The 72,089-nt window shown below is 31.5% G+C and overlaps 4 protein-coding genes across 4 annotated transcripts; all 4 read left to right on the forward strand.

Moving 5' to 3' along the window:
* The first annotated feature begins 15,370 nt into the window (after positions 1 to 15,370).
* LOC114173527 (nucleoside-triphosphatase-like) lies at positions 15,371 to 18,964 on the forward strand. Its single transcript, XM_085671634.1, has 9 exons — positions 15,371 to 15,633; positions 15,713 to 15,841; positions 15,937 to 15,993; positions 16,075 to 16,170; positions 17,641 to 17,846; positions 17,951 to 18,042; positions 18,163 to 18,377; positions 18,463 to 18,652; positions 18,755 to 18,964. The coding sequence occupies exons 5-9, from the start codon at positions 17,728 to 17,730 to the stop codon at positions 18,895 to 18,897; spliced, it is 759 nt and encodes a 252-aa protein (XP_085527760.1). The 5' UTR covers positions 15,371 to 15,633; positions 15,713 to 15,841; positions 15,937 to 15,993; positions 16,075 to 16,170; positions 17,641 to 17,727; the 3' UTR covers positions 18,898 to 18,964.
* Positions 18,965 to 37,979: 19,015 nt separating this feature from the next.
* LOC146888838 (uncharacterized) lies at positions 37,980 to 38,692 on the forward strand. Its single transcript, XM_085666475.1, has 2 exons — positions 37,980 to 38,132; positions 38,372 to 38,692. The coding sequence occupies exons 1-2, from the start codon at positions 37,980 to 37,982 to the stop codon at positions 38,690 to 38,692; spliced, it is 474 nt and encodes a 157-aa protein (XP_085522601.1).
* Positions 38,693 to 51,190: 12,498 nt separating this feature from the next.
* Positions 51,191 to 55,495, forward strand: LOC146888839 (nucleoside-triphosphatase-like). Its single transcript, XM_085670923.1, has 9 exons — positions 51,191 to 51,508; positions 51,591 to 51,719; positions 52,443 to 52,499; positions 52,588 to 52,680; positions 54,126 to 54,331; positions 54,481 to 54,572; positions 54,667 to 54,881; positions 54,997 to 55,180; positions 55,265 to 55,495. Exons 1-9 carry the CDS (start codon positions 51,239 to 51,241, stop codon positions 55,405 to 55,407), a joined length of 1,389 nt encoding a protein of 462 aa, XP_085527049.1. The 5' UTR covers positions 51,191 to 51,238; the 3' UTR covers positions 55,408 to 55,495.
* Positions 55,496 to 56,444: 949 nt separating this feature from the next.
* Positions 56,445 to 59,877, forward strand: LOC114190025 (nucleoside-triphosphatase). Its single transcript, XM_028078776.2, has 9 exons — positions 56,445 to 56,746; positions 56,821 to 56,949; positions 57,395 to 57,451; positions 57,541 to 57,633; positions 58,284 to 58,489; positions 58,696 to 58,787; positions 58,871 to 59,085; positions 59,188 to 59,377; positions 59,650 to 59,877. The coding sequence occupies exons 1-9, from the start codon at positions 56,504 to 56,506 to the stop codon at positions 59,790 to 59,792; spliced, it is 1,368 nt and encodes a 455-aa protein (XP_027934577.2). The 5' UTR covers positions 56,445 to 56,503; the 3' UTR covers positions 59,793 to 59,877.
* The last annotated feature ends 12,212 nt before the right edge of the window (positions 59,878 to 72,089 follow it).

Genomic DNA, 72,089 nt, shown 5'->3' on the forward strand with positions numbered 1-72,089 from the left:
AATATTGGTCTTTATGTAGGGATGAATTTGTTTGGAAATTGTGTGAATGCTTGAAATTGAATATTATATGAATTTTGTAAATAGATGATTGTTTGTTTTGAATTGCACACACTTGATGAAAAGTAAATTTGGTGGTGTGATTATGAATGTTAAGGTATATAGTTTATAAAATTATGTTTTGAATATGGTTTTGATAAGTATAGTAAGTGTTCAAAATTTAAGTACGAGTTGAAAATCTCATATTGACTAAAAATGAGAAAGTTAAGACACATATTAAAAAAAATTAAAAAAAACATAAACATTAAGGCCTTTTAGAATGGCTCCAATAAAGTTGACATATTAACCAACAATGTTCATTTCCTATCTATTAACCTTAGGATGTCTATAAAAAAAATGGCACAATTGTATATCAAAGAGATAGTGGAATTGGTTGGAGTGCCTTCAAGCATTGTATCAGATAGTGATCCTATGTTCACCTCTATGTTTTGGAAAACCTGCAAGATGATTTAGGGAGTCGATTAAGGATGACCTCTCCTTACCACCTTAGAACAAATGGACAATCAGAAAAGATGAATTAGTCATGAAGGACTTGTTGAGGACTTGGGTCCTAGATTATCTATCCATGGGATGAGATGTTACTCCTGATATAGTTCACCTACAATAATAATCATCATGCAAGTATTGGTATAATTAAGGTCTTGTGAGATCTCAACTCTTAAAATTCATTCCAACTTTAAGAGACGAGAGAAAAGATGTCAGGATTATATTATATTTTTTTTTTCTTAATTAGTAAATCTTTGAGGTTGAAATTTTTTATTTTAGAGATAATTGTAATATTCCAAAATAAAAGGATTATAAAAATTTAAATTATTTATTTGTCTTTATTATTAAGTTTTAATTTATTAAAGAAGATATCCATAATCTCATTTATATATATATATATATATATATATATATATTATAATTTAATATTTATTTTATTGAGCAAAGTATTTTTAAGCTCATTTTTATTTTTTTGTTTTTATTATTGAGATTTATTTTATTTAGTGAGATTTTTTATCCTTATTTTTTAATATTAATATAATTCATTTATTGATGTGGGAATTTCGGCGTGAAGTCATCTATTCGAACTCTATCAAATTTGGACGATAAGTATCGAAGGAGGTTCTTTGTTTGTCAAATCTGTATAAAATAGAATTGGGACCTAGTGAATTGATATGAATAATCCTTGTAATTGTAATGATGATTTTGAAATAAAATTAATGATTTTGGGATAAGGATGAGAGTTTTGGAATAAGAAAAATATTATTGTTGATGTTCCAATTTACAGTAGACAAAATCTTTACGATAAGGGGAAGACTTTACAAAAATACCAACTCGTTTATACAAGGATATCAACGGGACGAGTAAGATACGAATAGTAACTTCTTCATATCTTATTTGTAGGATAAATATTTATTCCGTACCCATATTTATATTCGTCGGATATTCGTTATACGGGTACCCGTCTATTTTTTTTCATATCCGTAGATATTCACGGGTATCCACGGATATTTATAAAATTATTTAAAAGATAAATATTTAATCATAAATTCAAATAAAATACATCACTGTCAAAAATTTTAAATAAAGTTCAAACAAACTCAAATCCACACAAGTCCAAATAATTATAAAAATATAATATAAAATGACAGTTCAACACAATGAAAATTCTTTAATTAGTGTTTGGATCAACAGGCCCACTTGTTGCGATTAATTCCTGAAAAATAATAAAATAATAAACCCCAACTATTATGTGTCAAATATTTTTATTTTGATTTCATCATTTGACAACAAACATACCATAAACGTCACTGTCTATATAGAATTTGAAGTATATGCCCAATTTTAAAGGAGGGAAAGAGAAGAATGTCAAAGGGTACTTAGAAGAAGACAACATACTAATACTTGAAGCTGGAAGAATGAAGACAAAAAAAGATAAGATGTGCAGCTTAAAAGATATTAGATCAGAATTTTTTTTTACTAATATATATATATATATATATATATATATATATATATATATATATATATATATATATATATATATATATAAGGATATTTTTGTGAATTAAAGTTTAGCAGGTACGGGTATCCACGGGTACAGATACTATGATACCCGTACCCGCCCCGTTAACATGCGGGTATCAAAAATACTCGTACCTACAGATAGCGAGTATCCATTTTTAATATTCATTTCCTATCCATTGCGGATTTTATCCGTAAATACTCGCGGATAGGGATATTTTTGACATCTCTATTTTCGTCAAATATGTTTATTCTTGTTTAATGTTAAATAATGCGTTGAATGGTAAATATTTTATTAAAACCTGAATTATATAGTATAAAACGCATGACAATTACACTCTTCCGATAAATACAATTAATTTCCTCAATAAAAGAAAAATCTTTAGACATTTGCACCCGTGAATATCACAATATTTCAAAACTTCTGAATTATTGCACGTGTAAAAAGCACATAACAAGACAAATGATGTTAAAAAATATTTTAGTTAAAAATAAAAAAGGAATAAAACAAATATAATATCACTAAAAATAATTGAGTGGAGCGTGAATAAGAAAGGATAAAACAAATATTTTTGGAAATTCAAAATTTAAAATATATATTTTTAACTTTAAAGACTAATAAAGTACCTGAATATAATGCACTAAGATATATTTAAGCCTTTAATCCATAAAAAAAAAAAAACAATAGTACAATAATATGACTTTTTCTCCCAACCTTTCTAAGGGTACAGTAATGTGTGAGTCCCACATGTTTCAATTAATCTGTTCACACACCTGTCATCACTCAAGCTCCATTCGAGACATATATATAAGGCGAAAAAAGACACTTTTTTATATCTTTATCTCTTAGCAAAAGTTTGTTTTTATTTTATGTTTATATTTGATATTTAATATTTGATGATTATAAAATTTTTATTGTATTTTATATTTACATTTTTATTTTTTAAAATTTTATCAAATTTTTTATAATAAATTAATATTATAGTAAAAGAAATTGTGATATTATCAAATATTTAACATGAAGAAGATATATACTTTTACGGTTAAAATAGAAATAAATTTGAAAATGTCATTGGGAATAAATTTATTCATATTCCTATAATAAAACAAATTTAATCGAAATATATAATATATTTAAGTATGAAAATTAAAATAATTTAGTTAAAGCAATCTAAACGATAAATGAGTTATGAAATAGAAACATAAATATAAAAAAGTGAAAAATAATATAGAATGGCCTATACTTTCTTTAAAATGTTTTTCTCTTTTTCTTCTATAAAAATACTCAAAGAAAAAATAAGTCAAAAATAAAATGGAATACAGAATGAAAAATACTCTTTTAGAAGACTTTATGAACTTTTATTAGCTCACAAAGTACTATAATAAAAATAAAAATACATCATTTCTTTGTTAATTAAAAGGAGAAAAAATAGATACAAAAAATATATAATTCGAAATAGAGTAAAAATTAGCATTGTTCTCACCTTGTTCATCTTCTAGAATGTATCTTAGGGTCAACGCTTTTTGTGCAAACGTTTGCAATCATCTCCTCGTCCTTTCAAATCATTCACTTAATCCAAATACTATAAGAATCCTTTTTTCTGTCTTAAGTTTAATAAGTCTAGCTCTAGTGAGTAAAGGAGGGTCTAAGGTCCGCCCACCAACCTTTTTTCCAAAGGCAGGAAAACCCCTCAGTTATGTTCCCACTTAGCCATTCCTTCTTTTTTTTTTCTCTCTCACTACAATGTTCCTCTCTCTCTCTCTCTCTCTCTCTCTCTCTCTCTCTAACAGAGGCTCTACTAGGGTTTGATCAAGTTTCCCCTCCAAGCTAGCTGAGTTCATTTTTCCTCCAACTTTATGGGTTTGTTACTGGAGATATGGTGCTCATCTTTTGGGTAGTTGTTTTGTTTGGCTAGCGTTTGTCCGGGTAAGGGAAGGTAGGGTTTTTTTTTTTATGTTTTCTTAGTATATGTCTGTTTTCAGTTTAGTTTCGCGTTTATAATGCTTGTATGCAGTTGTGGTTGCTTGGAAAATATTGAGATGTTGTTTGGTTTCGAATGTCTGGTTGTTGCATGCGTGAACAGTGGTGAGAAATGGTATTTTCTCCCAAGCGAGCACGTCTCGCCTAGGCGAGAATAGCATAAGCTCGCCTTGGTTTATGCTCGAACTCTCGCTCAGGCGATGACCTTCCATTTTGAGCGAAGAGTTATCTCGCTTAGGCTAGGAGGTCTCGCTTAAGTGAGAACTCGCAAAAACCTACAGTGCTCCCTATTGCAATCTCGCCCAAGCAAGAATTTTTAGTTTAAGCGAGACCAGTTTAGCTTAAGGGAGATCAGTTTAGCTTAAGCGAGACCAGTTTAGCTTAAGGGAGACCAGTTTAGCTTAAGCAAGACCAATTTAGCTTAAGTGAGACCAATTTAGCTTAAGCGAGATCAATTTAGCTTAAGCGAGATCAATTTAGCTTAAGCAAGAACTTTTAGCTTAAACGAGAACAGTCTAGCTTAAGCGAGAATTCCTAGCTTAAGAGAGACCAGTCTAGCTTAAGCAAGAATTCCTAACTTAAGCGAGACCAGTCTAGCTTAAGCAAGAATTTCTAACTTAAGTTAGAATTGCTGTAGAATTTTAATTCCTTACTTTAACTTGTGGATTGATTCATTTACTCTTAAAGACATGAATATGTAATTGTGTATGTTTCATGTGATATTTGTAACATCCCGTCAGGATATTACGAATTTATAATAAAATAAAAGAAATACATTAAAATATACTACATTTAATAATACCTCATTTTCCCAAAACGTGGGAAAATTTAAAATTTATTAAATAACCAACGAATGTTCGAGTCCATAAATTACTAACAAATGGTTATAAAAATTCCCGTAAGGGTTTACATCTTATTTCAAAACCAAAGGAAATAAACATAAGTTTTCCCCCAATTTATCCCTTCTTCGCAGTTAAGCTTCACCCGAGCTACCTGCATCAACAACATTTGCTCCCGTGTACCGCGTACACGATCATCACCAATCACAAGCAGATAGGGTGAGCTTAACAATATAACATATAAAAGCAACACATCATATATAACACATATATATTTAGACATGCCCAAACATCATTAGAATACTATGTAACATAACCACAACATAACTTTCGTGTTCTACCTCTTCTAGTGATTACTTCAAGATGACTTGCTGCCATACCTATCGGCCACAACCGATAGAGCACGTCCGGGAAACCATGTTACGGATCATACACCATAACGCCAGGTGGAGTTCCCAAATACGAACATAGTTCGCAACGTCCCAAGACTACCAAACTCGTCAGTCAACTACTGAGGAGGGCAATATATCTGGACCCATCCGTACTGGCCACAACCAGCACACTTACACCGGCAACACTCACCAACCCGAGCCACAACTCAAGGGTTCCTCGTGTTCATCCGCCATCCCGAGCCACAACTCAAGAGATGTTATTCCGAGCCACAACTCAAGGAATACCACGTGCTTAACCCCTATCCCGAGCCACAACTCAAGGGATACGTTCCGAGCCACAACTCAAGGAATACCAGCAATCCCACCTTTAAAGAATCACTATAAGACTTGTAGATCACACCTATGAATGAACAATTCCAAGCTGCAGTAGTACAAATCGCCTTGGGGAACACGTGCCGCTAGGCGCTGCCAACTCCTATACCGCTTGGCGGGTGTCGCGTACTGCCAGGTGCCCAACGCCTTATATTCAACGTCACTGCAGGTATCGCCTGGCGGCCAGGCCCCCCACCGCCTGGCGCACCCCACCCAGTAACCCTCTGTTATCCATTCATCGCCTAGCGGAACCACTCACGCCGCCAGGCACCTGCGATCCAGTGCTCTTTGTTTTCAAGATTACTGCCTGGCGGATTCCCGCTCACGTCGGGCACCGTATCAGTGCAGCAGGGTCTTCTAGTTTATGGTCTCCAACTCAGATTTTTTTCAATATTATTATACTTCTAGCACCAAATGCAAACTTACCAAATTACCATAGTATATCACTTCCTAGAAGTTCAGCTGGTCACTAATGTATTCCAACCACCTAGATTTCCAAGTTCAACAGTCCCATTCTAAAGCTTTATTATGAGCAATACTTGAAACGCCAAGCTAACATAATTGCTATTACCAATCAAGGTGTTTTGTTCATTACTCTAAATAATAACCATCCTCTTACTAAGAGCTTTCTCCCCTTTTACACTTTTTCATGGCCTATTTACATGCTAGAACCAACGCACCATCTCATGCCCCTATCTTATTAAACCCTTGTATTTACTATGGCTGTCAAACCAACCTCATCAAAACCATACAACTTGATGAAATCAGATTTATGCCTCCCACCAGTGTCTTAAAAATTCTTATATTCTAACATTCGCATATACGCAACCCAACACACTTAACTACCACTTAAGTATAAGGCGTGTCATGACCTCTTGATCTCGCGACCCTAAATTTCATCATATTGAATCAATTCTTTCCAAGACAACTACCTAGACCTTCAACATTCATCTCATCAACGCAGTATTACGACCTCTGCGTCGGCGCCTGGCGGCAAGCCCCACGCCGTTAGGCGGTGCATACCATCTGCCAAACTCCATATTCTTTTCCATAACCCGTATCCCCACCATTTATCCATTCTTTGCTATTTTCTGTATCCCCCATTCAAGTTCAATCCCAGTCATAGTCATTCAAATCCTAGTCACTTCATTTAATTGTTCTAGCTACAATACATGATTCAGTGTCTAATTAAACAACAATATACCCCAACCTTCACCCATAAAAGGTTTCCATAGCACCTTATCAAATTAAACATTAAACCATGGAAAAACCTACAATGTAACAATCCAAATCATCAATCCTCAAGTAGAACTACACTTTTCCCCGATCAGAATCACTCCAGAACACACAACATCAAAACTGAGTCAATTCGACTCGCGTCGCCTGGCGGGTGTGCATGACCGCCAAGCAGTTCATCAGAGAACCTAGAAATTGGGGTACAAGTTTGTGACGCCTAGCGGTACGGGGATTCACCGCCCGACGGTTCCTCATGGAACCTAGAAAACACACTAGAATAGCATGTGCCGCCTGGCAGCTATGAGCAGCCCGCCAGGCAGTTTCTGGAGATTTTCCAGAAACGCGAAATTCATAAAATTTACCATATATACACATCCAATTGTACATGCTTTCATACAGGATAAATTAATACATGCAAAGAAGTGGGTTCAGCTCCCCTAACCTGGATCCTTTTGCTTTAAAACCTTGACACTTGAGAATTTCCAATGATCAACTATGGCCCTCCTCTTTGGCTTCCTCTCAATTCATCCCCCAAAAATCTCACTCAAGCCTCACCACAACTCAGAGTTCGTGTTTAGTTTTCTGGTATAACCTTAGTTTTGCAAAACTCTAACTATTAACCAAATCTTTCTTTTAAAAGGGTGTCTAAAAACTAGGTCAATTACCTAAAACGAAAATTTAGTCTTAAATGAGTTGTTAATGCCATTTACCATCTCCTTATGGCCATTTTGCAGCCACTGCCATACCACTAGGGTTTTCCCCCCGACCTTTCATATTCAAGCCACAGCCAAAATACCAAAAAAGGTTTTAATTTTGGTTCTCCAAGGTTTGAATCCATGACCACTCAATCACAATTCAAAAGCACAACCAATTCAACCAATCATATTTCATGCTTAACAAATCTAATTTAGACATCATATCATTTCATAACATGATTAACATATATTTAAAATAATAACAAACAATAACACAAAAATTAGCATACATAGAACTTGAACCCAAGTCCTCTCACATAATTAAAGTACTCTTAATCACTTGAGCTAGTACTTTTTCACATCATACCAATCATAATTTAATGTCATAAATGCTCTTCCCTCCCGTATTTATTAATTAATTATTTATTTAATTAATTAAATTCCACGGGTCTTACAATATTGACTTGCTTGGTATGAAATGAAATAAGAATGGGTTCGTTGGTTGATGGTGCATTGGCATGAGATTATAATGCTTGAGATGACATGTGGAATGTTGTGCATAAAAGAGTTTCATGGGAAAATCTTGGTGATGGTGTGGTTAGTGTATACTTTGATATAAGAGATGTCTAGATTAAGGAAGGTATCCTAAACTCTAATAATCGTTCACACTCATATAAAGTAGAATGGTTTATGTGGTGAGAGTGGTAGGAGGTCCTAGTCTTTGGCAGGATAATGGCCTTAGACAATTAAGGGATTAACCCTGGGGTGTGGTTGGGTGATAACCCCTTGTCTCTAGACTCTACAGAGTTTAGAAACCAGCACCGGCGCATACTTCCGTTAGAATTTTATATCAAGAGTATAATCCGGATATTTAAGTCAGAAGGTCTTACATTTGTTTGTTATTACATGGTTTGGGTGCTTACTGTTTCGTATGTTTATAACCTGATTTAACATTTACTTGCTCAATAATATGATTAAAAATCTTTTGCTCTAGCTTACCCTTTCTGTTTGGTGTCTGTTTCTCTATTTGGCTTTTTCCTTTTTGCAATGATCACCAAATTTTTTGTGTGAGCAGATGTGAAAATTTATGGAGATCGTTCAGATGATGGTGATGCTACTTTCCAGTTTAGTTATGATTCTCTTTTTAGCAACTTTTGAGGCGCTAAGTCCTAGGTAGTTTCTTGCTCTATAAGCGATCCTTTTGCCATTTGTTTCTCTTAATTCTTGTTCGAGGCATTCTGTTATACCTTTGGGTATTCCTTTCAATATACTTTCTGTTAGTACTTTATGTTATACGATAAACATACAACGTTTTATTTATTAGATTTATTATACTAAATTGGGACGTTACAAATACTACCTTCTGTAACTCTTTGCATAAGTAATAATCTTTTCATTCCTTTGAATATGAACTAAAATGATAACTATATTGAAGATTTAACAAAATATCAAATAAAATTCATTTTAACTAATGTTTTTACCATCAAGTCAATGAAAAAATATATAAATAAAATATAATTAGAAAATTAGAATAAAGTCCAAATGTATCTATCTTTCAATAGTGTACATATTATTATGTAATTTTCTATTATCTAATAGTTTATTAAATTATATGATTTTTATTATCATATTAATTCATATGTTTTATTATATTATACTCGAGCAATATATCAAGATAAGAGCATATTTATAAACTATTATTTCTTGGTGATTATAAAGCAATACTACTAAAAGTAATAATTACTGTTAATTTATAATATTATTTCCAAATATTTTAGATGTATATCTGAATATTCTAGATACAAAATAGGTAAAAAAAATCAATTGAAAACAATAGATAAAAGAAACTATTGTGAATTTTCTTATAATTGTTTTTCATGAAACATCTTTGTCATTTTCATGGTCCATTACTTCTCTTTCGTCTCAGCCAAAGAATGCCTACAATGTGTTTTAAAAAAGAAAAAGAAAATACAAAGAAATAGCCTATTTTATATAGCTGTACATTTTTTAGTTGAAGGAAAAACAAAATAATAAAAGGAAAATTTGACTTTTAGATTTTTTACATTTCAATTTTTTTCTTTTTTTTTCTCTTTTTCCAATGGAGTTAAATGCAAAAGAAAATAAGGAATGGGGAAAAGTGGGAATATTGTACTTTTGTAATACGATTCAGAAACATGTGACAGAAAAGTTAATATGCAATACAGCACATTTGAAGGAAGTATTATTATTTTATATTTAACAGATTTTTACATATACTTTTTATTTTTTATTTTTTATTTTAATTTCTATTTTTTTAAATTTTAAAAATATTTTTTTAATAACAAAGATAACTATAAGTGGGTTCATCTAATCTAAAAATATATTTTCTTATCTTAAGCAAAAATATCTTTGCAAATAGCTTATGTCTATTATTTATGGAAACATGTGACAGAAATCTTGTGCGCACCATTGTTGATGTAGGACCATGTCTTTGAAGCCCTTTAACTGCCATTATTAGACCGCGCCACCACTACAGAAGACCCCGTTGTGACCGCCTTGATCCGGCTGTGGCCCCACCAACTCTTAATACTTTTCCATCTCAACTAAAGCAATCAATGTCACCTTCCAAATCCCAGTACCATAATAATAATAATAATAATAATAATAATAATAATAATAATAATAATAATAATAATTAATAATAATATAATAATAACAACAATCGTAGTGTATGGTCTGATAGGTGACTGACCGATTAGATTATTTCGAAAAAGATTTTTATATGTGATTTTGTATCTGTTCGATTACCTTTATGAGATTATTTAGAAGAAAATTTTCAAATACGTGATTAAACGTTTGGTCGTTACTTAGAAATTATTTGGAAGAAGATTTTTATAAATGTAATTAATATTTATTCGAAAGTCGTTTAAGTGAGATTAATTTAAAGAAGATTCTCGCAATCAGAATTGGTTTATTCACATCAAGCAATATCATTATATATCAAAATGTTTGGTCCTGTTAATTGAACAATATCCGTAAGATCACTCTAATACCTAATTAACATAAATAGGTCAATAATAAGGATTAAAAATTATTGATCGGTTAGTAATTAGGTTGGTTCTAATCACGAGTTCATGAAAAAGATTATAAATATAAGTTAAAATATGATTGTTAAAACTTTTGCCTCACATTAATCACAATATTTATTGTTTTGACTGATAGATCCTTCCTTGATTTTAGGATCAGAGCACCTTTAACAAGTACTCACCAATCGGTTAATGAAAAAGAACGTCAAATGGATAATTGGAGTGAAGATTTAGAGAGCTTGCAAATTGTTTAAGAGGATGTTCGACCCCTACACCCAAAAAATTGTGGCAGTGACGGTGGCACCAAGCGATCATTTACTCATATCTATATGGTGACCTCAAGAAACATGACGAACAACGTACACGTCGATAACACTTCAAATAACCAAACAAATATAAGGAAAATGTTAAGGAGGATGCAACAACGCATGGATGGATGTAAAGGAATTACGAGGCAAAAATCAGGAGTTTGATGGAAAATATTGAGGCCATAAGACAATAGAAGGTTGGAAAAGAGCACATATCGTCGACTCTAACTCTATCCGGTCTCTTTAAATAGTTTCGAGTATAATTGCTCAGAGGAAGGGAGGACCAGCCTTGACCCTCTCGAGTCGAGCTGGGTGAGCGAACAAAGAAAGAGTTTACCTAACCGTTCAAGAAAGTACATGAGCCAGCATGGGTTTCAACCTGTCTGGTGCAACGGACCGACGGGATGTTTCCATTCACCCTGGAGATAATGGGAGACACCCTTGCCCGAGTGGTGGAAGATACCAATTTCAGAAAGACGAATCCCTAAGAACTTTCATGGAAAGGTTTAATAAAATGTCTGTAAAGATAAAAAATTTAAGTGATTAAATAGTTAGGGACCACTTCACCACGGGCCTAAAATCCAATCCTTTCACTGATAAGATTTGTAGGAAGCCACCCAAGAGCATGGATGAGCATGCAAATGGAAGACATAACGGACTTTTGTCAACAAGTCTGAGCAGAACCGGTGTTGGGGAGTAGAGTAATGTTTATCCGTCTGGTAAGCCATTGACAAACAAGGCCCAAAGCGGCCTAAAGGGCCAAAATTCAACAGCTACACCCTTCTCAGCGCCTCAAGGGCTAAGATCATGTTGGAGGCCTTTAGTGTCAATAGACTACTACTTCCGAGGAAGAAACCAACACCGCTAACGCCAATGGGAACAAACATTGCCTATTCCACCACAACATCAGCCACACTACGGAGGAGTGTCACACCTTAAGAGACAAACTCGAATTGGGGTTGGCCAAATGAACCAATATGTTAGGAAGGATCGAGCAGAATGCAACCCTCCTTAGAGAAGAAGCCTTATCCAGTTCCCCAAAAAATCTCACTAGACAAATCACAAAACCGACTAGAGGGGAGGATCCTCCAACAAAGGGAGCCGCAGTAGAAGCAAAAGACGAGACTGCCCTCTTAAGGGCTACATGAACACAATTTTGGGAGGATTCATAGGAGGTGGAACCACCTAATCTGCTCTAAAGAGGCATATCTAAGTGCTTAAGTCCGTACACCTTGTAGAAAAGAGAATTAGAAGCATGCCTTCGTTCACCTTCATCGATAAAGCCTACAAGGCCCTCGACTCAGACTAGGACGAACCCATGGTCATCTCGATCACACCTACAGATTACAGAATCAACAAGGTGTTATTGGTCAACAAGGGCAACTTTCAGCATCCTTTACTGGAAGACGTTTAGAAAGATGGACATCTAGGAGGATTTGATTGTTCCTTACAATAAACAGAACATGGGCTTCTTTGGTGAACGAGTGGACACCAGAGGCTACCTTGATCTAAGAACCCAAATCAGATCGAGGAAGAGCCTTAGAAAGGTGAAGGTTCAATATTTACTAGTGGAGGCCAACACTCGTACAACGTTCTGATTGGTCGATCGTGCCTCAACATGTTCGATGCCATTGTCTCCACCCCTCACTTGGCCATGAAATTCCAAGCAACAAGGAAGGAATATGATTGTACATGCCAATTAGCAAATCACCCGAGAGGATTACACATTCAGGTTAAAGATGAAAACCTACCACCACCACCACACAAAACTTGTTGGGGTAGCCATGGCAGACTTGGACCCCTTGAACCAATACCGAAGATAGGATGGAATCCTAAGGATAGACCAAATACCTTTTTTATTGGCTGAAAGGAAAGTCAAGTCACGAAGATGGGAAATGACTTGAACCCCACAAATGAGAAAGAGCTAACGAAAGTGCTCCTTAGGAACAAATATCTCTATACTTGGACGTCACCTAACATGTCGAGAATCCACCCGTGGGTCATGTCCTACAAGCTAGCGATCTTTAGGTAAGTTCGACTGGTAGCCCAAAAGAAGAGTTGGCTCAGAGAAGAATGGAGAAAGGTAGCAAAAGCTTTTGGAGGTTGATTTCATTCGAGAGGTAAAATACACCTCATGCCCCGCCCATGTGGTACTAGTCAAAAAATCGAGCGTTTAGTGGAGAATGTACACAAACTTCACCGACCTCAACAAAGTGTGCCCTAAAGACGCTTATCCCCTACCCAACATTGATCAACTAGTCGATTGAGCTTCCTATCATAATGTGCTGAGTTTTCTGGACACTATTTCGAATACAACCAAATACCCATGTATGAATCGAACAGGGACAAGACTGTCTTCATTACCAAACAAGCCAATTATTATCATGAAGTAATGTCGTTTAGGGTCAAAAACACTAATGCCACGTACCAATGTCGAATTGACAAGATCTTTCATCACCAGATCACACACACACACACACACACACACACACACACACACACACACACACATATATATATATATATATATATATATATATATATATATATATATATATATGTATGTATGTATAATATGCACAAACACACACTACAAACTTTTTATTTTTTATTTCTTATAATTGTTTGGCTTGTCATAAAATTCATTCGCATCAAGATATTTTCCTTCTTATTACAACCTTTGTGCAATTATGTTTAAATGATGTATGTTGACTAGATTGATATTTGAATAGTTTTCATTGTGTCATTTTATTCAATGGTCTATCAAATTGTTTCCATGTGATCCTTTTTTTAATATTTTTATTCGTTGTTTATTTTTATCATGCATAACATTGTTTTTTTACCTAAGAGTATACCACAAAGTCCAAGTGCCACGATTCGAGTTTGACTTGGCCTCCGCCACAGGACAATTGTGTAACTCGCAACAATCTCCCCCTTAATAATTGTCCACCATGAATCGAACTCGTCACCTTGGCTCTGATACCAATTGTTAGGATCGAGCGCTTACCACTAGGCCAAAAGCTATAGTCATTAGTCAAGTCACAACTCATTTTACTTAAGAGTGTAACACAAGCCTTTGATTATGACCGACCCACTTGGCCTCTATCATGGGACAATTGATGCCACCTACAACAATCTCTCCCTCAGTAATTATCCTACTAGGAATCCTACTTGGATTTTGACTTGACCTATTTGGCCTTCGTCACGGGACAATTGTGCAACCCGCAACAATAACTCATTCATAGTGTAATTTTATAACTTTAATCGCATAAATAAATTTTAGTTACTATAATAAAATAATTTAATGTAGTTGTCATTAATCTTTTTATCATCATCCAACATATATTGAAGTTCAAAAGATAAAAAATCTATGTTAAATTTCAATTACTATTAGTCTAATCATTTTTCTTTGTATGATTTTGATCAAGTGATGTATTCTAATTTTTATTGGTATACAAAAAATAGATTGCATTAGAATTTAAAATATTGAAGTAAACATACATTTAAAATATTTGTTTTCCTTTTACATTTTTTTTGAAATATTTTTAAATTTTATCAACTTGGTAAAATGAACGTTTATGAATTTAATAAATATTTTGACTCTGATGAAATTTTATTTAGTATTTTAATTTAAAATGTATACGATTATAATTTTCTTCTGAATACTTTATATTAAATAAACAAAAATACCCCTTTTAATATTAAATATTTAATAATATTATATTTTTTTAATCGTAATTTTTTTAATTATTTTATATAAATAATTAATTGATTTTGAAATAACAAAAAAGCAAGTAAAATTACAAATGCAGAAATGAGTATATACTTGTTATTCAACGAATACAAAATTTGATATTCATTATATTTGAGTGTGAAAATAAAAATAAACTTTTCTTTTAAATATAGATATAAAATAATGAAATTTGTCTGTACCCTCTTAGTGTAGAAGAGATAATAAATAGGTTTGTAAGAATATGATAATGAACGATGAGCGTCAACATTTCAAGCTTTAATTATTATTGTTATTAATATTAGCGACATAATTAATTCCTCGCCACCAAAATCAGTAAAATACTATCAGAAACTTTACTCTATGAGGCGACAAAATGATCAACCATACATACATTCATTGATTATGCAAAGGTTCAATGAATAATTAGACTTTTCATGTTCTCTCCATATTTAATGACGAAATTTAGAATGCATTCTCTGTTTATTGAACAAATATCCTTTATTAACGGATGACTTCATCATGTTTTGAGATCTTATATTTAAAATTATTGAAATATTATATATTAAATTTAATTAAATTACAATTTCATTTTTTTTATATCTGATAAATTTTTTTAGAGGGGCAGGCTAAAAAGTACATCTCATCTCCCTCTTTATATAGGAAGCACATGTTAATTTTGTGTTGGTAGGTAAGAGTGATCTGAGAATGGGGTTTCAAATTTTCTTTAGTTTCTTCCTTTTGTTACTGCCTACGTTCTCTTCCTCCCAGTATCTTGGGAACAACCTTCTATCTAATCGGAAAATATTCCTCAAAGAAGAAGAAAACCTTACCTCTTACGCTGCGATTTTTGATGCTGGTAGCACTGGAACTCGAGTTCACGTTTTCCATTTCGACCAGAACTTAGATCTCCTTCGCATTGGCAATAATCTTGAGTTTCTCGCATAGGTACCGTCATTTGGCCTGCTAATGTTTTCTTCATAACCTGTTCTCAATGCAAAACCTCACTCTCGTTCTTGTGCTGTAGGTCACACCTGGTTTGAGTTCATATGCCGATAATCCTGAAAAAGCTGCACGATCTTTGATTCCACTTTTAGAGGCAGCTGAAAATGTTGTCCCTCAGAACCTGCACCCCAAGACACCCCTTACGCTTGGCGTGGGTCTTTCTCTTCTCTATAACAATACAACGTTTGGCCCAAAATCTGAACAACATTTTTCACATAATGTCTTTTCATTTTGTTAATGACGCAGGCAACCGCAGGTTTGAGACTTTTGGAAGGGAATGCTGCTGAACAGATATTGCAAGCGGTAACTAACCAGAGCTTCGTTTTCTCATTTTGCTTATTATGGCTTTTCAACTTCTTGCGTTTTGAGTTTGTTATCTTTCAGGTTAGGGATTTGTTCAGGAACAGAAGTAGTCTGAACGTTCAATCAGATGATGCAGTAGCCATAATTGAAGGAACCTGAGAAGGTTCTTATTTATGGGTATGATATGAGATATCTTTTTTCTTCATATCCTTGTCCATTTGATTTTACCTTTCGTTTTTCTTTTTCTTTTTCTTTCAAGCCAAAATAATATTAAAATAAATGCAATACGTCTAAGAGATAGCTAAAGAAACTTTCTGTAAATAAAAAGAGAAGAAAGGCTAAAATATAAATTTAATAAAAATATTTTTTTATTATTAAATTTTGATAATTTTTTTTATAATTTTAGGTGACATTTTTAAATAATTTTTTACTTTTTAATTTTTTAATTTTTAATATTTTAAAATTATTTAAAAGATAATACATCATATTATAAAATAAAATTGTGAAAATTTAATAATTAAAATATAAATTTACAAATTTAAGAGGTTTCCTTTCTTTCCGACATAGATCTCAACAAATCGTAAGCACAACGACCACTCTATTTCAACCATGAAATAAATAAAGAATCAAGAGAGATCCTCTGGGTCAAGATTTTTTTACTTAAATATTTATCTTTACTCTGAGAACAAATACAGTCTTACATTTTATCTGATCATTAAACTGCATCGTAAAATTTGAAAGATAATTAATATATATATATATATATATATATATATATATATATATATATATATATATATATATTGATGCGACAGCATACATGATATTATTGCGTTCGTTCTTTCCATATATGTCATCAGATATTCTTTTAAATTTTAAAATTTAAAAAGACAGCGTGGTTCAGAACAGAGCATGAATAAGGAGAGTCATATAAATATTTGATATTTTAAAATTTGTATCTAATTGTTTAATTTATTGTGTATGAATTATTTGGATGATGGATTAGTTTGAAAGAATTATTGGGATTGTAAATTGATATTGAGTTAATTATTTTTAAAAAAACTATATTTTATTTTAGTTTGAAATATTAAATATATTGAATTTAAAAAAAAATTAGCGTAAACAGATGTGATATTACGTACGTGTATAAATTTTAAATATGAATAATATTATATTAATAATATTATTAAGTTAATATATAAAATAAATTTATATTTTATTAAAATAAAATAAAATGAATATAGAGAATAATTATTGATGAATAAAAAAATTAATAAATAATTATATTATAAAAAGTATGATTGATATTATAAAATGTAAGAAGAAAAAGAAATTGTTTTATATATCGTTATAGATTATATAAATAATTATTATACTGTGATTTAATATATATCAAAAATAAAAATTATTTATAAATATCAAAACATCATTGTAAAATTAAGTAAAATATTCACAAAATTTTAAATAAATTTTGTAATTAATTAAATTTATCACATTATTTTAAATTTATATATATATTGTTTTTTAATGAATGATTTATTAGTCTGATGTCTGGACGCAATTTTGGGGAAATCATTTTGATATGACTGTGGTGTATTTGTGTTGTGCATTATAATTTTTGTGACTTGCAACTTTTATGAGTTGTAGTTGGCTGTGAATTATCTACTGGGGAGGCTGGGAAAAAGATTTTCAAGGACAGTGGGAGTAGTTGATCTTGGAGGAGGATCAGTTTAAATGGCATATGCTGTCTCAAGGAAGACAGCCAAAAATGCCCCATTACTACCTCAAGGACAGGATCCATACATAAAGAAGCTATATGCGAAGGGCAAAAACTATGATCTCTATGTTCACAGGTTTCATTTCTTATTCTCCCTACACACATGAGACAAGTTTAGATTTCACATCATTTTCAGAATGGTACAATATTTAGTTTTAAACACCATCATTTGTGTTTCAGTTACTTGCACTATGGTAGAGAAGCATTTCGTGCTCAAGTTTTGAAGCTCACTAATGGCTCTGCTAACCCTTGCATTTTGGCTGGATACGATGGTAAACAAACTCATTGCTTTGTGCCATTCACTTCTTCATCATATGTTGAGAGATGAGGAAAAAGCACCATTCCGGTGAATTTGCGTGCAATAACACAAGTGAGTTTGTTATTGTTTATAGGAAGATATACATATTCAGGAGTGGAGTATGCAGTGTACCCTCCAAAGTCAGGGCCCAGTTATGATGCATGCAGAGAGATTGTCCTTGAGGCTCTGAAACTGAACGCGCCATGTTCTCATCGCAATTGCTCATTTGGTGGGGTCTGGGACGGTGGAAAAGGAAGTGGACAAAGACATATTTATGCTACTTCATCGTTCTATTACCTGAACAGAGACGTAAGAGCATTATTTTAGCGTGAGTTTCTGATTTGGATTTCTTTCTCAGGCTACAGTGACAGTAATTTGATTGTTTATTGTATAGGTTGGTATCGTTGATCCAAAATCTCCCAATGCCATTGTTCGCCCTGTGGATCTTGAAAACCTGGTTAAGAAAGCTTGTGGAAAAACATTTGAAGATGCCATATCCAGTTATCCACTTCTTTCTAAAGAAAGAGTTACATTTGTATGCATGGACATTACATACCAGTATGCGTTGCTGGTTGATGGATTTGGTAGGTTTCCACTATATATGATCATGTTCAAATTCATACAAATTGGTTATTGTTATTATTATGTGTTTGTTTTTCATTGCTTGTGCATGTATTTGTTTCCAGGCCTAGATCCTAATCAAAAGTTTACACTGGCTGATAAAATTGAATATGAAGATGCTCTTGTGGAAACAGCATGGCCTCTTGGCACAGCCATAGAAGCCATATCATCACTGCCTAAATTTGAACGATTGATGTATTTCATGTAAGCTTCTATGTGGAAGCTATAACTAATGATGCTCAATTACTAGAAATAAATGAGACTTTCCACTTTAACGATTAGATTATGCAGGTGAGGTTGTGGTGGAAGAAATGCCCTAATCACTCTTATTAAATCATACATCAATCTAATTAATTAATCTGTAATTTATTTTATAACTTCAGTCCATTATAAGAAAAATTAAATTTATCTATTGTCAAAATTGGTAAATAAATAAAATGTATTTATGGATTATTTACGATAAAAAAAATTCATTGACAATTATTATATACATATTAGAAATTCATAAATAATTTACATACGAAAAATTACATAAATAAATAGCGTCTATTAGTAATTTTACTTGTCTATCAAGTCTGAACTTTTTTATTTACTTCAAATTTGCAATAGGTGACTACAAATTCACCACATCTCTTCCAATTTTAAGAAAATCATATTAAAAAAGAACCTACATCTTTATCTCTTTATCTAGAAATATTATCCATGAAAGAACATTAGGGATTGAAAAATCTACAACATTTTCTTCTTCTTTTAAACTACTTCATTTCCTTCATCTTCACAAACAAAATCAATTATTAGCAAATTTATAATTTACAAGTGAGATATTAAGAAAATATCGGAAACTATTATAAATAAAATTACTAATATTTTCAAAATCATTTAACCAATCTTGAGTTAAAATCGGTGCTTCAATATTGTCACAAAGAAAATTAGAAAGATACTTGTTAAACGTGACTAATAATATTAAATATAGACTCACTAAAAATAGTTGTAATTGGAATGATCAACAACTCACATGCCAACAAATAAAGGGGATATATGAGTAATTTTCTTAAGTTTTGAAATCGAAGTATGTAATGGTAGGATCATAGGGATGAGTTCTGATGAATATGGGTATTTAACTCCAATGTCCTAATTCATTGGCAAAAGAATTATAGAGATGCACTATCTTACTCTTAATTCCTAATTTATTAAATGGATTGTGTGTGTGCGCAATTGTAAAACAATAAAAAATAGTTATATTTGTAATCACTAAAAATGATTTATGCCTAGAAAGAGGTATTGAATTGGTCCTTTAAAATTTTTGTTTAGTTTAAAAACTTATAAAAAAAAGTTTTCTTAAATCTGACTGATCACCATGAAACTTAACCATGCATAATTCTTGGATCAAACATTTTAATTGACTGAAACACAAAATCAACATATTAAAATTCTAATAGTAAATCTTAATAATTTTTCACACAACATATGACAGATTCGGTTGATTTGATATTAAAGAACTATCTTGAATTCAACCAATATATAGATTTGTTAATTGATTATACAATTGCACCAAATATGCTATGAAAGATACAACATATTAGTTTTCTTGATGACATCAACCTAGAACAGTAAACTACAAAAAAGATAAAATAAACACACAAAATTTTATATTAATGGAGCTGCATCTAATTAGTCAAAACAACCTTAATTTGATCATTTCACTATTTCAAGATATTAAAATATTCTTACAATTGAATATTTAACAAAAAAAATACACTCAACACAAGTTTCTTGATTCACACAAGAAACAATCACAACATAGTAAGAATTTTTCTGTAAACCTGAATTCACACCACACAAACATAGCGAAGTCACAAGAAAGACCAAACCTCAAGATTGGCTTTCCCTAGCCAATCAAAAACCTTATTTAACTCACCAAACAAGGAGCAATCACAACTTCAACACCTTAAAAGAAGAATTCACGAACACGATTGCATTGACTTTCTTTAAGAGAATGAGATTTTCAATTTCAAAGCATTTTCACGAAATTCTCTCCTCATTTCACTGGAAAAAAAAAAGTAAGCTATATAGTATGTAAACTTACATATGAGTTGATTGAAAGTAATTCTCAATCAGTTGATTTCATTTACTTAAGTCAAATCAACTGATCGATTGTTATTTAAGCTTATTTAATATGTTATTCACATAACTATATATTTTAAGTCGGATCATCATGGGTGCAGGCAGGGGCCTTGGGCCCCCCAAAAAATTTGAAATTTTTTTTACAATAGATATTTTAATTTTTTTTATTATAAATATTAGGTATTTTGATTTTATTTTGTTATAAATATTAAATTAAATATTTTATTTCTTTTATAAACATAATAATTAATACTAATAAATAATAAAATATAAAATCAAATATAATAAAAAATAAAGATTAAAAAGATTTATCAAGATACTTTTTATTATTTTTTTTCATTATAGATTGTGTTTTTCATAAATTGTTTTCATATTTCATTCCTCATCTGTTTTCTTTTGTTTTTGAAAAGAAAAAGATCTATTATTTTTTCTCTTATTTCTCCTTTATTCTCTTCCATCCTCGAGGAAGAAAAGAAGAAGGTAATTCTTTTGTCTCACTTGATAGTGAAATATTAATTCAATAATTTATTTAATGAGCCTCTTTTATATGTCTATGTCTTGAATTTTTTACAAATTGTTCTCATCTTCCATTCTTACCTATTTTCTTTTCTTTCGGAAGAGAAAAAGATCAATTATTTCTGCTTTCATCTTTCAACTGTTCTCTTACATTTGAAGAAATAAAGAAGAAGGTAATTCTCTTTTGTCTCACTTGATAGTGAAATATTAGTTTAATAATTTATTTAATGAGCCTCTTTTATATTAATTTTTTATTTTATCAACATAGAAGAAAAAAATGATTGTACTGTGTGTTTTTTATAATTGAATTTGAAGTGTGGTTTGATTATCATCGATTTATTCTTTTGTATTTATGTCTCTCAATTTTTTATTAGATTATGATAAATCATTTTTTAGTATTATTTTTTTTAAATAGATATATTGATGAAGAATAAAGGAATAGATTATTTAAATAGGTATATTAATAAATCATTTTTGGTATTTATGTCTCTCAATTTTCTTCGTATACTTCATTTTTTATTGTGTTAGTGACAATAATGAAATGTATAAATTTTGGATGTATTATTTGGACACCCCAATAATGTTGGTCAAGATCCGCCACTGTTTCCAAACTTCATCAAATCTTCATTCTTCAAGACTCTTTTTGCAAACAGTATTATCACAATCTTCATGAATAATGATATAACATTCAATATTGACATTCAAACATGGTAGTAATTGTTCTACTCTAAGTAAAAAAAAAAAAAAAAATCATAGCTTTTAATTAAACAAGATGTCATAAATTTCAAGGATCACAAAATAATTCCTAAGATTTAACACAAAACTAAAAAGCTTTTAATATTTAAAGAACTCATACAATAAGAAACAAAAATAGGGGTTGCAAAATGGGTTGTGGCTAGCAAGCTATCATCCTTTAAAATGGAGTAGGTCGGGTTGCAATTTTTAACCTATTAACAATTTTGGCCCAGCTTGCCTAACTTGCAAAATTGGTGGGTCAGCTCGTCCTTGGCCCGTTGGCCTGTTTTTCTTTTTAAATTAAAAATTAAATAAAAATAATTAAAAATATTAAATTTTCTATATTATATTTTATAAAGATGTAAATATGAAATACTATTATAATTTAAATCATTAATACTTATAAATTAAGTTTCAATTATTAGTTATAATAGAGTAATATAACATGTAAATGTAATAATTATTTTAATTTATCCAATTAAAAATATTAATTAATTAATTCAAAGCTTGGAAATGTTTAAATAATTAAATATGCTTTAAATATTTATTTTTAAGTATATATACAAATAAATTAAAAATTAAAAATTAAAAAAAATGTGGCAGGCCAGCCTGCCATCCTATCCTATGACGGGTTACATTTTTTAGCCTATTTTTTAGTAGTGGATTAGTTCGACCCAACCCACTTTAGGTGGGCTAAGGACGAACAAGACTAAAACGAGTCGCGCTAACTCATTTTGCCACCTCTAAACAAAAGTATAAGAGACTCACCTAAAATTTATTTAACCATTTATATTGTCCAAAAGATTTATTACGTTTGAAGAAGGATTCTCGAGTCCTCTTTTCTTAACACTTTACGATTGTATTACTATTATTAGTACTTAATGCCTTCCAACAGTGTATATCTACAATACTACCGATTTCGATAACATATAAGAGATTATATATCCTCTTATGAAGTCAACTTTTTCTCAATCTTTAAACACCTTTGTATACATACAAATTATACAATATTGTGCTATATCAAGCAAATAGATGTCCACGTAAATTTACAAAATTGAGATTCATTGCAATTTGAACATACATGAATCTAATATTGTTAGAAGCCAAAAATTATGTAAATGAATAAATGTATCCTTGAAATGGAAGAACAATAACAAATAAAGAACTACTTTTTCATATGTTGTCAAACTCTACCAGAAGTTCAGAACATGAGTGAAATAAGAAGGCAACCCCAAGACCCTCGGTTAGTCATTATATTTCTTAATTTGTAATTGATAGAAACTAAATTATAATAGATGGAACCAGTACAAATGGTGGGAATATGTTCTGGTGCTATAAAATCATAATTTGCAACAATTTGAAAGAAATATATGTGTAATTTAATTTTTCAAATCTTAACCTTGTCATTTACGCATGTTTACCCTTCTCAAAACTGAAAATAATTTTTTAAATACTTGAATCCTTACAACATTGGTTTGGAGATTAGACTTTACATTGAGTATATCTTATAAGGAAAGTCTTTTGAATATTTACCATCTTTAATTACATTTATGCTTCAGTACACATAATATATAATCCTACATTATTGAGGAGTTGAAACTAAGAATAATATATAATCCTACATTGTTTAGGAGTTAGACTAAGAATAATTTAAATAAATCTTATTCCTTCAATCATCTAAGACGTCTTCAAAAAAAAAAAAAATATTGACAAAACTTCAAATCCTGAATAATTACTTAAGTAGTGATTGATTTTAATATTGTTATCTGAAAGGATTTGATGTCAAAATAATTTACTGAAACAGTTTTGTATCATCAATAGATTAAAAAAAGAACTTGAGTATGTGATTGAAATTGTTGAAGAGGTGTAAATAATCAAACGTAAGTTTTCATTCATGGACACTAACAAAGATACTAACAAAGATGACATAGTAACATATGAGGAATTGAAACCTAGGTAGAGGAAGATTGGTTCACATTTGCTTGAAACAAAGATAAAGTTGTTGATGGAAGTGGTAAAATTTTCTAATTATATATGATTTATAAATCTATTTACTTCAAATAATATTAGTTCTTTTATCACTACTACGAATTTGATTTGAGTAAATTTCATTATTGTAAATCCAATTCAAACTGAATTAAACACCAATAAGAGAAAGATGACGGTGTTCACCACTTGTTGCATATCATGTGGGCAAAGTAAAGGAATGAAACAATGTCATAGCCAAAGGTAGTTAAAATAGAAATTATGCGTTAAGGTTCACAAAAGATATATATATATATATATATATATATATATATATATATATATATATATATATATATATATAAGTAGAAAACTTATTTTGATATTCTTAATTTTACATTAAATTGGATTCGGGCAAAGAGACAAACTTGCTGATAACCAACGCAAGTTACTTAAAGAGAAGAGTTCTGGACTGATAAAAAAAAAGTAAAGAGAATAGATGCTTGTGACTTAAGTATTTTAATTGAGTTTTATTTTAATTCAAATTCATTCACCAAGAACATAATAGATGCAGTAGAAAACACCTTTAGTTTTTAATGAATTGAAATCTCATTCACCAAGAAAGTGAATAGGTGGTTGCAAAATAAAGGTGAATTTTAATTACATTAATTTTGAATTTGATAATGTTGTGGATGACAACAAATATAATAATATAAATTTTTAATTACATTAACTTTTAACTATGATTATATTTTATTTGAACCAATTTAAAAAAAAAAAACAGAAATCCACATAATTTTACAATTTTATTCCATAGTGAATTTGTTGTGCCACAACAATTATGCTTGAGATTTGAATAGTAATATCCTATAATAACTACTACTTTACGTTACTTGTTTGTGTTTGTCTACGAAGAACGAAATATTGGACAAGGTTCTAGAGATTTAGGGGTGCAATTATATAGAATTGTGTGATTAGGTGGTGACAAAATGCCACTAGTCTTGCATGTTTTTACTTTCTTAAGCATTTCTTCACTTTGCCCAAGTAAACTAGTGTTTTGGATACACACATTCAGCCCTTTAAATTAATGTATAAATAACTCTTATATAGGGATAAGAGTTATTTGTAATGAGTATCACAAGATGAATCAATATCTTTTAAAGCAACTTTAAATTTATAGGTGGTGCCTTAAGCGAGACAATTGTATTCCAAATTATATACCAGCTGTTAATTCCTTAATTCTAACATGAGAATTATCTTCTAAAGATCCTTTACTAAGATTTTCTAAATATACTAAATACTTACACATATAACATGATTTTGGTTGTCGTTGAGAATTCAGATTTTAGAAATTTAGTTCTCATAAAACTGAATTCCGAGGTAGATTTTGTATTTTATTTACTTTTTGAATTTACTATACATATAAAAAAAAATACAATGAAAATTTCTAAAATTTTTTTTTCTTATTTTGGTGACAGCTATCTATTTTTTTGGTTTTCTGTCATTTGATTTTTTTTTTCTTTAAATATTCTCATTATTGTTTACTAACATATGTCCAAATAACATGTGTCATTGACGAACGAGGTTCGAACCCGCTGCTAATTTGTTTATGATTTATGATTTTTATTATATTAACTATAATTAATATTGTTACTTCTGATTTATTGTATGTATTATTAATTGCGATATTATTATTATTATCATAGTAAGTATTATTATTATTATTTATATTATTATAAGTAATAATTTTATTATTATTTATACTATTAGTAGAATTATTATTATATATATTATTTGTTTTAGATACAGGGACCGAGCGTCTATCTAAAACACTCATTTGACTCCTCCTTTTTCTCTTCTCCTCTTCAGTCCTTTCTTTCTCCTGTTTGGTTAGCCGGATGATTAGGATACTTGTCAATTAGGCTCTGATGCTTAAGTCAATTCAAGTCCGTTCGAGATTAGTAATTAATGTTGTAATAAATGCAAAGTAAAAGTCCTTACCAACTTATCTTGAGGTCCTATTTATAGTTTTTTATATGGGTCCATGATTAAGGTTTCTCTAATTGAGGTCCAATAGCTTTTTAAACTTGATTACTGACCTATTTTATTTTAACTACAGATAGAGATGGCAAATAAACCCGTGCCCGTGGGTATCACCCGAACCCGTCCCCGTTTTGACGGGGAATCCCCGCTTTGACTGGGTATGGGTAATACCCGAAATTTTCAACTGGGGATGGGGATGGGGATGGGGATATATATATACCCGCCCAAATACCCGTCCCCGCTTAAATTACTAAACTATTTATAATTTATTAAATAATCTAAAAAATATATATAAATAAATAATATATTTACACATAAAATATAATATAATATAATATAATATAATATAATATAGTATATATACATATAAATAAAATATACTTATATATATATATATATATATATATATATATATATATATATTTACACATATACATGTGATATAATATAATATAATATAATATAATATACATATAATATATATACATAATAATATAATATAATATATATAATATATACGTATAAAACAAATTAATCATTTAACTAGTGAGATCTTTTATAAACAAATTTATAACATTACAAATTTATAAAAATTTAAAAGAAATATATATATATATATATATATATATATATATATATATATATATATATATAAAAGCATAAAATATTTACGCATATACATATAATATATATACATAATAATATAATATATATTATTATATTTATATTATTATATAATATAATATAATATATACTTAAAATAAATATATATCTATATATATATATATATATAAACATAAGATATCCACACATATAATATATATACATAGTAATAATAATATAATATATAATATAATATATATAAATAATTATATATATATAAACATAAGATATCCACACATATAATATATATATATACATAGTAATATAATATATAATATAATATAATATAATATATATATATATATATATATATATATATATATATATATATATAACATATTTCTCATTCTCTTTGTTTTTTGTTATACACTTTGTTTACTCTCTCAATTGTCTGGTTTGTTTTTCAAGATTTAATTTTGAAGGTAATTTTTCTTCTTCTTATTACATAATTTTTACTCTCTGTACATGGTTATGTTCAAATAGGTGTTCCTCAATTTCATTCTATGAAATAATTTTTAGGTTACACATTTGATTATCTTTATTTATTTATTTATTTTCATGAAAATGTTTGACTCTTATTTTGTAGCTCTTCTTTTTGTTACTTTGGTTATACACTTTTTTACTCTCTTTTAATTGTTTGGCTTGTTCTTTAAGGTTTAAGCAGATCTTCAAGGTACTTTTCCTTTTATCATAATCTTAATTATACATTTTTTTTTCCGTTATATTATGTTCAAATGGATATTCTCAAATTTGGGTCACACATTTAATTATCTTTACTCCTTTATGATAATTTTATTTATTATTTATTTTTTGTTTCATGATAATGTTTAATTCTCAATTTTAAGTGCTCAATTGCATAAATCCTTAATTTAATTCAAGATCAAAAGATGAAGAATCTATGTTTAAATTTGAATTATTATTAATTTAATTTTGTTATTTGTGCTATTTCGTTTAAGTGGTATAATATAAATTTTTAATAGTATAAAAAATATTTGAAATATTTTTAAACTTGATTATTGGTTTTCCTTTTATATTTTGTTAAAAAAGAAATTAACCTTTTTACTTTGTTTGATTTTTTTTTGTTATGTATGTTAGTTTCTAGAGAAAATGAGCATAGGAGATCAAGATTTGCAGGTACCAAGTCCACCACAGTGTTCACAACAACCAACTCCCTTTCAAAGTTCCAATAATGACAGTCAATCTCCATTGAATCCATCTACGCAAACACCTTCAGAAGTTCATGATGAAATACATTCAACAACACAAGTAGAGCCTGAGAAAGGGAAATTGAAAAGTGTTGTGTGGGAACACTTTGAAAAGATAAAAGTTGATGGAAAATACAAAGCTAAATGTAACTATTGCAAGAAACTGCTTGGTGGAGAAACAAAGAATGGAACAAAGCACTTGCACCATCATACAAACATATGTATTCAAAAGAAGGCTTTAGCAAAAGGAAAAGGGGGACAAAAAACACTTTTTTCTAAGATTTCAAGTGGCAAAAAGGAATTGGCTTGTGGAGCTTATAATAAAGAAAATGCCAATAGGGAACTTGCAACAATGATTATATTGCATGAATATCCATTGTCAATAGTGGACCATATTGGTTTTATTAGATTTGTGATAACAATTCAACCATTATTTCAACTTCCTTCACGAAATACGATAAAGAAAGAGATACTCGGCATCTATGAACATGAAAAACAAGTTGTTATGAAGTTGATAGATACAAATAAAGGAAGAATAGCAATTACATCGGATATGTGGACTGCAAGCAATCAAAAGAAAGGGTATATGTCTATCACAGCTCACTATATTGATGACAATTGGACATTGCAAAATATAATTTTGAGGTACACCTTTTTTAATTTATAAATTTTCCAGTAATTTTTTTTATGCACCTCTAGAAAGATTATATGTCTTACAAAATATTGCTTAATTTATAGGTTCATTTATGTTCCCGCACCTCACACAGCTGATCGACTTTGCAATGTATTAGTTGATTGTTTGTTCGATTGGAATATTGATACAAAATTGTCTACTATCACTTTAGACAACTGCAGCACAAATGATAGCATGATTGAAAAAATTAAGGATAAGTTGAAGTTGGACACACTCATTAAGAAAGGGTCTTTGCTTCATATGCGTTGTTCAGCACATATCCTTAATTTGATTGTGAAAGAAGGGTTAGCCGTCCTAAAAGAAGGGGTGGAAAAAATTCGAGAAAGTGTAGCATATTGGACAGCAACTCCTAAAAGAATGGAAAAATTTGAGGAAACAGCTAGACAATTGCGAATTTCTTTCACTAAAAAGTTAAGTTTGGATTGCCCAACTAGATGGAATTCTACTTACAAGATGCTTGATATTGCCATATGTTATAAGGATGTGTTTTTTAGGTTAAAGCAACGTGAAGCTCAATACACTTCTTTGCCAACTGATATTCAGTGGGAATTTGCAAAGGATGTTTGTCGAAGGCTAAAATTATTTAATGACATCATAGAAATCATTTCTGGCTCCAAATACCCAACTGCCAACATCTTTTTCCCAAAGATTTGTGAGATCAAGATTGCAATAAATGATTGGGTTAAATCTCCTGAGATAACCATTCAAAATATGGCAATACAAATGTTAAAGAAATTTGAAAGTTACTGGAGTGTTATTCATGATATATTGGCAATTGCTTCAGTTTTAGATCCAAGGTACAAGATGGACATGTTAGAATATTATTTTTATAAATTGTATGGTAATGATTTTGATCTGAAACTTAGTAGGATTCGTCAAATGTGCTATGATTTGGTTTTGGAATATCAATCAAAAAAGAATGAAACTTCTTCTTATAGAGCTACATCATTGGAGTTGGGAAAGGATGTTGATAATGATGCGAATGAATTTTTAGAGTTTATGGCAAAAAAGAAAAAATCTAGAACTACAGTTATGAAAACAGAGTTGGATTATTACTTGGAAGAAGATAATTTGCCGGTTACACAAGAATTTGATATCCTATCATGGTGGAAAACAAATGGGTTAAAGTTTCCAACCCTTCAAGCAATTGCAAGGGATGTTTTAGCTATTCCAATAACAACTGTAGCTTCTGAATCTGCTTTTAGTACTGGTGGTCAGATATTAACTTCTCACCGTAGTCGACTTCATCATATTACTATAGAGGCTTTGATGTGTACAAGAAGTTGGATATGGAACTCAAACCATCTAGGTAAGTTACTCAAATTTATTAATATTTTTTGTTAGTATTTTTTGTGAATTCTCATCTAATATTCTACATTTGGTGTTTGTAGGTGTTAAAAAATTAAAAGGAAAAGATGTTCTCATGAGTGAAAATGAATCTGATGAAGAAGGTACATTATATTCTAGTAATTAAAATTTTCAATTTCAATTATTATATCATATCTAATTTTTCATTTTTTTTCTATGTGTAGGTGGATCGAATGCAAATGAAACCACTGATCATTTGTAAAATTAATAAATATTTTGGTTATTATAAAATTTTAGTAATGTGTAATTTTTTAGCTTTTATATAATTATTTGAATTTTATTTAGTTGTTATTTGATACTTTAATTTGAGATTTATACTATTATAATATTTTTCTTAATATTTGACATCATGAAAATCAAAAAGAGTATGTTATTTTAATATTGAATATTTTGATAGTATCATGATTCCGTTGGTGTGATTTTTAAATTTTTTTTATAAAAAATATTTAATTGATATATGGAACAATAAAAAAATGGGTATGGGTATGGGTATAAGAAAATACCCGTTACCCGGTGGGGATGGGGATGGGTCAAAAGTTGTATACCCGTTGGGTTTGGGGATGGGGATGAGGATGAATTTTTATTATGGGGATGGGGATGGGATCATGATACCCGTACCCGTCCCGTCCCGTTGCCATCCCTAACTACAGATCTTATCTTTTGACTCTACTTGATTGACGTTGTCGATCATGCGTGCTCTGATCGGCCATGTCTTTGAACCCTAATAGTCGGATAAGAATGCAAATCATGGTCAGTGTTGCCGACACTCACATTAAGAAGGATCTCAATGGGATTTTCAATTAGTTGTTGATAAAGTAAATGTGGTGTTAGGCCGACCGGCCATTACGGGCGACCTTTGACCGCTTATCCTTGGGTCGTCCGATCGACGCGCTTTTTTAATCACTCCAGATAAATTGTCACATCAATGAGTCACGACTTCAAATATCAACTGTTGGATTGTCCGCCTGTAGTGGGAGGCCTTTGGTTGCTTATCCTTCCGTTGTCCGATTAGGGATGTTGATCGGCCTTACAATACATTATTGTTATTATTATTATTATTATTATAAATATTATTATTAGTAGTAATAATAATATCTTATAAATTAAAACTAATAATAAAGAGAAGAATAAAAGAATATAGAATGAGATAATAAGTAGTAACTTTTCTGTGTGTTTAATTAGTGATAAGAAAAAGTCTTATTTATAGATACAACATGTAACCCATAAAGGATACAAATCAAATAGTTAATACAAAATATTTACATAAAGAGTAATGAATCATATTAGTATTAGTCATATTAATCATATGAGTAACTATATCAAATCAATAGACGACCATTAATTCATAACATCCCCCCTTTTTATGTTCATTGTAAGAGAATGTGTCTCGTTAAAATCTTATTAGGAAAACCCCTTTGGGATAAAAACCTAATGAAGGAAAAACAATACAATATTATGTATTCTTTAATACAATATTTTATTACATATTCTATTTTTTCCCCTCATGTAAACTTACATCATTAAGATGACGAAGTCCAAAGTTGTGAATCATTTGCTCAAAAGTTCTTCTTGGCAAAGACTTTAGAAATAGACCTGCCAGATTTTCACATGAATGAATCTTTTGGATATCTATATCATCCTTTCAATTAAACAATACAATATTATCTTCATATATGGTTGTTGATTCCATCTCTGACGAGGATAGCCACAAGTTTCTTGCACATATTGAATTATAGACCTTAACCAAACATATTCACAACTTACCTCTGTAATAATTAAAATTTTGTTTGACTAGACAATGTTGTTGCTATAGTTTGTTGCATAGACCATCATGAAATCATTGTGCTACCACATGTGAATAAATATCTTGTCCGTGATCAACCATTGTGACATTGTGAGGATCTGTAAAATAACATGCATATGCATAATCCATTAAGTTTGATTCTGAATCATTTTAATAAAATAAGTTCATATTTGTAGTACCCTTAAGGTAACAAAATATATGTTTTACTCCAATGCATTTTCTTCTTGTAGTTGAAGAATTATATCTTGCTTAATAAATTTACAACAAATGCAATATCAAATCGAGTATAATTAGCAAGATACATTAGTATTTTTATGACACTAAGTATGGTACTTCTAGATAAAGAAGATCTTTATCATTTGCTTGAGGTCTAAGAAGAGTCTTTATCAACATCTAACGACCTCCTAACAATTGGAGTGCACAATGGACGTGACCTGTCCATTTAGAACATTTAAGCACCTTAATATATAAGCCTCTTCATGTATAAAAACACATTTATTTAAATACACAATTTCTATCTCAAACAAAACTTTGCTTTATGAACGTGTAGTACATGGGAACTCATTGGTTTGAAGAAGTTTTTTTTTAGCTCTTAAGTGGTGTCCACATGAGTTTTTCAACCTTTTTTTTTGGCATCAGAATAGATCCAGGATAACCCAATTGATCATGCCAAACAAGGAATTCATTTTGATTTGTAAGCTTCTGGTTTACCATGACATGCATTTTAATTGTACTAATATATGCGTAGTACAAATCATCCAATTGATCATGCCAAACAAGGCATTCATTTTTATTCATAAACTTCTGGTTTACCATGACATGCATTTCAATTGTACTAATATATGTGTAGTACAAACCATAAGAGAAGGTTGATAATTTCTCCAATACACATTTTTTTTTCAACTCAATCGTAGAGATATAAAGATATTTCATATCTTTTTCATTGTTTTTCTCGATATGATATCTTAGACAAATATGCTTGAAACTTAAAGTTTCTATTCAACTTCTTGGTAGAAGTATAATAACTCTCGCGGAGCCTTCAAATATATTTCTAGTACTATAAATAATACTATCACTGATGTCTCACATTACCAAACAAGAGAAAAAAATATTACTCTTGATAATTGTATAAGTTGTTGCACTATCAATAAGACACATATCTTTATCGTTGGTGCTAGTGTCAACATTCATTCTTCACATAAACATAAATATCAGTATGAGAAAATATTTTTTTTAACACTCTCGTAACCAATGAGGTGATCAATACTTCCATTTGGTTTAGCAAAGAAAATAATAATATCAAAATGAGTAACATCCATGTGACCATAATCAGAATCATCATCTTCATAAGCAAAGTATGTTTCTATGTTCTTTTCATTAGTTTTAAGATGCGTTGGTGTACGAAAAGTACAACTCAAATGACTTTTACCATTGTAATGATAACATATACTTTCATCTTATTTGCCATTATTTTCACCTTTTTCACACTATTGTTCCAATTCTGATGATAAAATGTCTTTTTAAAATTTTCTTTCTGACCATGTCCACAATCATGATCCCTATCATGACCACAACCACAACCAAGGTTACGACTATGACCATGAATATATAAATTAGATATATTGTTGCATTCACTTCTGGTAATGGAGCAGAACAAGTTGGTCGGATCTTGTGATTTTTCATCAAAAGCTTCATTGTTTTGTTCAGCCATACAAAGACATGAAAAAAATTCATAATATTTATTGCTACATTCACTTCTGGAATGGAGAATAACCCGTTGGGTAGGTCTCATGATTTTTCATTAAAAGCTTCATTGTTTTGTTCAACCATACAAAGACATGAAATAAATTCATAATATTTGTGAAATCTCTTTTCATAATATTGTTGTCGCAGGAGCAAATTATTTGTTCATATGCTTTATTTTTTTTCTTTAATAGTATCACCGAGACCCATTGTATCTAAATGTATTTCAACATTTAAAATCCAATATAAATTATTCTTCCTTGTAATATCAAGGGTCACAAATTCAAAATTTGCAAGATTTGACGTGTTTAGAATTAGAACATAAAATACTAGTAATAATAAGCATCATAATAATAATAATAATAATAATAATAATAATAATAATAATAATAATAATAATAATAATAATAATAATAATAATTTGAGATGAAGATTGATAAAGTCAAATCATTCTTATGACAAAATAATAATACAAGATAAAATTGTAAATGAAAAAAAGATTAGAAAGAGCTTGAATTAAGACACGCAAAGCATTGTCCTTAGAGAGAAAAATACTTCCATTAGCCTAGCATTTAGTTAGTTGGAGCATCGTGTTGATAACATGTTATAATGTAAAGCTAATAACAAATAAAAGAATAGAAGAATAGAGAATGAGATAATGGGAAACAACTTTTCTGTGTCTTATTAGTGATAGGAAGAGTCTTATTTATAGATACAATATGTAACCCATAAAGATACAAAATCAAATAGTTAATACAAAATATTTAAATAAAGAGTAATGAATCATATCTCATATCAGTGTCAATCATATCAACCATATGAGTAACTATATCAAATTAATGGACCACAATTACTTCATAACATAATAAAATTATTATTGTAGCTATTATTTTTAGCATTATTCCTAATATATATTACTATTATATATCGTTGTTTATAAGTATTAGTAATATTATTTTTTTATGTATTATGGTTATTATTTATATTTTGATAAGTAATATTATTATATTATTTTTATGTAAGTAGAATTAATATTATTATAGCTATTATAATAAATTATTTATTATTATTATAAGTATTATTAGTTATTGTAAGAAAATTATTAGTATAATTATTTTTAATATTATTACCATTATAAATTATTTTTATATGAATTATTGTTGTTATTTATATTATTATAAGTAACATTATTATATTATTTATATATAAGTAGAATTATAATTATTATTATTATTATTTATTATTAGTTATACTAAGATAAGTATAATTATTATTATTATTATATATTATTATTTATTTATTATTATTATTATTAATGATACTAAGATCAATATAATTATCATCATTATTACTATTATATATTATTTGTAAGACTCTAGAAAATGATGTTTTAAAAGTGATAGTGGTTTAAAAATAGTGAGACTCGATTATTTTAATATTAAAAGGTTTTAATATAAATAGAATTGTTATAAATGAGTTTCATTATTTTTAAAACACACAATCTCTCTAGAAATCACTTTTATAGAGTTATCTGATTTCTCTCTAGCGATTTTGTCTCTTTAGTCGTCTAATTGAAGAACCGAGACCATAGGATTGATCTCTCAGCAAGCTCTTCAAATTGGACCGATCAGTTTCTTCGTTCGCGTAAGTTGAGTTTTCGCTCTCTTTTTAGTGTTTTTCTGTTTCTATTGCATGTGAGCTCTCTTTAACTTACATGCAACGTTTTAATCATCAGTATGAGTCTCTGTTAATCAGTGATCATAACAATATGTCCTTATCGTTCTTGTGATGTTTCTATGTGTAGATAGAGCATCTTGTGGAGTTAGAGGCGTTGACGTTTTTAAGACGTTGAAGTTTATAAAGTTGTCTAAGCAGGATAACAGGTAAGGGAAGCTAGAACTCAAAGACTTTAAAATGATTTGCTTGATTTTTGCTTGAGATTGAGTGTTGAAATGTACTGGATTAGCATTTGTAGTGCTGGGGAGTTTATTGCATGTCTGTTTGGTATCGTTTTCTGGCTTTGCATGCGTGAGTGCAAGTGGGGATCTGTTGTGCTCGCCTACGTTAGTGGTTTTTCGCCCAAACGAGAAGCTCTCGCCTAAGCGAGGAGATCTCACCTGTAAAACCCGAGAAATTTAAATAATTAAATAATAATAATTTAATAAATGCGACTAGTAGAAGCCTTTATGGCATTTACTGTTAATTGTTGTAATGTGGAAAAGTATTAGCTTAAATGGTTGAGAGTACTTAATTGTGTGAGAGGACTTGGGTTCAAGTCTTAAGTATGCCAATTGTGTGTTATTTGATTTATTATTGTTTTTAATAATGTGCGTGATAATGTAATCATAAAATTATATGAATTATCATGAAACATGTATTGGTTGAATTGGTAATGCGTTGACTTTGTGATTCCATTGTTGTGTGTTCAATCCTTATTGAGATTTGCTAATATAATTATGGCCTGAATGTGAAATGGTGGGGAAAACCCTAAAGGGTGAAAAGAGAGTCATAGGGAGTGTGAGAGCTGATTTTTTGGAGTGGCAAATACGTAGCTGGTGGATCACATGTGTTGGACTACGGGCGAGCAAGTCCGTAGAGTAAGACTACGAGCGGGGAGGTTCGTAGAAGCAGGACCGCGAGCGGGCAAGTTCGTGTGAGCATCATAAATCCTGAGTCCATGGCTAACCTTGTTTTGTGAATTGGAGGTTGAAAAGCCTTGGGGTATGAAGGATTGGTGATAATGTTAATTTTTACCATTATCCAAGTTATATTTCATTAGCAAAATCATCTCTTCCAAAGCTTTTAACCTACTTAATCCTCAATTTTACCCTACTTTTGTAAATAAATACATTTTGGGTTACATTGATCTAAATATACCACTAATCCCCATTTTTGTGTCCTTTTTGTAGATTGGAAGCTTTGATCCAAAAGTCCAGACAAATGAGTGACTCGAAATAGCAAGGAGAAGAGCAAAAATGTCAACAGAAAGCGTCCGACGACACAGAGCCAGAGTCAGGCGTAAGAAGCTGCAAGCGCCAGGCGCCACTACCGCTCACCGCCTGGCGGTACCTGGATGCCTTCGAGCGGTAGATGAAAATTTTGGCCCCTATTTGATGGCTAGTGCCTGGCGGTGAGAGGCTTCCGCTAGGCGCCAGTTTTCGTTGATGTGTCAAGTGGCCCTTTTTCTTCTGTTTTCGCAAGGGGGAAACTCATCTTGGACATTTTGGAGCTCGAACAACACGTCTTGGAGCGCTTGGAGGTCTGCTAGGGCTTGTAGGAACAACTCCATCTTCCTCTTTGTGTCTCCTCCCTCTTCCATTTCCATTTTCTAAGCTTGAGCTCTCCATGACAATGGAGAGCTAAACCCATTTTTGTTGGGGTTAGATGTAGCGACTGAACTTTCATGTAATTTTGAATGGTTTGAATATATATATATATGCTTCTTCCATTGATTGCTAGTATCTTTGTTTATGTATTTAAAGCTTGCTTTGTTTTAACCATTCATTGCATGATATTTGGGTCATTAGGTATTGGAAAATATCTCTTGAAACCTAGAATTGGAACAAGATACCTAATGGAACTTGTATCTAGGAATGGAACTTGACCCATTAGTTGTCTTAAACCCTAATTTGTAAAGCGAGTTTGTTTATTTAGGGATTCAAGAAATTGACTCTAAATAAGGAAACCTAGGCTCATTCAACTAAGGGATTAGAGTTTGAGTAGACTTGTGGGTTGACATTAGTAATTAATGGAGAAGAGTTTTATTGTTTAATACACATGAGAGTGAAGTAGGTGAAGTCTAACTCCAACAATATCCATCCATTGCATTTCTAATCTTTACCATTTTCTAGAGTCTTCAAATATCCAAGTTCAATTTTACTTGTTTATGAAATATTTAATTTCTTGCATACAAAAACCCAAAATATGGATTTATTCATTAGTTTAAATTAGTCACTAATTACGCAATTAATTAGTATACATGAGTCTCTTGGGAAATGATATCCCGATCTTACCGGTTACTACTTGCGCGACTTGGTATACTTGTCAAAGTCTTAATAAGTTTATGGCACCGTTGCCGGGGACCCGTGTCTAATACTAGACTTTTGTGTGATTTTTGACTTATTTAGACTTAAATTCTTTTGTTCATATTTACTATTTTTGTTTACTTATATACACACATTATTTTTAGGCTAATTTGTAGTTCGAGCTTGCTTTTGTTGTTGCTCTATAGTTTATGCAAGGTAGGATACGTACAAGGAGGACTGTCAGAACCACTCCTTGTCGATCCTGAGATAGAGAAAACTGCCCGCAGAAACAATAGTGCCACAAGGAGAAGACGAGCTTAAGCACAACAAGTTGCCCATCACTCTTCTACTTCAGACACTCTTTCATCTACTCCTCAGAATCTTGATTCTTATCCAGAAGAAGAAATGGCAGAGAATCCTCACGGTGATGGTAGAGGTCGTGAAAGACGCACTTTGGAAGACTATGCAGCATTCACAGGCCATATTAACTTCAACAGTATTGCTAGGCCAACCGTCAATGCTACCAACATGGAGATGAAGCCAGCTCTTATTCATTTGGTGTAGAGTAATCAGTTCAACGGCCTGTCTCATGAGAATCCCTACACTCATCTGGCCACATTCTTGGAGATATGCAATACTGTGAAGATCCATCAAGTTCCTGATGAAGCCATACGACTGAGTCTCTTCCCGTTCTCACTAGCAGGACTCGCAAAAGCCTGGCTGAATTCCTTTCCTAAAAATAGCCTCACTAACTAGGATGATGTGGCTACAAAGTTCTTGAGCAAATATTTTCCCAGTCCAAGGTTAATAAGGGAAAACAGGAAATCTCGACATTTCAAGAAGATATGGATGAGTCTTTAGGCCAAGCATGGGATAGATTCAAAGGACTGCTGAGGAAAACTCCTATTCATGGGTTTGATCAACCTACACAGCTCACTCTTTTCTTGGCAGGACTTAAATCCCAGTCAAAGCTGATGTTAGATGCCTCTACTAGTGGGAGTATCAAGTGGAAGACACCAGAGGAAGCATATAAGTTAATAGAGAACATGGCAGCTAATGATAATGAAGCCTATACTGAGAGAGCCCATTCTCAAAAGAAGGGTATTCTAGAGCTTTAATCTCAAGATGCTCTATTGGCTCAAAACAAGATTATGACTCAGCAGCTAGAGACCTTGATGAAGAAATTGTCACAACTTCCTCAAGAGCTTCAAAATGCCTCTATAGCTCAACTCCAACAAGTGCAAAGTTGTGAGTTATGTGGAGGAAACCATACCAATGGGCAATGTGCTATGCCAAGCACATCTTAAGAAGAAGTTAGTTATATGGGCAATCAAGGTCGACTAGGGAACTATAATCAAGGATGAAAACCTCAACAAAACATGGGCCAAGCAGGACCTTCCAATAGGCCCCCACATCAACAAACTTACCAACATCCCTCTCTGACTGACAGAACCTCAAAGCTCGAGGACACGATGCAACAGTTCTTGCAAATGTCAATTCAAAATCAAAAGAACACTGATGCATCAATAAAAAACTTGGAGGTGCAAGTGGGCAATTAGCCAAGCAATTGGCTGATCAACGAGGAAGTTCTTTTTCCGCCAACACTGAAGCCAACCCCAAAGAGCAATGTAAGGCCATCTTCACTAGAAGCGGAAAGGAGGTTGGACTAGGTTCTAAAGAAAAGGTGGAGGCTAGAGAAAAGAGAAAGAATGAAGAAGAGATTCAAGAGGAAGAAGTTGATGAAGAGATTGTTGTGGAAGAAGAAGAGAATAAAAGTGAAGAGAAAGATAAAGAAAAAAGACAAAAAGAGAAAGTTATTGTGAAACCCCTTCCCTATCCTCAAAATCCTTCAAGAAAAGAGAAGGAGAAACAATTAGTTCGGTTCAAAGACATATTCAAGCAACTTGAGATCAAGATTCTATTTTCTGAAGCACTACAACAAATACCTTCTTATGCAAAGTTCATGAAGGAATTCCTTGGCAAAAAGAAGAAATACATAGAAGAGGAAACCATTGAAGTGCAAGGGAATTGTAGTGCCATTATTCAGAAAGATCTTCCTACAAAATTCAAGGATCCAGGTAGCTTCACCATCCCCTGCACCATTGGAAATCAAGATATGGGGAAAGCTCTTGCTGACTTAGGGGCTAGCATTAATCTGATGCCCCTATCTATGCTTAAAAAGATTGGTGGTCTCGAAGCCAAGCCAACAAGGATGACCTTGCAGCTAGTAGACAACTCTGTCAAATACCCCTATGGCGTGGTGGAAGATGTGGTGGTGCAAATAGATAACCTTCAATTCCCAGTTGATTTTGTGGTGATGGAAATGGAGAAAGATGAAGGGGTACCACTCATTCTTGGGAGACCATTCATTAAGACAACCAAGGTTGTCATCAATGTGGATGAGGGAACGCTGAAATTGAAGGACCAAGATGAGGAAGTGAATTTCAACGTTTTTGAAGCTGTGCAAGAATCGACTGATGAAGAAACTAGTCTTAAGGCCATCAATGAAGTCTTATCTATGACTAGTATACCGTGACAAGCTTCTAAGTTGCTTGGAAAGTGCTCAAATTGTTTCTCTGCGAAAGTGAATGAAGAGAGGGAAAAGAAAGATGATGTTCTAGTTCACCACCACTATTTGATGTGGACTAATGGGCTTAGACCTGGCCAACCAATTGTGATGAGAAAGGAACATTTGAAGATTTCTCTTAGAAGATTCAAGTCAAAATGGGCAAGGCTATGGGTTATTAGAGACATCAAAGTTGATGGAAGAATTGAAATTGAAGCTCCTTATTCTAGAAGGACTAAATTGGTGACTAGTGATCAATTGAAGTTGTATAGGTGTGAGGTTGGGAAGGAGCACACCAAAAGCACCAACCAAGCTTAAGCGCCTTACCCGTCAGGCTCGTGACGTTAAACAAGCGCTTCCTGGGAGGCAACCAGTGCTCTAAACTCATTTTAGCTTTTGATTTTCGTTTTTAACATAACTTTGTGTTTTTATGCATGTGTGAAGTGTGTTACATAGATTGTTGTGTTTGATTTGATGTTTGAACTTTGTACTAATTTTGTTGCATGCATTTGTGAACTTGTGGTAGCATAACTTTGAGTGTTGTCATGCATAGTTAATTTTAGGATGTGATAGCATGTGCTTGTTGTTGCATCTTGGATTGAGTTCAACCTTTATGCATCATAGAATGTGGTAGTGTAAAATTGATTGTTTGTGAGAATAGTAGTAGCATAGTTGTGTAGTGAATTCATGTCTTAAACTAAGTTGTGCATGTGTTTTGTGAATTAAATGTTTTGCTTGAGTATGAATGCCTGGTTTAAAGTTGGAAAAGCTTGAAAAAGATGCTTGCAAGAGTGAAAGGTTGGGTGGAGTACAATAGAGTCAAAACCAACTCAACCATAAGCCAAAAACATTTCCACCACTACAGCTAAGTCGCCTGGCGGCGTACTCTCTCCCGCCTGGCGCCCGTAGTGAATTCAGCCCCTGGGAGCATTCTAGGAGCTAGCCTGACGCCACACCAGAAAAATAGCTCCAGTGGCATTTTACTGGTATACTGCCTGGCGGCTCGTGACCTACTGCCAGGCGGTAGCGCTACGCGAGCTCAGGTTGGGCTTTTTAAAATCTGTTTTGAGTTGGCCCACTCCCTCACACATGTGCTACACAATATTTCAAATAAAAGCAAGCACAATTGACATTTGTTTTCTTGAGTTGCTAGATCATTGCAATTATGTTGTTCATCTAGGCCAAGTTACCTTTTTGCTTGAGGACAAGCAAGGTTTTAAGTTTGGGGGAGTTGATAATGTTAATTTTTACCATTATCCAAGTTATATTTCAGTAGTAAAATCATCTCTTCCAAAGCTTTTAACCTACTTAATCCTCAATTTTACCCTACTTTTGTAAATAAATACATTTTAGGTTACATTGATCTAAATATACCACTAATCCCCATTTTTGTGTCCTTTTTGTAGATTGGAAGCTTTACTCCAAAAGTCCAGACAAATGAGTGACCCGAAATATCAAGAAGAAGAGCAAAAATGTCAACAGAAAGCGCCCGGCGACACAGAGCCAGTGCCAGCCAGGCGCCACTGCCGCTCATCGCCTAGCAGTACCTGGATGCCACCGGGCGGTAGATGAAAATTTTGGCCCCTGTTTGATGGCTACCGCCTGGCGGTGAGAGGCTTCCGCCAGGCTCTAGTTTTCGTTGATGTGTCAAGTGGCCCTTTTTCTTCTGTTTTCGCGAGGGGGAAACTCATCTTGGACATTTTGGAGCTCGAACAACACGTCTTAGAGCGCTTGGAGGTCTGCTAGGGCTTATGGGAACATCTCCATCTTCCTCTTTGTGTCTCCTCCCTCTTCCATTTTCATTTTGTAAGCTTGAGCTCTCCATGACAATGGAGAGCTAAACCCATTTTTGTTGGGATTAGATGTAGCCACTGAACTTTCATGTATTTTTGAATGGTTTGAATATATATATGCTTCTTCCATTGATTGCTAGTATCTTTGTTTATGTATTTAAAGCTTGCTTTGTTTTAACCATTCATTGCTTGATATTTGGGTCATTAGGTATTGGAAAATATCTCTTGAAACCTAGAATTGGAACAAGATACCTAATGAAACTTGTATCTAGGAATGGAACTTGACCCATTAGTTGTCTTAAACCCTAATTTGTAAAGCGGGTTTCTTTATTTAGGGATTCAAGGAATTGACTCTAAATAAGGAAACCTAGGCTCATTCAACTAAGGGATTAGAGTTTGAGTAGACTTGTGGGTTGACATCAGTAATTAATGGAGAAAAGTTTTATTGTTTAATACACATGAGAGTGAAGTAGGTGAAGTTTAACTCCAACAATATCAATCCATTGCATTTCTACATCGCCTAAGCGAGAATAGCAGAAGCTCGTCCTTGCTCTCTATCGCGAGTTGTCGCCTAAGTGAAGCCTTCCGCTTAAGCGAGAGTGATCTCGCCTAAGCGAGATGGTTTAGCTTAAGTGAGGAATCGTGGATGCTCCAGTGCTCTCTATTTTCAATCTCGCCCAAGCGAGAGATTTTAGCTTGAGCGAGAGGCTTCTATCACCTGAGCGAGAGATCTAAAGCTTGAGCGAGAGCTCTACAACTTAAGCGAGATTGACAGTAGATTGATTTTAAATTACTTGGTTGCTTCAATGATTGATTGATTTACTCCTTAAAGCATGAAGTATGATACCATGTATGTTTTATGTGATGTAATGAGACTGAAATCGACGAGTTTGGTATGAAATTTTGTGTGAGAATGCGAAGTTGTGGTGTTTAAGGAATTTCAAGAGAAGTTCTACATGGTGGTATTTTACTGTATGCAATGACATAAGGACTTGGTATTGGTTGGTATCATGACATTCTAATAATCATTAATGCTCATATAGAGTAAAATGAGTTATGTCGTGAGGAGTAGTAGGAGGTCCTAGTCACTGGACTTGATCAAGTCCTAGGCGCAAAGGGGATTTACCTTGTGAGTGGTTGGGTGATAACCCCTTGAGGCTAAACTCTGCAGAGTTTGGGAATCACACACAGGTGCAAGCCATTGAGAGATCCGATGTCACTTGCATGTATCCGGATAATTGAGTTTAGTGTCAATTGTATCTCTATTTATATGTATGCCTAGGTGTTTTATGTTGGTAAACTAAGTTAAGTTTTCATATGAATATTTCCTTGTTTACATTAGCTTACCCTTGTTTTCTGTGTTTTTATCTTGTGTTGTATGTTTTCCTTTTGCGATGATCACCTTTTCAGTGGGAGTAGATGTGGTTGCAGTGTTAGAGACATTTTTGGAGGATAAGGGTCGTTTTAGGATGAGGATGAAGTTTTTAGTGGGAGCTTTAGCAGTTGTCAGTTTAAGTATAAAGTTTATTAGTTTACTTTAAGTGTGTAAGTGATAAATTTTTATAGTCATATATTTTATAAGACTGTATTAATATATTGTGTACATGGGATTATCTGCTAAAATTGGAATTATTATTATTATTATTATATTTGTAATTATTAATAATGCAATTATTATTTCTTTTAATAATATAAATAATAATAAGAGTAATAATATTATAAATAATAATACCTATAATATTATTATTCTTATTATTTATATTATTATAGGTATTATTATTTGTAATATTATTAATGTTTATATTATAATAAATAATATTAGTATTATTATTTTTATTACTATTATTATTATTATTATATAATTAGTATTATTATAATAATATTATTACTATTATATATTATTATTATACATAAATATTGTTAGTATTATTATTAGTTATATTATTATATAACATAACAAAATTATTATTATTATAATTATTATTAGTGTTGTTATTATTATTAGTATTATTAAAGTTATTATTAGTATTATTATTTGAATTAGTATTAGCATTGATATTAACTCAGTAATATTCGTGTTCGTGTATTGTTTATTTGTATAGTATATGGGTCTACATTTTTCCTTTAACCGTAATATTCAATATATTTATATTTATTTGTCTTTTAAAGTGTTTATACATGTATGGACTTCAATTTTCAAATTTTAACGTCAAATTATAATTTTTTTATTTTGTTTATCATCATTCATATTTCACAGTGTATCTATATTTTAATTTTATTTTGTACATTTATTATATTTTTATTTACTAAACAGATATTCAATTACTTTTATTATTAATAGCAGCACTATTAGTAGTAATAAAATTATTATTATTATTATTTTAATATTATTATTATTATTATTAATACTAAATTTAGTATGAGGTATTAATAATATTGTTAGTATTATTATTTGGATTGATAACAACTTTTAATATATTATTATGTTTTTGTCTTGTTTATTACGAGATCATTTATATCTCACAATATTTATATATTCTAATTTTATTTTGTACATCTATTTTATTTTTATTTATTACGAGATTACATTTCAATTATTTTTAGTAGTGTTAATATGATTAGTAATATTAATATAATTATTATTATTATTACTATTATCGGTATTATTATTATTATTATTATTATTATTATTATTATTTTTATTATTATGATGGATGTTATAGTTAGTATTAATATTATTTTGTTAAAAATATTATTCTTATTTTGTATGGCGTCATGTTTCACGATATGCATACATTTTTATTTAAACAATACTTCCGATCAATATTTATCTTCTTGTATTTTAAGCTATTGACATCTTGTTCTTTTATTTATAAATTTTAAAATCAAATTTATATTATTTTTATTTTGTGTGGAATCAATCATAGTTTACAACATACCTACATTTTAATTTTATTTTGTACATACATTTTACCTTTATTTTTTATGGGATCACATCTAAGATACTTTTATTATTATTAGTAATACTAATAATTATTAGTATTATTATTGTTATTACTATTACTAGTATTATTATTATTATTATTATGGATATTATAATTAGTATTAATATTAGTGTTAATAATATTATTTTTATTTTGTATGGATATGTTTCACAATATCCATACATTTATGTTTTCGGATATAGGGACCTAGCACCTATCTAAAACATTCAATTTAGTTTAGTTCTCTCCTCTTCGTAACTTCGTCCGTCAGGTCTCCTTTTTATCTCTTCTGCTCGGTTGTCCAGACGATTGAGATATCTGTCGACAAGGCTCTGATGCTTAAGTCAGTTCAAGTCCGTTCGAGTGAAAGTAATTAATGATGTAATAAATGCAAAGTAAAAGTTCCTACCAACTTACTTTGGACTCCTATTTATAGTTTTTTATATGGGCCTGTAATTAGGATTTTTTTAATCATGACCCAATTACTTTTTAAACTTGATTACTGACTTGTTTTACTTTAATATTTAGATTTTATCTTTTGGTCCATCTGGCTGACCGATCAGCCATGTTGTTACCTTCATAGTTGGACGAGAATGACAAATCATGGCCTCTTTTTGTCAACGCATACATTGAGAAGGGTCTTAGTGTGATTTTCAATTACTTATGGCCGACCGTTCGTAGCGGGCGGCCTTCGGCCGCTTATTCTCGGGCCGTTCAGTTGTGAACTTCCTAAAATCACTCTAAAAATATTGCCACATCAACAATCCACTAGATTGTCCGCTTGTAGCGGCCGGCCTTCGACCACTTATCCTTGGACCGCCTGACCCCGAAGGTCTGGCTAGGGATGTTGATAGGTTATATGGTACACAACACTTCCAATATATATCTGTCTTTTTGTCTTTTATATTATTTATATCACGTGCTTTTGTCTGAAATTTTTAATATGAAATTCATATATTAATTTATTTTGAAGAGATCATTCATATTTCAGAGTATACTTACTATTTAATTGTATTTTATACATATGTTTTATTTTATTTATTATGATATCACATCTCAATTACATTTATTATGATTAGTACTGATATTATTATTATTATTATTATTATTATTATTATTAATATTACAATTAGTATTATATAATAATATAAAATGTTTACATATAAAAAATATTTATATATTATTTAAAAGGTTTACATATAAAAATATTTAAATATATATTATTATATAATAATAATATTAATTATTATTTTTACATTATTTAACTTTTTATTTATATAATATAACATGAATAATTATAATAGTTAAATATTTATTTCTTAGATAAATATAATAATAATTATATTATTAAAAAATTAAAAATTAAAACAATAAAAAAGGCTCGTGCATATGCAGGGGTCACAGGGCCAGTTTAAAAATAATGGAAGGCTAGTTTAAAAATAATGGAATGAGATTTAATTTAAAAATTAAGTGTGTATGTGATATAATTATTTATACAAGTATGGATAAATAAATTTGTATAAAATAGATACATTTTAAGAAAACTTAAATTATCAAAATATGTAAATTTTTCAATTGATCAATATTTTATTTACCATATTCATTACAAACACATTTCAATTATATCAAGTACTTTTCATTCATTTTTTTTTACAGTTCTTTATTTCTTCTTTTTCATAAATTTTTTTTATTCACATATTTTTCTATTTATATTTGCTTAAAATATGTTTATATGTAAATAATTATTTCTTCAAGTTTATTTCTCTAAATATTACAGTACACTTATTATTTTTTTAAATTAATTTATATTTTACAAGTCAATAAATTCAATTATATCACACACTTTCCATTACTCTTTTATTATTACTATTATTTTTTCATAAACTTTTTCTTATTTACATATATTGATAATTAATTTAAATTTCTTTAAATTATATGTTATAATGAAATTTTATTTATCCAACCTTTTACTTGTATAAATAATTATATCCTACACACAATTAATTTTTATATTAAATCTTCCTTCATTATGTTTAAATAAAAATGAAAAAAAAATACAATCCTAACCTGAAATTCGGTTTCCCAGGAATTAATTTTTGTTGATTTTTTGGCCAACATGCAACCAATTAAAGTTCTAATTCGACTATCTGTATGATGTATCTGGTTTCTGACCTTAAAAAGTCGTACTATCTTAGAAAAAAAAGTGCTCACATATAATATTTTTGTTAAACCAGTAAAAAAAGAGAGTCTGATTGATATGTGAAATTAAAAATAATTATATACTTTTTTTTTAATTCATTAAAATATTTACAATATGTACTGATTTAATGAATTAAAAAAAAAAAAGTAGAATTGATGGATGAAGAAACCGATCGGCAATGGTAAAAACCTGGTTAAATATCTAATTAATATAATCATGTCAATAATTAAATTTAAGGAGAATTGGATCATGATTAAGTTTATCATAATAAAAAATCTATGAAAAAAATTATAAATACACGTAAAAAAATAATTATTAGTACATTCATTATATATTTATCATAATATTAACTGTTTTAGTTTTAAAATATTTTTAATAAGTATCCACGATCAATTGCAATTAGATTATTCAAACAAAAAGAATACATTATCAGAGTGAGCAAACACTAGTGCATAATTTTCTTTTTACCTCGCTTTATATGTCTCAGTTGGCCAGGAACTAAAGCATATAATGGCGTGGTGGCACTTTTGCAATTTCAACCAAGTTTTATGCCTCGATTCAGCTAACACCCGAAGTCAAAGACAGTTATAGGCCTTGGTTCGTGCAAAAGCGATGCCAAAGAGTGCTATAGGCCTCGGTCCAACAAGACCCGAAGCCAAAAAGGGACTGCATTTTTGGTGTTTGGCCTCGGTCCAACAAGACCCAGTGCCAAAAAGGGGTATATGACTTCGGTTTTTAGAGGAACCGAAGCCATAACATAAGGTTTATTTAGGGTTTCAATTTCGCGAACCCTTCTACTTCCCCGCGTCGCGAATCTGCAACTCTTTCCTCTCTCTCTCTCTCTCTCTCTCTCCCTCTCTCTCTCTCTCTCTCTCTCTCTCTCTCTCTCTCTCTCTCTCTCTCTCTCTCTCCGCTGCAACCTCTACCACCAAAGTCTCCGACCACCTTCGGCCACCTCCCACCAATGCAACCACGCGAAGGCGAACGCGAACGTGAACCTTCTCTGTGTTGCACCTCCCGTCACTGTCGCGTCGCTCTTTTGTCTATCTCCCTGCCACCACCCTCCTCCGTCGTTGCCACCACGATCCTGTAGCCACCGTCGCGGCGTCGTCTCCGCTTGTGCTGCACCTCACTGCACAAAGTGCTCTCCCGCATTCACACAACGTCATCAGTGGTTGCGCAAACCAGATCTGCAATTGCGAAACCTGCAAATCAAAAAACCAGATCTGCAAACATTGTCGCGACCCCTGCAAATTCACAAACCACCACTGACAATCGCTGCTGCGCGCGAGCCACGAGCACCGCCACGAACACGTTACCACGACGAGAACGTCTCCATTGCAGACGCGGCTGAGTCACCATTGACACAATGGCTTCGGTTCACAGTAGAAACGAGGTAGAAGAGTAGCTCTATGGCTTCGGTTCACACCCGAGACCAAAAGCCATCCTCTTTTGACATCGCCCTAATATGTCTCGGTTCTGAAACCGGGGCAGAATATCAAAAACAACCGAGACCAAAAGCTCTTACCGAACTGGTGAAACTTTTTTTTTTTAAATAGATCTACACGTGAAAGAGAATCCTTCCTAGTTTATTATAATTTGCTTAATCAAGTATGATAATATCTCTTGATTTAAGTAATATGAGATTCGGATGTTAATTTATTGTTTGGTTTTTGATCCTGAATCCCGTTTTAGCAACAAATGAAAATGCATGAATTTCACGTGATATTATAAAAATACCAAGCCATAGAATATTACAAAAGTAAATATATTTTATAGGGAAATATAGCTACACGCTTACTTCATTGGGGATTAAATTAATTTATGGAATTGCTTTTCTTAAACAATATCGCGTGGTCAACATTTACCAACTCCTCGCATAAAATAATAAAGAAAGTACATTTCTTCCCAGCACCTGGTAAGTGGAATAAAAAAATATACAAAAACAAAAGCAAGATAAAGGGAAGTGATTAAAGAAATTAATTATTCATCTTAACTATACATATTTTACTTTATTTTAGCCCTGACACTTAAATATTATCCATTTCATTTAATCTCTACAAATTTTAATCTCTTATAGTTCATTTTACATACTTTGTTTAATTTCTTTTAATCTTTATTATCTAATATCATAGAAACTAAACACACACACACACACACACACACATATATATATATATATATATATATATATATATATATATATATATATATATATATATATATATATACCCGTACATATAAAAGGAATAAAATGAATAATTTTAAATTATGAAATTTAAAGGTTAAATATATTTTTAAATCATAAATTTAAATAAAAAATTAAAATTCGTCTATATTTTAAATTTTGATATAATTTGATTATAAAACATTAAAAATAATAAACCATTTTAATCTAACTACCATAAATTTTTTTTGATATGTTAAATTATTTTTTAATATTTGAACTATTTAAATTATTTGATAAATTTCTAATTCAAATGTCAAGTTAATCTTGAATTTCGTTTCACACATAAAAAAGATTAATGACATTATTCATTTATTTTTAAAATTTGAGAAGTAAAATATTCAAAATTTAAAAAAAATATAAATTTAAATATAAATTTAAGAACTAAAAATATATTTAATCAGAAATTAAATTGTGGAAGTCATTCAACGTTACAAAAACTAAGCATAATAATTTTACCAGCAAAAAGTGATAAATAAATTTTTAGGGAGGTATTTCTTTGATTTTATTCTTAAAAATTTGAAATGGAATATATATTTCTATATTTATTAAAATGTTATTAAAGATTATTTCTGAGCATCATTTTTTTTTCGGCAATCTATTCTTAATTTCATAAAAGTTACGTAAAAGTTTTGTTCCTATACTACATAATATGATTTCCTAACTACATATAACTTTGTTTTTTAATCATTTCAAAATTTTAAAAATATTCTTACAAATAAAAAAAAATAGCTAAACGTTTTTTTTTAATATTTCTAAAAACTACATTCTGCATATAATAAAAAAGATGATTTTAAGGATACAATTTATATGATTTGTGAAAACAAACTGTTTATAGAAAAGATAAATTTAATACTTAAACTAATCTAACAAATAAAAAATAATAAATAAGTAATGATTCATGTGGTAATGGCCAGCTCAATGAGACGATTTTGGTTGTTGGTGTAGATCGATGTGGGACCCAAATTCTTGGGCAAGAGACATGCTTCCTTCTCCATTGAATCAAATTCTCATCATCTGTGCTTTTAATTCATCACTGTAATTCCATTGTATTGTAAAGAATTTTGGACTTTTCAATAGCTACTTTCACTGTATTATATAGGCCAGAAATCACGTTATAGTATAACTTTTACAAAACTAAAATTACAAATTATAAATCCCCCTAACAAACAACTCAAATCCTAAATATAATTAAAATTTGACTTAATTAAAGTTCACATACTTTTAAATGAGTTTTTGTTAAAAAAATTTATGCTAATTGGGTACTTTTAAATGAGTAAGTCCTTTTAATGGAGTGTAGTTTGATTTTTTCTAATTAGATAACCTGACTCTAACTTTTTTCCATTACTTCCTTGTCTTCAATTATTAAAGAGACGTGGAATCTCTTTAAAATAATGAAAGTCACATATCGTTAACTGTAATACTGTTTTATTAATAACAAAAATCTCATATTTCTTAACATAACAAGATAAGAGTCATATCGCCTTAAAAATTTGAAAAGTTAATAAATGAAAAAAAAAATTATAAAAACACTTAATTATAAAAAAAACTTAATTATAAAGACCTAAAATTATAAAACATTTAAAACTTTATTAATTCCTATTTTTATACTGTTTTCATATAAATTATATTCCGTATATGAAAAATTGCTTAAAAAATATCACCTAAAATTATAAAAACAGAGTTATTAAAATTTAATAGTCAAAATTATACTATTTAAAATGTTATTTCTTTAAAGTAAAGTCTTGGTAATTAGCGAGCGTTCCTACAATAATACACAACACATTATATTCTGATCGATGTGGATCTCAATGGCCATGCTGCACAGCTATAAATAGTGGCAAGAGTTACCAGTAGTGCAAGCAGCTAGCAGTGCTCTTTGACAGATTCAGAAATGAATTTGGTGATGCCAAAATCAAAGAGAATGAGCTTCTTATCCTTCATCACTTTTCTACTCTTGTCATTGCCAACATTCTCTTTTTCGCAAAAAAATGTTGGGAACACCATTCTGAATTATCGTAAGATACTCCCAAAACAGGAACTCCTTACTTCTTATGCTGTCATCTTTGATGCCGGTAGCTCTGGGAGTCGTGTGCATGTCTTCCATTTTGACCAGAACTTAGATCTTATTCACATTGGCAATGACCTTGAGTTTGCTAAAAAGGTTAACTCAAACCTTTATTACATTCCTCTTTTATTCTCCTCATTTCTTACTCTTTTCACTCTTGTTCGTTAATTTGGTGCAGATCACACCCGGTTTGAGCTCCTACGCTAATCATCCTGAAAAAGCCGCACAATCTCTCATTCCACTTTTAGAGGAAGCTGAAAGTGTTGTTCCTCAGGAACAGCACCCCAAGACACCCCTTAAGTTTGGGGTGAGTGTTTCTCGACTTTTTTATATTTCGGGATTCATTTAAATCAAAATTTGCCGTTTCCATTCTCACCATCACTCTACAACAACTCTCACCACCATTCAGCAACAACGTTAAAAAAATTATATAAAAAAAATTAAAAGTGAAGTCGCCATGTACGAGGACGATTTCATCTTTTTATGTGAATAGAAATCGGTCTTCCACAATATGGTTTCGTTTTTTGAAAAAAAAAAAGAAACCGGTAAGGTGGAGGACAACTTCATCTGTGATGTCGTCATTCACCCTGACGACTTAACCTAATTTTGCAAATTTAAATGAATTCCGAAATACAAAAAAACCGTGTTTCTCATATCCTTTTTAAGGGTTTGGTTTTGACCCGTTTGAATTACACTTTAAATCTAACTTAATTCTTTAGAATCGACTTATAAGATGAGATTTATGTTGGATTTCTAACATCATCCTTATCCATCAACAAAGTCAAATGAAAAGCTCTTTGAACATGTTCATATGATGTAGAGGAGAATATACATGTTAAAAAGTAAACTTTAAACCTAATTCAATCTCACAAAACCAACTTATAAAATGAGATTTATATCCATTTATATATTATAAATTTACCTTTATTTCTAGTTAATTTGAATATTCCAACACATATAGCTTCAAGAAAACAATATGAATGGAGAGAAGTTATAGATGATGTATTTTCAATGTTGAATGTGAATGCAGGCAACGGCGGGTTTGAGGCTCTTGGACGGAGATGCTGCTGAAAATATATTGCAAGCGGTGACCATGAGCTTAATTCATTTTCTTATCTTGTTAACTATATATATTTGCTTTCAATGTTTTAAGTGTTGGTCTTCTTATGTTAAAGGTTAGGGAAATGTTCAAGAACAGAAGTACACTCAACGTTCAACCAGATGCAGTGTCTGTTATTGATGGAACTCAAGAAGGTTCTTATCTATGGGTATGATGCCAAACTATAATTTCATTTTATATTTCTGTATTGCAAAAAATGGATTCATTTTGGTAGGTTTGGTGCAGAAATAAAGGAAACATGAGAACAAGACAACTGTTATTTATAATATATATATATATATATATATATATATATATATATATATATATATATGTGGAAGATTAATGCACGGTAACAACTTCTATTTTTAGTAAATTGAGAAATTGATAAATAATTAGTAGATATACTGGAAGCATGTGCAAAAGATATCCATGTCTATATATAGATTTTTATAAGATAACGTTATCATAATATTTTTATATAACACATGCAATCCTGTTTCTTTGTGTGATTCTCTGTGTGATTCTCTGTATGTGAGGAATGATGAATCTCGACTATAATTTATATATGTAATTAAATTCACTATTTTTTATCTGTTGATGTGCTTTGGATTAGCTAAATATTAGCATTGAAAAATACGAACAACAACGAGAAGCAACAATGAAATTAAAAGTCAATCAACGTGATTTTTTAAAGAAGATCAATTAGATTCTATGTTCTGTTTTCAAAAATTATAGTGGAATAGTTGGTTGAAAGCAAAGATGAAAATCGGAAATAAAAAATTCATGTTGATAGTTGAAATTTCTTGCAGTGAATAATAAAATTGTTTTTCTAATTGATAAATGTAAATATAACAGAAATGATAATGATGTTTCATATCAAGGTTATTTTATTGATAAAATAATTCTGAAATGTTTATAATTTAGCTTTAAATTGATTTCAAACTTTTGTAATTTTATTTCAACTAATTATTTTATTCAATCTTCAATTATTGTATTTGCTTACCATATTTCGCTGTTAATATGTATTTGACAACATCTTAAAATATTTTCAATAAAAGCTCTTAAAAGTAAAATACTGTACTTCAGTAAATATCATATTATTATGTTGATTTGTATATCGGTAAAACATAGCTGATAAAAAAGAAATTGAAAAATATATTTTATTTAAAGGATAAAATACAATAAATTATGAAAAAAATATTTAAAAATGATATTTGTAATTAAAGCTAACAAACATGCATACTACTACAAAAATTGTTTACCATATATGTATATTATTTGTACATAAACAAACTTTTCAACTAGTAAAAAACTAAAGACTACTTAAAATGTTTTATTATAACTACCAAACCCTACAATAAAAGGACTACACATCTGTGAGTGATAATTCTAAGTTAAAAACCAATCAACTCTAGGTTTAAAGTAAAATAATGTAATTTCTTTAGTTGTCAACCTAATATCATTCCCAAGATAAAATGGATTTTGTGTTTGTAGATAAACATCTTGATTATCTTATATATCATTCAATTTTTTCATTGCGATGATCACAAATGCATGTGAAACAGAATTATTGTTTAACCTGTGTTATGATATTTTGGGAATTTTGTGTAGGTAGCAGTTAACTACCTTTTAGGAAAGTTGGGAAAGAAGGTTTCAAAAACAGTGGGAGTGATAGATCTTGGAGGTGCATCAGTTCAAATGGCCTATGCTGTCTCAAAAAACACAGCTAAAAGTGCCCCGAAACCTCAACAAGGAGAGGAACCTTACATCAAGAAACTTGTACTCAAGGGAAAGAAATATGACCTTTATGTTCACAGGTATATATACCACTCACCTTCAATTATCATAATGTCTACTTCCACAAAATTTTCCTAATTCCAACAACTAAAAACTTATCTTTTATTGTATTATTACCTATGTCAAACGTTGTTATAAGAAAAATAACTTTGATACCTTAATTTGGCAGTTACTTGCGTTACGGTAACGATGCAGCTCGTGCTGAGATTTTCAAGGTCACTGATGGTGCTGCTAGTCCTTGCCTTTTAGCTGGTTATGAAGGTAGAAAAGCATTTCCTTTTTCACAAACCCTATAATGGTCACTATTTTGATTAGTTTTTATAGGCAATAACATGTGAGTTTTTGTTCTTGAAAGATATATACAAATATTCTGGAGAATCATACAATATCTATGGTCCTACTTCTGGTTCCAACTTTGATGAATGCCGAGACACAGTTGTGAAGGTTCTGAGACTGAATGAGCCTTGTGCCCATCAAAACTGTACATTTGGTGGGATATGGGACGGTGGAAAAGGAAGTGGACAGAAAAACCTTGTTGTTACTTCATCTTTCTACTATAGGTCTTCTGAGGTATATCCATTTTCCTTTCTACACACCCTGTTTAATGTATTTTATCTTTATTTGTTTATTTCAACAAAAATAAATAGCTAATCCATGCTATAATTATGTTTTGTATTTGTTTTAGGTTGGTTTTGTGAAGCCACCAAATTCCAAAAATCGTCCTGTGGATTGGGAAATTGCAGCTAAAGAAGCTTGTAAACTATCCTTTGAGGAAGCCAAATCCACTTTTCCACATGTTGCCAAAGATAAACTTCCATTTGTATGCCTGGATCTTGTATACCAGTATACATTGCTTGTTAATGGATTTGGTATGTTTTTATTTCTTCCCAAAAACAAATATTAATTGGAAAATTATATATATTTTCTTTTGTTCCTGATTCACTTTTTGGCAGGCCTTGATCCTGAGCAAGAGATTACAGTGGCAGAAGGAATTGAATATCAAAATTCTATTGTGGAAACAGCATGGCCTCTAGGAACTGCCATTGAAGCCATATCATCTTTGCCTAAATTTAATCCATTAATGTATTTCATTTAAGCTTCTAGAGAATTCAGGAAAATTTCAATGCTTAAATCTACCTTTATTCAAATAATTAAAATAAAACTCGCACTTTCACCATTCCTTATATAGCATTGAGTATCAAATGCTTTATATTACCCTACAATATGGACATATATAATTATTTATACATAATGCCAATTGTTAATGACAAAAAATCATTTCAAATCTTCTAAAATATTAATAAATTTAAAAGTTAAAGATTTTCTTTTGCCAAAGTAATCAAACTGCATGAAACGGATTAAACATGTTCTATTTTATTCATCATTAACATATTCTAAATCCTTAAAATAATAAGAACTCCTGGAACACGAGTTCAGATCAAGATATATATTTTGAATATTAAAATACGAGTATTGCCTCAATCATATATCATACTCATAATAATAAATACGGGCATAGCTTTCACATGACGTTGTAAACTACAAAAGTAGTAAATAGTGTAAAAATAAATAATTTTATATTGTCTGGTGTACGTATATAATGCTGTAAAATAATACAGCAACATTAATATAATAAAGAACGTACATTCCGTCGTTAACCAAAATGGAAGCACACGAAAAGGAATAATGGATGGAGCTTCATGTTTGGCAAAGCATAGGTATATATTAATCACGAAATGGCAAATATTCGTTTATTTAACTTAAAAAATCACGATGACACAGTATTTGTTTGTTATAGAGTTAAGTAAAAATAATATTTTATTTAGGGTAAAATTAACTATTAATAGTTTTTTAAAATTGTTAAAAGATAATTTAGAGATAAAAAAGTAAATTAAAAGGGGCGAACAGTTAAAAAGTCAAAAATAAACAGGAAAGGAAGGTTGTTCAAGGTATTTTAAACCTTTGAAATGTAATGAATGAAATACGTATATAACAAAATTTACAGAAAATACGTATTATTTTTAGCAGTTAAACTATATTTTACATCGAAACATGCAAAGAACGTTGATAACTGATTCTACGTTGAAACAAACATTACCCTAGACTTTGTCTATTTATATATTTGAGAGTGAATGATGCAGCGTTGAGTTAATTGACTGGTTTTGGTGTGGTCAAGAAAAGGGACAAAGAACATGGACTTTACCCTCTTTTCTCTTCTACTCTTGTTATTACTATTGCCTTCACTCTCTTGTTCCTTATATGTGGGGAACAATATCTTGTTCACTCATCGCAAGATATTTCCCAAACAACAAGAACTTACCTCGTACGCTGTGATCTTTGATGCTGGTAGCACTGGTAGCCGCGTGCATGTCTTTCACTTCGACCAGAACTTAGATCTTCTTCACATTGGCAACGAGATTGAGTTTTATGATAAGGTGAAAATTAAGCTTCATAACTATTAGCTTGTAAGTATATTTACATGTGAATTATTGGCATGTTTGTGGTGTAGGTCACACCTGGTTTGAGTGCCTATGCGGATAATCCTGAAAATGCAGCAAAATCTCTAGTTCCACTTTTGGAGGAAGCTGAAAGTGTTGTCCCTCAGGAACTCTACCCCACAACACCTGTTAAACTTGGGGTTCGTCTTTTGCCTCTATATTTCTCACTCATTCGTCATAATTTCATAGTTTTGAACATTTGGAAGCAAGGTTTTAAATGAATTAATGCTGGTCATTCTTACAAACTCTTGCAAACTTTGAACCCTGCTTTTTCTTTGAACTATCGCAACTATAATCTTAAAAAGTTACTGCTTCACTAAGATTAAAATTAACTTAAAATTGGTTATTATATACTAGATAATAGACCTACCAAATAATAAATTTGGTTAAAATAGATTTCATTTAATTATGATACATTTAAAAAAAAATGTAGTAAATGTGGCATCTCCAACTTAACCTAAAATTTCCAATATTAGCCTTGAAAACCTTGTTTTGGACAGTAATTGAAAACCTTGTTTGAGTAGACACTATGCATAATATGTTTGTTTAAGTCTTGAATATTTTTAATTTATGCTATATATGCAGGCGACTGCAGGTCTAAGGCTTTTGGATGGGGATGCTTCTGAAAGAATATTACAAGCGGTAATTAAATAAATGATCTTCGATTCTTAATCTTTTTCTCGTGTAGGCTTTGAATATCTAAGGTTTTCATTTTTCTTATGTTTAATTAGGTTAGGGATTTGCTCAAGAACAGAAGTACCTTCAGCGTTCAACCAGATGCTGTAGCTATAATCGATGGAACCCAAGAAGGTTCTTATCTATGGGTACGACTTATCAATATCTGCTTTATGCTGATAAAAAAACAAATAAGAATCTTCATTAATCACTTTTAGTTTTGAACACTTAATCCCCGTTTATGATAATACTTGTCTTCTTATAATGTCATGTAGCATTTTTGTTTTTCATTTGAAGGGATCGATATCAAACTATTTACCTACCAATGTCTCAAATTATTCTAGTGTTTTCTAACCAAATTAATTGTACTAAATCGATTATTGTTATATTATATATTGCAGAATAATACGATTTAGTTAATAAATAATTTCCAGCTCTTTTAAAACGAACTCTCCTAATGTTTACTTTTAAGGTGACAATGAAAAAATTAATTTTGGGTTGATGCATTGGTGATCACTGGTTATATTGGTGTATGCTACTTAAAAACACTGTTCATATAATCATATTTTAAAAGTGGGGTTTATCCTTACAATAAAATACAATATTACTATTCATCCTATAGTGGAGTTAGGTATCTTTCTATTAGTGCAAAGTTTAATGAGAGTAGGTGGTATTTTAACTTTTTAGCATATAAATATATATATATATATTATAAATTTTGAAAAAGCAGTAAACCTTATAGTAAAGTAGATTATAGGAACATATGTACTGTGTCTCTTACCATTGAACTATTTTTTAGGTGACAATAAACTATTTACTAGGAAATTTGGGGAAGAAGTTTTCAAAGACAGTGGGAGTAGTTGATCTTGGAGGTGGATCAGTTCAAATGGCATATGCTGTCTCAAAGAACACAGCAAAAAATGCTCCACAACCACAACCAGAAGAGGAACCTTACATAAAGAAGCTTGTGCTCAAGGGAAAAAAATATGACCTATATGTTCACAGGTTCCTTATTTTCTGACACTTATAAACTAATTTTGTAAGAATGAGTTAAGTTTAAAGTTTAATTCTTAATAAAGTGTGAGTAAATGTTATGCGATACAACTTTTGAGAGCAAAACCTCATGGACAAATTTGAAGTCTAGATAAAATAGGTAGAAAACAATATTCAGTATTCATGACTAATCTGTAGTTTTAATATTCTTGTTTCAGTTACTTGCACTATGGTAGAGAAGCATTTCGTGCTGAGGCTTTGAAGGTCACTGATGGTTCTGCTAACCCTTGTATTTTATCTGGCTTTTATGGTAAGTGCATTAATGGTGAAAAATCTTCCAATATTTTTATCATGCATGACAATAACAGAATACACTTTTTTATTCCTTAAAAGGGACCTACACATATTCTGGAGTAGACTATAAGGCCTTTGCTCCCATTTCTGGATCCAACTACCATGAATGCAGAAACATAGTTCTTCAAGGTCTCAAAGTGAACCAGTTTTGCGCTCATCGAAATTGTAGTTTTGGAGGGATATGGGATGGTGGAAAGGGAAGTGGACAAAACACTCTTTTCGGCACTTCATCTTTCTACTATCTGGCTTCGGAGGTATCTATTGTTATATGTTTGGTCAAATTTGTTGTGTGTACAGGTTCATACTTTTACTATTAACTCGTGGTCATTTTAATTATGTTATGTTGGATATATTAGATTGGTATGTTTGGTCCAAATAAACCCAACTCCAAGATTCATCCTTTGGATTTGAAGACTGAAGCAAAGAGAGCTTGTGAAAAAACATTTGAGGATGCCACATCCGCTTATCCACTTCTTTCAGCTGATAGAGTTCCATATGTGTGCTTGGACCTTACATACCAGTATGCATTGCTTACTGATGGATTTGGTAGGTTTCTGCAATCAAGTTTTGTTCTAAAAATGTTACCACCTTTATTTAGTGTACTCGACTTCAGATTTTCTAATTATTTTTCTTTACATGGTGTGTTTTCCAAATACTTATTAATACTTTAAAAATCATTTTAGTATATTTTAAAACATCAAAATCAGTGTTTATTAATATATTTTGAAGTTACAACACAAGAACACAGCAAAATTTTATGGAGAATTCAAATTTCTTTGTAACCTGATTTTTTTTTTCTTTTCATATATATTTGGCAGGCCTAGATCCATTGCAAGAGATCACAGTGGCAAATGAAATTGAATATCAGGATGCGCTTGTGGAAGCAGCATGGCCTTTAGGAACTGCCATAGAAGCCATATCTTCATTGCCTAAATTTAACCCATTCATGTATTTTATTTGAGCTTCTGCTGCCATATTTCAGTGCTAGAGGACACTACAAAAGCCTACTGAATAAAATATTAAAACTTCAGCCATTTCTTCATTCAGTCAGTTTTATCAACCAAATAAATTTATGGCAAATATAATCAATAAAATTTTGCAACCCCATCATATATAACAATAAAATTTATACCAATGACGATTACAATCTTGTCAAAATAGAAAAGAATGGTTTTGTTAGGTAAACTTAAATGGAATAAAATTAAATAGGTTGTTTATGGATACTTAATTTTTTTAGGAGTTTTGTGTTTTAGAGTGCAAGGGTCATGTGTTTATTGCATTGGTTAATAAGTAATAAATGTGTCATGATGACAAAGTTTAAGGCTTGGAGATGAAAAGTCAAAATAGAGTTATAAATTGTAGTGTTTTGTTTACTTAAAAAATACAAGGAAGTGAATAAGTTTATTCACTTAAAGGTTTATTTGTTAACAAAGTGGTATAAGAACATGTTAGCTCGAGTGTCTAAGAATGAGAAAAAAAAAAGTGAGAGATGGTCAATCTTACAAACAGTGTACCTTTGTCTAAGTTGACAAAGGCGGTCAATTATGACAATAGGAGCCTTAAGATGAAAGCTCTTCTTGACTCTCAAGAAAATTGGGAGGTGGTGGAAAATGGTCATGTAGAACCAAAAAACAACACAAATTGGGCGAATGCCCAGATGACCGTGTTGCAAAAATCGTGTAGGAAGGACAAGGCTACTTTATACATTTTGTACCAAGATATGAACGAGTTTGACTTTGAGAAGATTGAAAATGCAATAACTTCAAAAGAAGCATGAGACATTCTAGACGTATAAGGGAGATGACCGAGTGAAGCAGGTGAGGCTTCAAACACTCAGAGGAGAGTTGGAGAGCTTGAGAATGGATTAGATAGAGGGAATAGTCGAGTACATTACTCGGGTTGAAATCGTGGCAAACCAAATTGGTAGAAAGGGAAAGGTGTTAGCTGAGTGGTGAAGATTTTGAGGTCGTTGACTAACGACTTCGAGAATGTTGTGTGTGTGATTAAGGAGTCTAAGGACCTAACAACGCTCATCGTTGAAGAGCTTTCTAGGTCCCTCGAGGCGCATGAGCAGCAAAAGAAGAAGAAGAAGTGAGGGCCACTTGAAAAAGAATTACTCCAAATGAGAGAGGCTCAACACTCAAGTTAAAGGAAGATGTCGAAAGGGTATAAGAAGCGGTCCTAGTGGTAAAACCTGAGGAAATGAAGAAGAAAAAGAACAGTTCGGTCAATAAAATTGGCACGAAAGAGGACAAGGTCCATGGAAAGGAGGTCAGTCAAGCAACTTAAACATTGAATGCTTCAAGTGTGGCAAGTATGGTCATTTTAACATCCCTAAGGAATATTACTTAATTAAATAAATAAATAACAAAATTGAAAATTTAATCGTCGCAATATCATTATTCTCAAATGCAGGAAAAATAAAAATTAATATCCAACGCGACAGAATTCAAATGAAATTAAATCATGGGTTATTACAATTTCAAAAGTCCAAAATAAAAGTGAAAACATGATAAGGTTCCTAGTTAGAATCTCAACTATCCCTCACTCCGTCACCTGAGCATCCTCAGCATCACCTGTATCATCATCTACTCCCGTGTAACGAATCACACGATCATCGCCAAACACAAATAGAAAGGGTGAGCTGATAAAAATAAAAATAACATATATAATAACACATGATAAGTCATACACCCATCTTATTCAATCTACTTAGTTCTTGGCCAAGACCTTAACCCCAAGGCTTTTCAGCCTTCAAATCACACAAATGGTTAGCCTTGGACTCAGGAATATGATGCTCACACGAACCTGCCCGCTCGTGGTTCTGCCTCTACGAACCTCCCCGCTCGTAGTCCTGCTCTATGAACCTCCCCGCTCGTAGTCTTGCTCTACGAACCTACCTGCCCGTAGTCCAACACATGACATCCACCAGCCATGTACCTCCCGCATGTAGCATCTCTCAAGCGTGAGCACGGAACATACGAACCTACCTCGCTCGTATCCCCATGCGAGAGTAACTAGATATGAACCTCACCGCTCATATCATCACATGTTAACCACCATCCATGAACCTACCCGCTCATGGCACATCATCTTCCGATCCAAGTATAGCATCATTGCTTAGAAGCCATTCACACAAAATCACGATCTGTAGCGTCATCACCTGGCGCAGCCCCAAGCGCCGCCAGGCGAAATCTGCCCAGTCCACCTAGTGGAACACTCATTGCCGCCAACCGCCAGCCCCTCGCAGACCCACTATTGAGATGTCCATCGCCTAACGAACCACACCCTACCGCCAGGCGCACGCGAGACAGTAACCCTTCCATGGTACCCTCATCGCCTAGCACACCCACCCATGCCGTTAGGCACCATATCAGTAGCAGACATCTACTAGTTTTAGTACCTTAGCTGATCTGATCTGCAGTATACCCCACCCCAAAGATTTAAGTAGACACTCTCCATACCAAGGTTACATTATGGGTAGTCTGTAACTCTTATATGTTCATTCACCTATAATTTACAATTGTAAACCTATCCATTCAAGGTTTCTAAGTTGCCACGGCTTTATCATAGTGTAGTAAGTACGTCCATCCTATGGAAATAACCAACAATCCACTACCTTAAGTTAGACATTCCAAACATTCTGTACTGTAATGATAAAACCTTCCTGCCAATTATCTTTGCTACCTTTCATAGAATCCCGCACAAATGACCATATGAACTGACATTTTTCATCCCCTTATTACCAATCAATTTCCACCAATAGACACTATTAACTTATTCTCACTTACCACACTCAATATTGCAATGTCACATATCATTCATCTAAGGATATGAGCCACGAATGACCCCTAAGGTCCATACATCATGACTAAACCTTTACTAACAACACATAAGCAACGGACTAGGATTTCAAAACTTACAACCTTTATTTAGAATTATCATTCTCCCTTTCTTCCTTAACATTGCTTCTAACATACCAAAACATAGTCATAATCTCTAGCCTATTACCAATCACATAATCAATTTCTCATAGGTTTATTGTCCCTTCCCGTGTCATCCATTTATTTCTAATACAACTCAAAGTCCCTTCCACTCAGCTTACCACCAAGCGGTACATCAGAACCCAGGAAACCCCCAGGTTGTTGTACCCGCGATATGCCCAAGATGTCCAGAACTCGATCCAGACTCCAAATTCAATACAACACAATAATTCACACATGATTTACCAACCCAAATTCCTATGACATTATTTCATCTAACTCGCACATACCATGAGCCATAGTAATTCAAATTTGAATTCTACCCATTCCAAAACCCTAACTATATCCATGATTAATCATAAAGAGTATTCTCATAGCACCATCAGAACCCCAATTCTAACAGTTTCATACAATTAACACATAACATCATAATCAAGATCACAATTAGAAGTCCCAATGACCCCTGCACAAACGCAAACCAAAAGAAAAGCGCGAATAGTGTCGCGTCGCCTGGCAGATGCTCATTGCCACCAGGCGGTTCATACCATAACCAAGAACAAAACCAACATCTGATGTGCCGCCTGGCGGCAGGGGTTGAGCCGCCAGGCGGTTTCTGGGAAAAATCCAGAAACCCTAATAAAACAGTGCAGAACAGAGTGGGAATCATGCATTATTTCATGGCAACGCATAATTATTCAAATACGAACTAACAAACATAAGAGACAACTCCCCTCACCTGGAATCCTTGCACAAATCCGAATTTGACGCGTGTATCTAACCCAAAGACTCTCCCAAGCTTTGTTTCTCCTCCAACAATGGCTTCAATTCCAACTCTCTCTGCAACCAGTACCCACTCATGAAAACTCCACTGCCCAATGGTTCACCCTCAATTTCAGACCTTTTCTCTGCCTAATCTCTCCCTTTCTCAATCTTAATGCTCTCTTAATTACTCAATTACTCCACCAAAACGAAAATTAAATATAAAATGGGTTAATGGTTATTCAACACTCATAAATGGAATGTTTTCATCCCTCTAATCTACCTCTCTTGGCTACTGGGGTTCCTAAACCCTTCCATAATCATACCAACCAAAAATTTGGCAAAAAGAGAGCAATTTTGTTCTTAGCAAAGTTTGAACCCATAACCCTTTAACCATAAAGCAAGTGCACAACCAATTCAAACAATTCATACTTGTGATAATTCTTACAATTTTAGGATTATACTATCACGTCTAGCATTCCAATTATATCAATAAAATAATGCACAAATTAAAATAGCACACAATTGGCATACATAAGACTTGAACCCAAGTCCTCTCACACAATCAAGTACTCTCAACCATTTGAGCTAGTACTTTTACACATCATAGCACTCCACATTAAATGCCTTAAAGGCTCCTATTACCCTCAAACAAGTGCTTTAGTTATGGTAAGGTTGGACATTTTTCAAAAGAGTGTCTATCTGAGAGTGGAAAGGACGAGATTATCAACATTGCAGAAGAAGTTGAAGAAGAAGTTATGTTGTTGATTATGGAACATAGCTCGAGGAGTGAGCACAAGTAATTAGAGAACTCGGCAAATTAACCAAATAGTGTGGTGAACTCGGCAAAACAACCGAGTAACGTGGATAGGCTGGGTAGACAACTGAGTAGCCCAGAGAGGGGCAAGGAAAGCTCGAATAACCTAATGAGGGGCATGGAAAGAAAAGATAGTTAGGAGAGTTGCGTTTACAACTTGCATAGGTCGGTAGAGCATGTGGATAACTGGGTGGAGCAAGTGGACAACCCAAAAGGAGATCGGTATATTAATATGAACTCAGGTAAGAACAAGTTAGATAATAAGATAGTAAAGAACTTGGTTAGAAACAAAATTGCCGCTGAGAATGTGAAGAAGAAGTTAACCACAATGAGAGTGAAGTACAAGTCAACAGAAAAGAAGAATAAGTGGGCCAAAGAGAAGAGCAATTCAAATACGAATATAAAGAAGAACCCAATTATTAATGAAAGGAGTAAGCATGGTGCGGACTGCACATGTCAAAGTTGGGTTTATTGTATTGGTTAATAGGTAATAAATGTGTCTTGCTGACAAAGTTTAAGGCTTGGAGATGAAAAGGCAAAATAGAATCTATAAATTATAGTGTTTTGTTTACATAAAAAATACAAGGAAGTGAATAAGTTCATTCACATAAAGGTTTATTTGCTAACATGTTTTGCACAAATGGGGATGCAATATTCCAACCAAAACAACACACCTTTCACCTTAAAACAAGTCCAACTTCTCTTGAAAATGATACAAGTCTCAATGATTAACTTTTAACTTTTCACACAACATCAATTAAAGGGCACATAGGTGTCTTCCACTCAGTAACCGGAAAAAGGTTAAACCAATGAACATTCCTTGATTTTGTATGCAATGCCCACTCATCTTTATACAATACCTTATTAAATCAATGCATTGCAAATTAGCCTTCTTACATAATGTTTGTCAGATACTAGATATTGTTACATTGAACATGATTGGGCAAATTGAGTTTAATAAAGGCCTATGTGAACCTATTATACCACATTCATCTAAAATTGTTTTTGTTGATAATATTCATTATAATAACAAAGAATCTATTACTGAGCTCTAGCACCATTAACTTGGGCATCCTTGTGATAAGATTTTCCACCATATCTGTAAAGTTTTTCCTTTATTATATTCTAATAATAACAAGGTATGTGATACATGTCATTTAGCTAAACACCACAATGTGAATCTGTTTCTCTTCATTCTTTTGATCTATTTCAAATTTGACATTTTGGAACCTCTTGTTATCCCTTCCATTTATAGTCACAAATATTTTTTTCATCATTGTAGATGATGTTGTCAAATATACATGGGTGTTTCTCATGAAAAATAAAATAGAGACCAGACACATATTATCTAGCATTATAACTCTCGTATAGAACAAATTCAAAATCAATCGTTTGCTTCATCAATGAGGGGCTCGCGATTAATCACTATAGCATCTTTTCCTTTAGGCAACACTAAATTTGTCCACAAGTAGAAAGTGTTGCCAAAATATGGAAAAGGCAAAACTTTTATAGGTGTGGCTTAGTTAGTACCAAAGACCACAATCTTCAAAGTGTTGATAATTTATACTACATTTATCCAAATGTTGTCTTTAAAAAGTTTTGCATAATCTATTAAAGCGTGATTTAAAATAAATTAAAAAATTTTAATTTTAGCTAAAAACTCTAAAATTCTTAAAATGCCAAAAAATAAAATTTCCCTCCTATTGAAAATTGAACATTGCGCCAAAACTGAAAACACATACACTGTGCCAAAACTAAAACGTCTCAAAACTAAAATCACAAACTAATATTATGCATCCAAACTAAAGGAATGACTCATTGTTTTAAGAATTTGCTGGGTTTTACTCTTTCTCTTCTTTTACTCTTTCTCTTCCTCCAATTCAAGATAGAGAAGATACGTTTTTCTTCTTCTCCTCTGTGTCGCAACCGAAATCATGACGAAACGGCAAACCAAAAATAAAAATTAGAAAAAAAAGTGTTTGGAGTCACCACCATAATTTATTCTGGAAAAATACGGAAAAACAAAAAAGATAAGGCAAGGCCTACAAAAAATATCATATTTTGGGTCCGGGAGTCGGTTACGTATGGGGAAGGTATTAGCACCTCACAACGTCTGTCCTAAGACGATACCTTTAATTAAACGTGCAAAAGGATGTGGTTTTTTAAAATATTTATTTTCCCTAAAAATAATAATGAAAGAATGTACAAAAAAAATAGTTTTTTGGGCTTGACGAGGATACATCATCGCTCCTATGTATCTCCATTCACAATGGAGAATCAGGGGTTACGTAGTTCTTTAGAATCTTTTAGAAATTGTTGATTTGATTTTTTTTTTAATTTTGAAAACCTTTTTCTGTTTTGTTGGTATTTTTAATTATTTGAAAATGAGTGTTACGCGACACTACGGCCAGATAGACACTAAAATTAAACAAAGAAAAATGTTTTTTTTATCTTTAGTTCTTTATATTATTTTTTATATATTTTCTAGAAAAATATATTTAAAAATTGGTGTCACATGGCACGAGCGGACGTACAGACACTAAAAGAAATAAAGAAAAATATTTGTTTATGATTAAAACATATATAATGAAAAATGAAAAAAATAAATCAAATGTTAGAAATTGGCAATGACATACCTTCCAAAATTTTTCGATATATGTTCTCTTCTATATCAATCTCACCCTCTCATTTTTCCAACAAAGGTAAAAAGGATGTGTGTTTTTGTGGGTGGTAATGGAAGAGAAAGAGAAAGTGTAGCAAATATTTTCTTTCGATTTTCTACCTCCTTCAATATGTTTTTTTTTTTACTTTGAAAGAGAGATAAAAAAAATAAGGTGTGTGAGTGGGAGTGGTGATGGGAAAGAATTAGAGAAGTGTAGAGAAAATCTTTTTTTTTTCGATCCCTTTTCATGGAACAAACTCTCTATTTATATTCATAAATTGCAATCATACCCTTAATTGTAATGAACAATATAAGGAAGAAATTGTTCATGATAACAACACATTATGGAAATCAAATCATAGCAAATCATAGCACAATATCAATCAAGATCGGAAATATTGATTCTAACCATTAATAAATCAGAGCACAAAAATCAATCCCAATTAATAATATTGATTCTAACCATACGAAGAGATATTGCTTCTAATTATTAGAATCATATCACTAATGTCTCTATCAGGAACAAAGGGTAGAAAATATTATGTTAAATTTGTTGGGCTCATGGAAAGGAGTGTGATAATTAAAAATAAATTGAGCTCTTCCTTTTTTTTCCTTTTTTTTTCTTTTTTTTTCATCTCTTTTTTTTTTTCTAAAATTAGAGTTTGAAAATCTTGGAAGAAAATTTTATTTCACCTCTTTTTATTTTCCATTAACTAATTTTTTTTTTTTGGAAATAAATTTATTCACCCGGACGAAATTGGGTGTTGACACTCCACAATCAAGTTCTCCTTTCTCTGCATTCACCCAAACAGAGCACAGAAAGCCCAACCATGACTTGCATCATCCTTTCTTCACAAATTGAATCCTCCATCACGACCAAATGGTTATAACCCCTTCAATGGACGGTGATAGCAATCTAGGGTTTTGATGTCGATGGCGAACGACAGACCATGGGTCTCACTGTCGCTTGCCTCCACTCGATTGGAGTTGCTCCAGTCAGTATGATTCATCATGAAGGTCATCATCGGAGTCATCGTTGGCATTCTTTGCGTGAGGACAAATGGAGCCAACACCAGGACCCGTGATGAGGCGCCTTGTCACCATCCAAGGTCATTGCTAACGTCATTGCTCACCATTAGAGGCTTTGTCGGGGATGGCATGATCTTTTCCTGCTTCGATTCACTACTTCAGAAGTACAACGTTGAACCTTCGTACAAATGTAATTTTGATGCTTTTGTACTTTCACTCATTAACAGATTTTTTTTCTTCAATGTTATTGTTTATTTAAATTATTAATTATTTACTTCCCTATGAGATTGTGTGAATTTTATTTGGCCTATTATTAATTTCTTTCTTCAATTTATTCTTTGTTTCTTCGCCCATTTTTTGTTGCTTCTATAAATGTTATATAGGCATTTGGATATCAATGTTATATAGGCATGATTTTGTTGTTCTTGTTTTGCTTTCATTCGGTTTAGGTTTCACTTTTTCTTTGATATAATTTTTAACTCTTTGTGAATTTCACTATTCAATAAAATTGTTTTCCATCACTCTTGTGTTTTATTATTGTTTTAAATACATGATAATTATTGATTGCATATTTGTAGGCTCTAATTATTGGACACGATATTAGAACCTAGACTAGAGTAGACAACTAATTGATTATGCATCTAGACATAGAGTACATCAGTGGTCATTCACAACATCATAATTTTGATCATTAATGCAAACTTATAATAAAAATTGCTAAGACATTATGCTTATTCAAGTTTAGACTTGTCACTAAGACATTAAAGCTTGTTACATAAGGTGTGAATGTTAAAGTAGGAATTAGAATAATATTGTTTGGTATTTTTGCTTTGAATTGGATCATGAAACCTATCTCAGTGAATCCTTCATCATATATTGTTGCACACCATATGTTTGATAAAAATATAAAAGTACAAAAAGAGTTTTATTTTTGGTTTGATGAAATTTTTTGTCTAATTGAGTTAAGAATTGCAAGAGTTGCCAAGTGTTTCATAAGTCCTTTGGGAAACGATATTTTGACTTTTTACTTTATTACTTGTACAATTTGGTACACTTGTCAATCCCATAACACATATGGATTTTTTCATTCATAAAATTTCCTGCCTCAACACTCCAAGTTGTACATACAATTTTTTTCTATTTACACGAGGAAACAATTCAACTTATTGTTACTTACAAAAATATCAATATATATTACAAATTTACATATGGATATAAATTCGTATGTAATATTCATATGTAAAAAGACAAGTTACCTACCAATTTAAATATGTATGTAAAAATCAATAAGAAAATAACAAATTTCTTGCAGCGACAACCAAACAAATGGTCTATTGAACTTGGGATTTGCAAGACTACACAATCTAGTAGTGATGCAAACTTAGGTATTTTTTACTTCCCCATATCTTATGTTTTGTCACATAAGTCTTTGATTCTCAAACATTTACATTATACTTTGACTATTTATTGTCAAATTGAAATAGTCAAATTGAACCATAAACTTACCTTCAAGACATCCATTATCGAGAATCAATATCTGCGATGAAAAATAAACTTAATGCTTTACAAAATTAACAACATATGGTACACTAATGACCTATCTCTTGAAAAGAAACCCATCAGGTGCAAGCATGTGTATAAGATCAAATACAAAGTTGATGGAATTGAATGACCTAAAGCCCACTGTTTTGTAACTGGATACACCTAGCTTGAAAGAGTTTATACCTTCATACTTTCTATCCGTTGCGAAGCTTACAATTATGCATCTTCTTTTTTCCCTCCTTGCAATTCAAAATTGGCATCCTTACTAGCTAGACATCAACAATGCCATTCTACAAGGAGATTTAAATGAAGAAGTCGACATGACATTGCCTCATGGATTCATTAGCACAAAGTCTAAAAATTTACTAAGTCATTATATGAGTTGAAACAAGCTAGCAAACAATAGTTTGCGGAGCTTTCTAATTTCCTTCAATCCATTGGTTTTATTCAATCTTAATTTGATCATTCTTTGTTTACTAAAAGCATATCATCGACTTTCACAACTTTGCTTGTATACATTGATAATATTATTATTGTAAGTGATTGTTAATTGATGTGCAAAACGTTGAAAATCTCATGATCTGTTTTTTTTAAATAAAGGATCTTAGGTAACTTAAGTATTTCTTAAAGCTTGAAATTGCTCGACCACAAAAGGGTATTCATGTTTGCCATTGAAAATATTTGTTGTCGATTCTGGAATGCTTGTTGTCGGGTCATGCACCATACCTATAAGAATACATATAAAGCTTATTTTTCATCATAATGTTTCAATATACATACATCCTCTCCTTTTGTTCTTGCATAGCCAATCAATGAGACATATAACTACCCGTTCTTCCATGAATGAACTAAGAATACCAACATTGGATGTCATATTTTTCAGGACAAGATTCATGCAAATTTATTTTGCCTCCTTCCTATAAAAGCAACGTACCAACTCATGGATGTTTTTTCTAAGCCTCTATCAGGACCTTTCACCACAATTGTTTCCAAATTAGGAATGTTAAATATACCTATTCCCACTTTAAAGGTGTTAAAACACTATATTTTAGTAGGTTGTAGTTGTAGAAAGGAGGTTTCTTTCCCTGCACTAAGGAGATGCCAAAGCAATGGCTAAGAATGAATATGGATTGAATAATAGAAATAATGGAAATGTCGATTAAGACTGTAAAACTAATTAAGGATCTTTAAGATTTATAATTCTCACATGATAAATCATAATAGAGCACTAACCTTGATCCATGAGAGATCCTGTGAATATGCGTTCTTCAATTTTTAATCTTGTGTGCTCTTCAATCACCTTTCCCAATCTATCTCTTTTGCCTTTCTTTCTCTTCTCACACGTTCTTGATGGGTTACTGTGAAAAGAACCTTATGGCCAGAGACAGAACCCCAATCCCTTTATAAACCAACGTCCATCCAGTTGGTTTTTATTTTATCTTTATCTTTATTTTATTTTATTATCACTTCCTATAATAATAACCAATAAGTCTTTATATTTTATTAAATCACAATTGGGCCCATCATAATATTTCAAATGAGTCACTAATAGAATTAATTCGTCAATTAATTCTAACATTCTCCCACTTGACTTATATGATGTCATAACATTATGTGATTTAATACATAAACATAATGCGCAATAAAAGACCTTGCATAAATTGGTTCCATCATTATTCATAATTGAAGATACAGAAATAATAAGAGTCATGGCGGTCACACATCATTTGATCGACATGATCCCTTCCATGTACTACTATATCATCCCTTTCTCCTTAATATGACCTTAAAAACGAGAAGTCCATAATGGGTTCAAACATAATGTCATTTTACAAAGCAATAACATAACATAATTTGTTTTCTTCATCATAATTTGCATGCATAACCATAAAGAAGAAAACACAAATTTCAGAAATTTATACATTAGGGAGCTCAGAGTGTCACATAAACATTCAAAACATTAACATTCAACATTCACTAGTAGACATAATGCCCATATTCTTTACATGACCAGCATACAATTTGGGCGGTAACCCTTTTTTTAAAGGGTCAGCAATCATAAGATCTGTGCTAATATGTTTTATTGACACTTTACGTTTCTGAACTTCTTCTTTAACGGCAAAGTATTTCAACTCCATATGTTTAGCACCTTTAGAATACTTGTCGTTTTTAGAAAAGAAGACTGTTGCGGAATTATCACAATAAATTTTCAGCAGCTTGGAAATATTGTTGACTACTCCAAGCCCTGAAATAAAGTTCCGCAACCAATTAGCCTGAACTGTGGCCTCAAAGCATGCCACAAATTCAGCTTCCATGGTGGATGCAGCAATGACAGACTGTTTCGCACTTTTCCATGAAATCGCTCATTCGGCTAAAAGATACACATAACCAAATGTAGACTTTCTTGTATCCACACAGTCGGCAAAGTCTGAATCTGTATAACCTATCACCTCAAGGTGATCAGAT

Source organism: Vigna unguiculata, chromosome 1 (assembly GCF_037176805.1).
Source record: "Vigna unguiculata cultivar grain cowpea cultivar isolate G323 ecotype 2 chromosome 1, ASM3717680v1, whole genome shotgun sequence".
Taxonomy (NCBI): domain Eukaryota; kingdom Viridiplantae; phylum Streptophyta; class Magnoliopsida; order Fabales; family Fabaceae; genus Vigna; species Vigna unguiculata.

What these genes read in the sequence shown, in the direction of transcription:
- LOC114173527 (XM_085671634.1), top strand. Translation starts at nt 17,728, where the DNA reads ATGGCATATGCTGTCTCAAGGAAGACAGCCAAAAATGCCCCATTACTA. An exon ending in CATTTTGGCTGGATACGATG is followed by an intron (nt 18,043 to 18,162) that starts GTAAACAAACTC and finishes TATTGTTTATAG; the next exon opens with GAAGATATACATATTCAGGA. An exon ending in TCTATTACCTGAACAGAGAC is followed by an intron (nt 18,378 to 18,462) that starts GTAAGAGCATTA and finishes TTTATTGTATAG; the next exon opens with GTTGGTATCGTTGATCCAAA.
- LOC146888839 (XM_085670923.1), top strand. Translation starts at nt 51,239, where the DNA reads ATGAATTTGGTGATGCCAAAATCAAAGAGAATGAGCTTCTTATCCTTC. An exon ending in AAGAAGGTTCTTATCTATGG is followed by an intron (nt 52,681 to 54,125) that starts GTATGATGCCAA and finishes AATTTTGTGTAG; the next exon opens with GTAGCAGTTAACTACCTTTT. An exon ending in ATTGCTTGTTAATGGATTTG is followed by an intron (nt 55,181 to 55,264) that starts GTATGTTTTTAT and finishes ACTTTTTGGCAG; the next exon opens with GCCTTGATCCTGAGCAAGAG.
- LOC114190025 (XM_028078776.2), top strand. Translation starts at nt 56,504, where the DNA reads ATGGACTTTACCCTCTTTTCTCTTCTACTCTTGTTATTACTATTGCCT. An exon ending in CTGAAAGAATATTACAAGCG is followed by an intron (nt 57,452 to 57,540) that starts GTAATTAAATAA and finishes ATGTTTAATTAG; the next exon opens with GTTAGGGATTTGCTCAAGAA. An exon ending in TATGACCTATATGTTCACAG is followed by an intron (nt 58,490 to 58,695) that starts GTTCCTTATTTT and finishes TTCTTGTTTCAG; the next exon opens with TTACTTGCACTATGGTAGAG.
- LOC146888838 (XM_085666475.1), top strand. Translation starts at nt 37,980, where the DNA reads ATGGCAGAGAATCCTCACGGTGATGGTAGAGGTCGTGAAAGACGCACT. An exon ending in AGCCAGCTCTTATTCATTTG is followed by an intron (nt 38,133 to 38,371) that starts GTGTAGAGTAAT and finishes ATATTTTCCCAG; the next exon opens with TCCAAGGTTAATAAGGGAAA.